Source organism: Nerophis lumbriciformis, linkage group LG11 (genome assembly GCF_033978685.3).
Source record: "Nerophis lumbriciformis linkage group LG11, RoL_Nlum_v2.1, whole genome shotgun sequence".
Lineage (NCBI taxonomy): Eukaryota > Metazoa > Chordata > Actinopteri > Syngnathiformes > Syngnathidae > Nerophis > Nerophis lumbriciformis.
The window spans coordinates 47,774,896-47,846,984 of NC_084558.2; the positions used below are offsets into that span (position 1 = coordinate 47,774,896).

Consider the following 72,089-nt stretch of genomic DNA (forward strand, 5'->3'; position numbering starts at 1 on the left):
CATGGCGTAAAGAACAGCAAGCTATAGCAACATTAGCTCGGATTCAGACTCGGATTTCAGCGGCTTAAGCGATTCAACAGATTACGCATGTATTGAAACGGATGGTTGTAGTGTGGAGGCAGGTAGCGAAAACGAAATTGAAGAAGAAACTGAAGCTATTGAGCCATATCGGTTTGAAACGTATGCAAGCGAAACCGACGAAAACGACACGACAGCCAGCGACACGGGAGGAAGCGAGGACGAATTTGGCGATCGCCTTCTAACCAACGATTGGTATGTGTTTGTTTGGCATTAAAGGAAACTAACAACTATGAACTAGGTTTACAGCATATGAAATACATTTGGCAAAAACATACACTTTGAGAGTGCAGACAGCCCAATTTTCATCAATTAATATATTCTATAGACATACCCTCATCCGCTCTCTTTTCCTGAAAGCTGATCTGTCCAGTTTTGGAGTTGATGTCAGCAGGCCAGGGAAGCTAGGGTCGATATTCTTCTCTTGATCATCTTCGGTGGCATAAGGGACAGTGTGAGCCAAGACATCTAGGGGGTTTAGCTCGCTCGTCTGCGGGAACAAACTGCCGCCATTGCTTGCCGTGCTACCGAGGTCCTTTGTCCCTGAATTGCTCACACACTCCGGCAGATTCAATGGGGGTCTGGCGGCAGATTTATTTGACTTTATCGTTGGAAATGCATCTGCTTTGAGTGTCGCAGGATATCCACACATTCTTGCCATCTCTGTCGTAGCATAGCTTTAGTCGGTAAAGTGTGCGGAACAAACGTCCAATTTCTTGCCACTTTCGCATCTTTGGGCCACTGGTGCAACTTGAATCCGTCCCTGTTCGTGTTGTTACACCCTCCGACAACACACCGACGAGGCATGATGTCTCCAAGGTACGGAAAACAGTCGAAAAAAACAAAAAATAACGGAGCTGATTTGACTCGGTGTTTGAGAAAATGGCGGATTGCTTCCCGATGTGACGTCACGTTGTGACGTCATCGCTCCGAGAGAAAATATTAGAAAGGCGTTTAATTCGCCAAAATTCACCCATTTAGAGTTCGGAAATCGGTTAAAAAAATATATGGTCTTTTTTCTGCAACATCAAGGTATATATTGACGCTTACATAGGTCTGGTGATAATGTTCCCCTTTAAAGAACATTCATGTGCGGTACCGACAAGCAGTCGACTCGGGGCGCAAAAGCGGACACAGGCGAGTGGTGCTTATATACTTCGACAAATGTGGAGTCGATTTGGGGAGGATGCCCGGCCACTGTTGCCATGGTCGAGGGTGTCGACACCAGTGTCCTCAAAAGAGCACCACACGCCTCGCAACTGTCGTCAGGCGAGCCATCGCCGTCCAGCAGCTTGGCCGAAGAGACGGCCTCACAGATTCGTAAGAAGCTAACCTCCACGTCCATAGCCCATTATTATTATTTATTTATTTTTGTCCTGTCCAGCTTCTCAGGCAAATCATGCAGTAGATGTAGATGCCCATATCGGCTGTACAAATTTACCCCTAGAGGGGGGGGGGTTACCCACATATGCGGTCCTCTCCAAGGTTTCTCATAGTCATTCACATCGACGTCCCACTGGGGTGAGTTTTTCCTTGCCCTTATGTGGGCTTTGTACCGAGGATGTCGTTGTGGCTTGTGCAGCCCTTTGAGACACTTGTGATTTAGGGCTATATAAATAAACATTGATTGATGATTGATTGACTTTACAAAAGAGAAGTGTGGGATACTTCTATTGTTGCCTTATTTGTATTTGACTTTATTAAATGTATTTATATTATCATTTGGTGCAGCCGGGCCGGAGCAGGAGGGGATAGAAAGAGAAAGAAAAGAAGACAAGAGGGGGGAATTGTGGGGACAAGAGGGGGTAAGACAGGGAGACAAAAACAACAAAAGCAAACACAACAACAACAACAACAATAGAGCAACATCAGCAGATAGGACATGTACAAATATGATGGTAAAAGTGATAGCTAAGAAGCAGTTAGTGAAATAAATAATAATACAGAAATGACAATGAGCATTATTACACTACAAATGGAGCAATACAAATACCAATAGAAATAGCGATATTGATAATGAATAACACCAATAATTGACCTCTATTATCAACAATACAGTTGCTCAAATGCAACAATACATATACGTAACGATAACTAGAGATACAAAAGAAAGCAGAAAAATGGAGGGGAAGAAAGAGAAGCCAGCTATATTAACCTTGTAGATTGTTATAGTAACAATAGGTTAAGCTTTGTCAGTGTGCCGTGTGTTACCCAGTTTACCCTAGGGTAAAAACGTTAATATACTGTATGTTTGATGGAACGTGATTATATGCATGAGTGTATGTATGTATGTATATGCACTTGTATATGTACAGTATGTATATATGTATGTTTGTACAGTGAATGTATATGTACAGTATGTGTATATGTATGTTTGAACAGTGAATGTATATGTACATGTATATGTATGTTTGTACAGTGAATGTATATGTACAGTATGTGTATATCAGTGACGTGCGGTCACAAGAGGCAGGTGAGGCGGGGCCTCACCTGCCATCATGGAAAGAAAAAAAATGTAAAAAGAAAAAAAATAATTAAATTGTTATATGTATCTAGTGATTATACTATAAAGTTATTTACCATTTAACTTCACCAGTTTTAGATTATTTTTATTCAAAATCGCTGAATTTTCACATTTGCCGTTCAAATACTGAGAAGAGACGGTGCGGTGAACAGCAGCCAGTCGAGGCACGTCACTCAGTGCCTCAACATGGACGGACTCGGCTAACTGCTGGTCTGCTGTGCAGTGAGACTGTATTGCTATATGAACTATATTATACATTTCCATAGATTAGTTAGCTGAGGTATATAATGTACAGTGTATTTTGTCAACAACTGTATGTGTCTAAAGTATTTCTTGTGCTGAGCGATCATAAAACTGCTGCGAAGACGCACTGGCTGAGGCTCGCGTAACCCCGCCTCCTGGTGCTGGTTAAGGTACCTTCGCCGCAGACTGCACCCCCCGACGAGAGCGCCACACCAACCAAAGCCCACACCCAAACCCTCCACGTGCAAGACCGAATCCACCCAAAAAAAGTCACTTAACAAGAAGCCAAAAAGTGCAAAAACAACATTGCTCGCGCCGGAGGAGCCGTGAACGACTGCAAGGACACAACATTAGGTACACCGGCAGACTGCAGCACGGATTTCATATTTCATTCATTCACAACTCCTCCAACACGAACACCACTGTTCCCGCACTTATAAGTAAAGGTAAGACCATAATAACGTTTTTTTTTATTAAAGGTGCTTTTTTGTGTGCTACAGTTTGTATGTGTAAAGTTAAAGTTAAGTTAAAGCAGGGGCGTCACTAGCTTTTAAGGACAGGGGGGGCTTTGCCCCCAGGAGATGCACAGGATGCGAGCGAATGTTTAGCACGAGCACAAAACTTCACAAACGGCTAACAAAGACTTAGAAATTATTCATTGTTATTATTATTATATTTAAAAAATGCACGGGACGAAATGAAATGCTCCCCGGGACGATGGCTTTTAACCATATATTTTCTTTTTCTTTTTATGTATTTATTCATTTTACATTTTATATTAAATGTCTTGGTTTTTCCTCCCTCTGAAAATCCTATTAAATGTTTAACAAGCCATCCTATAATAATAAAACAGCTATTAATGTAACAATACAATAAAACAAATATATTTAATGATGTTTTTTTCATTATTTTAACAATAGGCTTATGTATATTACTTTATATAGATTCTACAAGAAACACAAAACTTAAAAAATAAATGATTTACAATTGCACACACAAGGTTTTGTGCAGCTTCACTCATTGTAAAGGAAGATAATGTGCTTCGTACACCTGCAGGACCGCAAGCAAGGTCGCAGAGAAAATGTGGGCTGGAATTTGAGTGATGTGGGCATTTTCTATATGAACAAGTGGAATGGATTGGATACCGACGCACGAAAGGGGCTCTCTACCTTACGCTACGAAGTGAGGGGAAACTCAGTGAATAATAACAGGTTATATGATTATTTATTTAAACTCATATTTGGGCCACTTTATAATGAATATGTCGGCATTTATTTGTAAAAAAAAACAAAAAAACACCAAATTATTTAGGGGGGCTTAAGAATATTTTAGGGGGGCTTGAGCCCCCCTAAAATAGGCCTAACAACGCCAATGAGTTAAAGTACCAATGATTGTCACACACACTAGGTGTGGTGAAATTTGTCCTCTGCATTTCACCCATCCCCTTGATCACCCCCTGGGATGTGAGGGGAGCAGTGGGCAGCAGCGGCGCCGCGCCCGGGAATAATTGTTGGTGATTTAACCCACAATTCCAACCCTTGATGCTGAGTGCCAAGCAGGGAAGAATGCTGGTATGAGCTTTTAAACATAACCCGTTAACTGCTGCCAATCAAATGGTGAATAAGATACTCTTTAGGGTTCATATGTTTGTAAATCTGACTGTGATGAAGTCAGTGCCTCACCAGCCATAGACCTCACCGCACGTCACTGGTATATACAGGTAAAAGCCAGTAAATTAGAATATTTTGAAAAACTTGATTTATTTCAGTAATTGCATTCAAAAGGTGTAACTTGTACATTATATGTATTCATTGCACACAGACTGATGCATTCAAATGTTTATTTCATTTAATTTTGATGATTTGAAGTGGCAACAAATGAAAATCCAAAATTCCGTGTGTCACAAAATTAGAATATTACTTAAGGCTAATACAAAAAAGGGATTTTTAGAAATGTTGGCCAACTGAAAAGTATGAAAATGAAAAATATGAGCATGTACAATACTCAATACTTGGTTGGAGCTCCTTTTGCCTCAATTACTGCGTTAATGCGACGTGGCATGGAGTCGATGAGTTTCTGGCACTGCTCAGGTGTTATGAGAGCCCAGGTTGCTCTGATAGTGGCCTTCAACTCTTCTGCGTTTTTGGGTCTGGCATTCTGCATCTTCCTTTTCACAATACCCCACAGATTTTCTATGGGGCTAAGGTCAGGGGAGTTGGCGGGCCAATTTAGAACAGAAATACCATGGTCCTTAAACCAGGCACGGGTAGATTTCGCGCTGTGTGCAGGCGCCAAGTCCTGTTGGAACTTGAAATCTCCATCTCCATAGAGCAGGTCAGCAGCAGGAAGCATGAAGTGCTCTAAAACTTGCTGGTAGACGGCTGCGTTGACCCTGGATCTCAGGAAACAGAGTGGACCGACACCAGCAGATGACATGGCACCCCAAACCATCACCCAACCATGCAAATTTTGCATTTCCTTTGGAAATCGAGGTCCCAGAGTCTGGAGGAAGACAGGAGAGGCACAGGATCCACGTTGCCTGAAGTCTAGTGTAAAGTTTCCACCATCAGTGATGGTTTGGGGTGCCATGTCATCTGCTGGTGTCGGTCCACTCTGTTTCCTGAGATCCAGGGTCAACGCAGCCGTCTACCAGCAAGTTTTAGAGCACTTCATGCTTCCTGCTGCTGACCTGCTCTATGGAGATGGAGATTTCAAGTTCCAACAGGACTTGGCGCCTGCACACAGCGCAAAATCTACCCGTGCCTGGTTTACGGACCATGGTATTTCTGTTCTAAATTGGCCCGCCAACTTCCCTGACCTTAGCCCCATAGAAAATCTGTGGGGTATTGTGAAAAGGAAGATGCAGAATGCCAGACCCAAAAACGCAGAAGAATTGAAGGCCACTATCAGAGCAACCTGGGCTCTCATAACACCTGAGCAGTGCCAGAAACTCATCGACTCCATGCCACGCCGCATTGACGCAGTAATTGAGGCAAAAGGAGCTCCAACCAAGTATTGAGTATTGTACATGCTCATATTTTTCATTTTCATACTTTTCAGTTGGCCAACATTTCTAAAAATCCCTTTTTTGTATTAGCCTTAAGTAATATTCTAATTTTGTGACACACGGAATTTTGGATTTTCATTTGTTGCCACTTCAAATCATCAAAATTAAATGAAATAAACATTTGAATGCATCAGTCTGTGTGCAATGAATAAATATAATGTACAAGTTACACCTTTTGAATACAATTACTGAAATAAATCAAGTTTTTCAAAATATTCTAATTTACTGGCTTTTACCTGTATGTATGTTTGTACAGTGAATGTATATGTACAGTATGTGTATATGTATGTTTGTACAGTGAATGTATATGTACATATATGTGTATATGTATGTTTGTACAGTGAATGTATATGTACAGTATGTGTATATTAGACAACAACAATAAATAGTGGTAGGTCACATATGACTTAAAGACATCTCATTCGTTCAGATTATCCACAACTTCATCCTCAATCATACTTTATTTAGTAATTAAAGAAATAAACGTCCAAATACAACAGTTTGGACAACGGTATTGACTTGTAAACCAGTAATGGAAAATAGTTCACTGCATAGTTTGTATTAATAGTAAATAGTCAAACAGTTGACTAAAATGGCGATCTTTTTTGTATTTCTCTGACGATCCTAACACCGACAAGTGTCATTTAAACACATAATAATAATAATAATAATAATAATAATAATTACCAACAACACCAAATAGCAGTGGAAAGTTGTACTTATCTGTTCGATCCGGAGCTTGAAAGTTGCTAGCTTATTAGCACGTAGCATTCTCTCCTTCTACTGTATTTACCTTCCCACATTGCTAAACAAGCTGAAATGCCCACAACCGCCCCCTAGTGTACGAGAGGCACACTGCATATGGCCATCAGTCACATTAGAGATACGAGCATGGAAACTAGAACAAACGTGAAAATAGAAGAAAATGAATTATTTGACAAATCAGACTCTTTTACTGCCTACTGAAACATTCTGACGGTAAAAAGTGACATAATGTGAGACAAGGCGGCCCAAATTTTCAACGATTAGACTTAGACTTAGACAAAGTTAGACTTAGACAAACTTTAATCATCCACAAGGGAAATTAAAAAATGAGTAAAAAGAACACACAAACCGACTACAATTGTAGTCCAAGAACCATTAAAAATAGCTACTAAAATCCAAAGTTACTCTCCAGCCATCCATCCATCTTCTTCCACTTATCCGAGGCCGGGTCGCGGGGGCAGCAGCCTAAGCAGGGAAGCCCAGACTTTCCTCTCCCCAGCCACTTCGTCCAGCTCTTCCCGGGGGATCCCGAGGCGTTCCCAGGCCAGCCGGGAGACATAGTCTTCCCAACGTGTCCTGGGTCTTCCCCGGAGGAGCAGCAGCTTTACTTTGAGTTCCTCCCGGATGACAGAGCTTCTCACCCTATCTCTAAGGGAGAGCCCCGCCACCCGGCGGAGGAAACTCATTTCGGCTGCTTGTACCCGTGATCTTGTCCTTTCGGTCGTAACCCAAAGCTCATGACCATAGGTGAGGATAGGAACGTAGATCGACCGGTAAATTGAGAGCTTTACCTTCCGGCTCAGCTCCTTCTTCACCACAACGGATCGATACAGCGCCCGCATTACTGAAGACGCCGCACCGATCCGCCTGTCGATCTCACGATCCACTCTTCCCTCACTCGTGAACAAGACTCCGAGGTACTTGAACTCCTCCACTTGGGGCAGTTGTTGTTTATTCTTTTTTAATACTTACTCTTACTAAAGTAAACGACTACTTTAACCTACTCAGTGGCCTTGTGGTTAGAGTGTCCGCCCTGAGATGGGTAGGTCGTGAGTTCAAACCTTGGTTGAGTCATACCAAAGACTATAAAAATGGGACCCGTTACCTCCCTCCTTGGCACTCAGCATCAAGGGTTGGAATTGGGGGTTAAATCACCAAAAATCATTCCTGGGCGCGGCCTCCGCTGCTGCTCACTGCTCCCCTCACCTCCCAGGTGGGTGAACAAGGGGATGGGTCAAATGCAGAGGACACATTTCACCACACTTAGTGTGTGTGTAAACAATCATTGGTACTTTAACTTTAACTTTAAGTTATCTTTCTGGTGGTGGCCGCTGAGTTCTGGCGTCACTTCCTGTCCGAACTCAGTTTGTAAACGATCAATGAGTGCATACAAAGCTAAGAGCCGGAGATTCAAGAAATACACGGCGCACTTACCCGTGTCAAAATTTGTCCGAGGAGGGTTACCTTTAACCAGGGGTGTCAAACTCAAATACAGAGTGGGCCAAAATGTAAAACTGAACAAAGCCGCGGGCCAAGGTTGAACAAATTAACCTTTTAATAGGGACCCAAACAAGTTTTGCATTGAATATTGAACAAGCAAGGCTTATATAACTTTATAGTGACATGCAAAATCCAGTTTCAAATAATAATAAAAAATATCAATGGCATATCAAATACAATTTAAATACAAATTGAATGCCTCTTTTCTAGTTGCAGCCTTCTGAGGTAAATATCAACATTAACTTTTTCCACAGGCTAATAAATTTGAAAATAAAATAACAATGAATAAAACAACCATTCAGGACTTTAAACTGCTCAGTTTGCAACACACTGATCTAATCTGATGTGCCCAAGCCATCTTTTCTTGGATGCTAGTTCATTAATGTCGGGGCTCAGGCTTTGAGCTGAGGCAACCTTCATTATCCAACGAAGGTGTTCATCAGTCATTATATCTCGTAGTCCACCCGGACCACAGTCTTGGGGGCGTGCCTTAAAGGGGGTACGCTCTGGGCCTGCCTGTCAGACGGGGGGTCGACGCCTCAGGCTACTGCATCCGAACTGCGTGTCTGGAGCTCCTGGGTCCCGCTGTCCATCCCTTCCGGGTGCCCGTCTTGGTTGGGGCCTGTTGGGCCTAGTCCCTGCGTCTATTGTGGTAGCTTGGTGCTGCAAGGTATTCCGAGGTGCTGCGAGTCGGCCAGTTGCTGGGGTAGTGACCTTGTTTGTCAGCATGTCTGTGATCTTCTTTTACTTCTTTTTTTTAAAATTAATTAATTAATTAATTAATTTATTTATTTATTTTTTAATATATTTTATTAATATTATTTTTTAATTTTTCCCCTCCCTCAGGGGGGGGGGCTCGGCGGGGCGGTTGCTGGTTGTTCCATCTCCATCGTTGGGGTCCCTGCGGGTGGGGTGGGTGGTTCCCGTGGCCCTGTGCCTGGGTGGTCCTGCGGCGGCCGGTTTGGGTGGGGTGGCCGGGGGCTGGCCTCGCCGCGCTCTCCGGGGGTGGGGGGTGGGCTCGTGGGGGCCCGGTTGCCGGTGGGGCGGGGGCGGTCTTCCCGTCCGGTTGCGGGGAGTCTCTGGGTCCCTCGGGCGGGGCGTCTCGCCTTTCTGCCCGTGTGGGGTGTGGTCTCTCGCTGGCTTGGGGTCTGGCTGTCCCCTGCTTTTCTCGTGCCCTGTCCTCTGCCGGGTGCGTCTGTCTGCGGCCTGCTGCTGGCCCTTGTGGGCGGTACGGTGGGTCGGGCTCTGGGGTTCCTGTCGCTGGCCGGCTTGGCTGCGTGGGGGCGGTGGTCCCTGGTTCCCTGGGCACCACGCCTCCTGTTTGTGGGTTGGGCTCTCGGTGGTGATGGGGCCGTGCTCTGGCTCCCACGCACTCTGGGAGTCGAATGTATTGTACATGCAAATTCACATATGCTCACATACGTACATAGGTACCTACGCTCCCACATACATACACAAATACAGTACATATTTACCTACCTAATGTTCGTACATCCACACGCACATTCAATATACAAACATACACATACACATTCTGTACATATACATTCACTGTACAAACACATATACACATTCTGTACATATACATTCATTGTACAAACACATATACACATTCTGTACATATACAAGTACATATGCATACTTACACTCATGCACATAATCACGTTTCATCAAACATATATTAACGTTGTTGCCCTAGGGTAAACTGGGTGTAACACATGGCACACTGACAAAGCTTAACCTATTGTGACTATAACAATCTACAAGGTTAATGTAGGTTGCTTCTCTTTCTCCCCCTCCATTTTTCTGCATTCTTTCGTATCTCAAGTTATCATTACGTATATGTATTGTTGCATTTAAACAACTGTATTGTTGATAATAAAGGTAAATTATTGTTATTGTTCATTATCAATAGCGCTATTTCTATTGGTATTTGTATTGCTCCATTTGTAGTGTAATAATGCTCATTGTCATTTCTGTATTATTTTTTATTTTTCGCTAACTGCTTATTTGCTATTACTTTTATCATCATATTTGTACATGTCATATTTGCTGATGTTGCTCTATTGTTGTTGTTGTTGTTGTTTGCTGTTGTTGTTTTTGTCTCTCTGTCTAATCCCCCTCTTGTCCCCACAATTTCCCCCTCTGTCTTCTTTTTTTTTCTCTTTCTATCCCCTCCTGCTCCGGCCCGGCTGCACTAAATGATAATATAAATACATTTAATAAAGTCAAATACAAATAAGGCAACAAGAGAAGTATCCTACACTTCTCTTTTGTAAAGTAAATCTGAACAGCCGACATGGGCATCTACATCAACTATATGATTTGCCTGAGAAGCTGGACAGGACACACAAAAAAAAAAAAAAAAAGGCACTGCCTTTAACGTCCTCTACGAGCTGTCGTCACGTCCGCTTTTCATCAGTGTTGGGTTAGTTACTGAAAACCAGTAACTAGTTACAGTTACTAGTTACTTTATTTCAAAAGTAACTCAGTTACTAACTCAGTTACTTACACCAAAAAGTAATGCGTTACTGTGAAAAGTAACTATTTAGTTACTTCTTTTTTTTCTCCTTTTTTTTTTAAGGCTCTCATTGATGCCCTTTTAGCCTTCATTTCAGTACTGTTATTGCACTGGAGAATAATACAATGTGTTGATCAACTTGACATGCATTTGCATCACTGAACTCTGCTAAGCAATGTGGTCTACATACAACACACAAAGACAAAGATATGTTTCAAAGGGCCAGTTTATTTCAGGCCAAAACAAATTGACAAAACTATTTGAAATAGCTGCAACATAACATACATAAGTAACAAACAGCATAATGACAACGTAGCTGTAAAGCTGACTTCACCCAAGGAAGGCACACATGACATACACAAAGCCTAACCAGGCATTTTTTTTTCTCTCAAGGAATTGTGAAATAAAATCATGTATTCAGGAGATCAACACTGTAGTGAAGCCCAGAACACTACACATTTCCCCAGTTTTAGTTTAGAGATAAGTAAAGATTGGCCTGGCCCACTAGCATCCCTCTTTATGTTTGTGAACTTTATAGTCTATACATTTAGAGTGATGTGATAATCAAACACTCTAGAAGTCTAGAATGAAAGAGTATATAAGAGAATTGACAGTGTGTACCTTCAATGATGAGCAGAGGCAGAGTTTGGAGTGTTTTCTTTAGCTCGCTTTCCAAGTTTATGTGCTCACTGTCCAGGTACTTGGAACATGTTTTCCATGCCATTTGTTGTTTGACGCCGGTATCATGCTAATTAGCTGCCTGAAAACGTGTGACTCCACTGTAGAAATAGCCTGCATGTCTTCTAGCACATACGCTGCAATGGCTCTATCAATGTTGTCCTGGCTAGCAGTGGCCGTGCCAGCAATCTGAGGGTTACTGGTTCAATCCCCACCTTCTACCATCCTAGTCACGTCCGTTGTGTCCTTTAGCAAGACACTTCACCCTTGCTCCTGATGGGTGGTGGTTAGCGCCTTGCATGGCAGCTCCCTCCATCAGTGTGTGAATGTGTGTGTGAATGGGTGAATGTGGAAATAGTGTCAAAGCGCTTTGAGTTCCTTAAAAAGGTAGAAAAGCTATACAAGTATAACCCATTTACCATTTATGTAGCTGTTTCAGCAGATTTGAATTGCTGTTTTGGGCAGTATTCCCGGGCGCGGTCACTGCTGCTGCTCACTGCTCCCCTCACCTCCCAGGGGGTGATCAAGGGTGATGGGTCAAATGCAGAGAATAATTTCACCACACCTAGTGTGTGTGTGACAATCATTGGCACTTTAACTTTAAGTAGATGGGATCTTTGATCCAAGACACAACTTACATTTAACTAAAATGTTATTTTCTTTGTGCTCGACAAAAGAAAAGTAGTGACAATGTCTCCATGTTAACTTGTTAAGAAACTCGACTTCTGACTTCACCACGATGTCTTGTTAGTTGTTATGAGAGTAGCGTGTGTGTGTGTGCCCCTTTAAGATATCACAGCATGTGAGGTGAGTGACGTCAGTGAGTGAGTGGGCGAGAGAGGTGAGGGAGCGCAACAGTGGATGCGTGCAGGTGCTCTAGCTTGGTGGATGGCTGCGTGTAAGACACCAATAAAGTCGCAAAGTTGCAACAAACCGCCGGCCTCATCATTCACCCTCGAGTCCGGAGCTGTAAAGACCCACTGCCGGGTAAAGTGAAAGTTGTTAGCCCCGAAATACATAGGCCCTGGAGGAACGTCTCCCCTGCGCTCCGCTCCTCGGTCGAGGAAAGCACGCCTTTTCTTTTCCTTGTGAGACAGAAGGACGACACTTCTTCTGTTTCTAGCCGATACTACATTAAAAAATATCGTAAAATAACGCAGTAACGCATCATGTAGTAACGGTAATTGAGTTACTGAATATAAAAAATAACGCGTTAGATTACTAGTTACCGCCGAAACTAACGGCATTACAGTAACGCGTTACTTTGTAACGCGTTAGTCCCAACACTGCTTTTCATCCATTCTAACAACGTGCCGGCCCAGTCAGAAGATATGTGCGGCTTCTGTATGCACACACACAAGTGAATGCAACGCATACTTGATCAAAAGCGATACAGTTTACACTGAGAGTGGACGTATAAACAACTTTAACACTGTTACAAATATGCGCCACACTGTGAACCCACACCAAACAAGAATGACAAACACATTTCGGGAGAACATCCGCACCGTAACACAACATAAACACAACAGAACAAATACCCAGAATCCTTTGCAGCACTAACTCTTCCGGGACGCTACAAAATACACCCCCGCTACTACCAAACCCCGCCCCCCGCACACACACCTTGTAGCGTCTCGGAAGAGTTAGTGCTGCAAAGGGTTCTGGGTATTTGTTCTGTTGTGTTTATGTTGTGTTACGGTGCGGATGTTCTCCCGAAATGTGTTCGTCATTCTTGTTTAGTGTGGGTTCACAGTGTGGCGTATATTTCTAACAGTGTTAAAGTTGTTTTTTTACAGGGCATCCTCAGTGTCCAAGGAGACCTAAGTGTCCGATTCCTGCTCATTCAGCCAAAACACATGTGAAGCTTGTCCGTCAGCTCTTCATCCACATCTCATACAGTCTCTCCGAACGGACTCTGGTGTGGCAGAGACCCAGCAGCTGGTCTCCATGGCCAAAAGGCTCCCGGGAGGCAGATCCAGAAGTCCATGAAAAAAGCACCGCAGAAGTCACAAAAGTGCCACCCCTTGTCACACAGTCCCAAAGGGTCCCGAACTAAAAGGCACAAAATTAAAAAAAAAAACACATGAAAACAAGAGAAACATCCGGAACACAAAAGGATGACACAAGAGCACAGAGCTCCTGCCACCAGCAGCCAGCGGCGCTATCTTGGGGGGGGGGATTTTATTATTCTGGCAACTTTGCAAACCAAACCCCAAAACTCAAAATTGCGCTCTAGCACCCCCTAGGAAGAAAACACAGACAAAACTGCCTGTAACTCCCAGTAGGAATGTCGTAGAGACATGAAACAAAAACCTCTATGTAGGTCTTACTTAGACCTACATTTCATACACTGACAACCACCCCCAAAAAATGAACAGGAAGTTTGCAATTCCCCCTTCAAAACAAAAGTTGTGTAAAAACAGTCACCTTTTTTCAAACATTATCTCCTCTGAGCGCGTTTGTCGTGTCGGCTTCAAATTACCACAGGAGAGAGATTGAACCCTTCTGATTAAAAGTTGATGAAAAAGTTATAATTACTGCTCCGGTTTGGATTTTATGAGCCCTCAAAGACGGTCCCGTCCATCGCTGCTTGCAGCTTTAATTGTCATTATCCATCCATCCATCTTCTTCCGCTTATCCGAGGTCGGGTCGCGGGGGCAGCAGCCTAAGCAGGGAAGCCCAGACTTCCCTCTCCCCAGCCACTTCGTCCAGCTCCTCCCGGGGGATCCCGAGGCGTTCCCAGGCCAGCCGGGAGACATAGTCTTCCCAACGTGTCCTGGGTCTTCCTCGTGGCCTCCTACCGGTCGGACATGCCCTAAACACCTCCTTAGGGAGGCGCTCGGGTGGCATTCTGACCAGATGCCCGAACCACCTCATCTGGCTCCTCTCGATGTGGAGGAGCAGCGGCTTTACTTTAAGCTCCTCCCGGATGACAGAGCTTCTCACCCTATCTCTAAGGGAGAGCCCCGCCACCCGGCGGAGGAAACTCATTTCGGCCGCTTGTACCCGTGATCTTGTCCTTTCGGTCATAACCCAAAGCTCATGACCATAGGTGAGGATGGGAACGTAGATCGACCGGTAAATTGAGAGCTTTGCCTTCCGGCTCAGCTCCTTCTTCACCACAACGGATCGATACAGCGTCCGCATTACTGAAGACGCCGCACCGATCCGCCTGTCGATCTCACGATCCACTCTTCCCTCACTCGTGAACAAGACTCCGAGGTACTTGAACTCCTCCACTTGGGGCAAGATCCCCTCCCCAACCCGGAGATGGCACTCCACCCTTTTCCGGGCGAGAACCATGGACTCGGACTTGGAGGTGCTGATTCTCATCCCAGTCGCTTCACACTCGGCTGCGAACCGATCCAGTGAGAGCTGAAGATCCTGGCCAGATGAAGCCATCAGGACCAAATCATCTGCAAAAAGAAGAGACCTAATCCTGCAGCCACCAACCCGGATCCCCTCAACGCCTTGACTGCGCCTAGAAATTCTGTCCATAAAAGTTATGAACAGAATGGGTGACAAAGGGCAGCCTTGGCGGAGTCCAACCCTCACCGGAAACGTGTCCGACTTACTGCCGGCAATGCGAACCAAGCTCTGACACTGATCATACAGGGAGCGGACCGCCACAATCAGACAGTCCGAAACCCCATACTCTCTGAGCACTCCCCACAGGACTTCCCGAGGGACACGGTCGAATGCCTTCTCCAAGTCCACAAAGCACATGTAGACTGGTTGGGCAAACTCCCATGCACCCTCAAGGACCCTGCCGAGAGTATAGAGCTGGTCCACAGTTCCACGACCAGGACGAAAACCACACTGTTCCTCCTGAATCCGAGGTTCGACTATCCGCCGTAGCCTCCTCTCCAGTACACCTGAATAGACCTTACCGGGAAGGCTGAGGAGTGTGATCCCACGATAGTTAGAACACACCCTCCGGTTCCCCTTTTTAAAGAGTGGAACCACCACCCCGGTCTGCCAATCCAGAGGTACTGCACCCGATGTCCACGCGATGCTGCAGAGTCTTGTCAACCAAGACAGCCCTACAGCATCCAGAGCCTTAAGGAACTCCGGGCGGATCTCATCCACCCCCGGGGCCTTGCCACCGAGGAGCTTTTTAACTACCTCAGCAACCTCAGCCCCAGAAATAGGAGAGCCCACCACAGATTCCCCAGGCACTGCTTCCTCATAGGAAGACGTGTTGGTGGGATTGAGGAGGTCTTCGAAGTATTACCTCCACCGATCCACAACTTCCGCAGTCGAGGTCAGCAGAACACCATCCGCACCATACACGGTGTTGGTAGTGCACTGCTTCCCCTTCCTGAGGCGGCGGATGGTGGTCCAGAATCGCTTCGAAGCCGTCCGGAAGTCGTTTTCCATGGCTTCCCCGAACTCCTCCCATGTCCGAGTTTTTGCCTCCGCGACCGCTGAAGCCGCACACCGCTTGGCCTGTCGGTACCTGTCCGCTGCCTCAGGAGTCCCATGAGCCAAAAGAACCCGATAGGACTCCTTCTTCAGCTTGACGGCATCCCTCACCGCCGGTGTCCACCAACGGGTTCTAGGATTACCGCCACGACAGGCACCAACTACCTTGCGGCCACAGCTCCAATCAGCCGCCTCGACAATAGAGGTGCGGAACATGGTCCACTCGGACTCAATGTCCAGCACCTCCCTGGTGACATGTTCAAAGTTCTTCCGGAGGTGGGAATTGAAACTCTCTCTGACAGGAGTCTCTGCCAGACGTTCCCAGCAAACCCTCACAATGCGTTTGGGCCTGCCAGGTCTGTCCGGCATCCTCCCCCACCATCGCAGCCAACTCACCACCAGGTGGTGATCGGTAGAAAGCTCCGCCCCTCTCTTCACCTGAGTGTCCAAAACATGAGGCCGCAAATCCGATGACACAACTACAAAGTCGATCATAGAACTGCGGCCTTGGGTGTCCTGGTGCCAAGTGCACATATGGACACCCTTATGCTTGAACATGGTGTTCGTTATGGACAATCCGTGACGGGCACAAAAGTCCAATAACAAAACACCACTTGGGTTCAGATCCGGGCGGCCATTCTTCCCAATCACGCCTCTCCAGGTTTCACTGTCGTTGCCAATATGAGCGTTGAAGTCCCCCAGTAGAACGAGGGAATCACCCGGGGGAGCACTCTCAAGTACTCCCTCGAGTGAATCCAAAAAGGGTGGGTACTCTGAGCTGCTGTTTGGCGCGTAAGCGCAAACAACAGTCAGGACCCGTCCCCCCACCCGAAGGCGGAGGGAAGCTACCCTCTCGTCCACCGGGTTGAACTCCAACATGCAGGCTCTGAGCCGGGGGGCAACAAGAATTGCCACCCCAGCCCGTCGCCTCTCACTGCTGGCAACGCCAGAGTGGAAGAGAGTCCAGCCCCTCTCGAGAGAACTGGTTCCAGAGCCCTTGCTGTGCGTCGAGGTGAGCCCGACTATATACAACCGGAACTTCTCTACCTCGCGCACTAGCTCAGGCTCCTTTCCCCCCAGCGAGGTGACGTTCCACGTCCCAAGAGCTAGCTTCTGTAGCCGAGGATCGGACCGCCAAGTGCCCTGCCTTCGGCTACCGCCCAGCTCACATTGCACCCGACCTCTATGGCCCCTGCTATGGGTGGTGAGCCCATTGGAGGGGGAACCCACGTTGCCTCTTCGGGCTGTGCCCGGCCGGGCCCCATGGGGACAGGCCCGGCCACCAGGCGCTCGCCATCGTGCCCCAACTCCGGGCCTGGCTCCGGAGGGGGGCCCCGGTGACCCGCGTCCGGGCGAGGGAAATCTGAGTCTCGGTTCTTGCATTTCCATAGAAGTCTTCGAGCTGCTCTTTGTCTGATCCCTCACCTAGGACCTGTTTGTCTTGGGAGACCCTACCAGGGGGCATGGAAGCCCCCGGACAACATAGCTCCTAGGATCATTGGGACACGCAAACTCCTCTACCACGTTAAGGTGGCAGCTCAGAGAGGAGTAATTGTCATTACTCATTATGTTATTATAATATAATTGTCATTATATTATATTATATAGAACTCCAATTTAAGGTGCGGTAGTGGGAACAAATATGGGATAAAAATAAATTACACAAGAAGTAACAAAGATAAAACTAAGAATTGAAATAAACAGACTACTATCCAATAAAAATAATAAGCAATCCTGTACAATATACAAAACAGTAGTGTCTGAGACCAATGCTTTAAATAGACCCCCTTTTTAGACCAGTTGATCTGCCGTTTCTTTTCTTTTCTCCTCTGCCCCCCTCTCTCTTGTGGAAGGGGGGGCACAGGTTCGATGGCCATGGATGAAGTGCTGGCTGTCCAGAGTCGGGACCTGGGGTGGACCGCTCGCCTGTGCATCGGTGGGGGACATCTCTGCGCTGCTGACCCGTCTTTGCTCGGTATGGTCACCTGCTGGCCCCACTATGGACTGGACTCTCACTATTATGTTAGATCCACTATGGACTTGACTCTCATTATTATGTTAGATCCACTATGGACTGGACTCTCACTATTATGTTAGATCCACTATGGACTGGACTCTCACTATTATGTTAGATCCACTATGGACTGGACTCTCACTACTATGTTAGATCCACTATAGACTGGACTCTCACTATTATGTTAGATCCACTATGGACTGGACTCTCACTATTGTGTTAGATCCACTATGGACTGGACTTTCACTATTATGTTAGATCCACTATGGACTGGACTCTCACTATTATGTTAGATCCACTATGGACTGGACTCTCACTATTATGTTAGATCCACTATGGACTGGACTCTCACTATTGTGTTAGATCCACTATGGACTGGACTCTCACTATTATGTTAGATCCACTATGGACTGGACTCTCACAATATTATGTTAGATCCACTATGGACTGGACTCTCACACTATTATGTTAGATCCACTATGGACTGGACTCTCACAATATTATGTTAGATCCACTATGGACTGGACTCTCACACTATTATGTTAGATCCACTATAGACTGGACTCTCACTATTATGTTAGATCCACTATGGACTGGACTCTCACTATTATGTTAGATCCACTATGGACTGGACTCTCACTATTATGCTAGATCCACTATGGACTGGACTCTCACTATTGTGTTAGATCCACTATGGACTGGACTCTCACTATTATGCTAGATCCACTATGGACTGGACTCTCACTATTATGTTAGATCCACTATGGACTGGACTCTCACTATTGTGTTAGATCCACTATGGACTAGACTCTCACTATTATGCTAGATCCACTATGGACTGGACTCTCACTATTATGTTAGATCCACTATGGACTGGACTCTCACTATTATGTTAGATCCACTATGGACTGGACTCTCACTATTATGTTAGATCTACTATGGACTGGACTCTCACTATTATGTTAGATCCACTATGGACTGGGCTCTCACTATTATGTTAGATCCACTATGGACTGGACTCTCACTATTATGTTAGATCCACTATGGACTGGACTCTCACTATTATGCTAGATCCACTTTGGACTGGACTCTCACTATTATGTTAGATCCACTATGGACTGGACTCTCACTATTATGTTAGATCTACTATGGACTGGACTCTCACTATTATGTTAGATCCACTATGGACTGGGCTCTCACTATTATGTTAGATCCACTATGGACTGGACTCTTACTATTATGTTAGATCCACTATGGACTGGACTTTCACAATATTATGTTAGATCCACTATGGACTGGACTCTCACTATTATGCTAGATCCACTATGGACTGGACTCTCACTATTATGTTAGATCCACTATGGACTGGACTTTCACTATTATGTTAGATCCACTATGGACTGTACTCTCACTATTATGTTAGATCCACTATGGACTGGAATCTCACTATTATGCTAGATCAACTATGGACTGGACTCTCACTATTATGTTAGATCCACTATGGACTGGACTCTCACTATTATGTTAGATCCACTATGGAATGGGCTCTCACTATTATGTTAGATCCACTATGGACTGGACTTTCACAATATTATGTTAGATCCACTATGGACTGGACTCACACTATTATGTTAGATCCACTATGGACTGGACTCTCACTATTATGTTAGATCCACTATGGACTGGCCTCTCACTATTATGTTAGATCCACTATGGACTGGACTCTCACTATTATGTTAGATCCACTATGGACTGGACTTTCACTATTATGTTAGATCCACTATGGACTGGACTCTCACACTATTATTTTAGATCCACTATGGACTGGACTTTCACTATTATGTTAGATCCACTATGGACTGTACTCTCACTATTATGTTAGATCCACTATGGACTGGAATCTCACTATTATGCTAGATCAACTATGGACTGGACTCTCACTATTATGTTAGATCCACTATGGACTGGACTCTCACTATTATGTTAGATCTACTATGGACTGGACTCTCACTATTATGTTAGATCCACTATGGACTGGGCTCTCACTATTATGTTAGATCCACTATGGACTGGACTCTCACTATTATGTTAGATCCACTATGGACTGGGCTCTCACTATTATGTTAGATCCACTATGGACTGGACTTTCACAATATTATGTTAGATCCACTATGGACTGGACTTTCACAATATTATGTTAGATCCGCTATGGACTGGACTCTCACACTATTATGTTAGATCCACTATGGACTGGACTCTCACACTATTATGTTAGATCTACTATGGACTGGACTCTCACTATTATGTTAGATCCACTATGGACTGGACTCTCACTATTATGTTAGATCCACTATGGACTGGACTTTCACAATATTATGCTAGACCCACTCGACGTCCATTGCATCCGGTCTCCCCTAGAGGGCGGGAAGGGTGGGGGGAGGGGGTCACCCACATCTGCGGTCCTCTCCAAGGTTTCTCATAGTCATTCATATTGACGTCACACTGGGTTGTGAGTTTTTCCTTGCCCTTATGTGGGCTCTGAACCGAGGATAATTTCTCGTGTGTGTGTGTGTGTGTGTGTGTGTGTGTGTGTGTGTGTGTGTGTGTGTGTGTGTGTGTGTGTGTGTGTGTGACAATCCTTGGTACTTTAACTTGAACTTCTCTGGCCCCCGGGCCTTGAGTTTGACACCTGCGGTGTAGAAGGTGCCGTTTGCAACCTCCACACACACAGCTAGAGGGCGCTCACATTCCAAAGTGTTCAGGCTTTACTGGGATTAAACTAATATCTGCTCCTCGTGCCAGCAGAGGGAGAGACCTTTCCCTCCTGCATATTTACTTTGTCTAATACAGTTGCAGTTTGGACCAGCCGATAAAAAAACTACGCAAAAGCTGAAAAAAAAAAAAAAAAAAAAAAAAGTGTGGCCAGAAAACGCTGCCATTTCCCCATTTGACTATTTCAACACGAGGATGTTCCTCCACGCTTCCTGCACAGCAGGTTTCTGGTGTGCAAAGTCAGAGCAAAAGAGAAGAAGGAGATGATCAAAAAAGGGCAGAAAGAACCACACCTTCTCTGAAGTGGGCTAGGTTTGTGTTCCAGGAGGTTCTGATAGCAGCGGACGGAGGCAGGCGCCGTCATCACTCCTCATCACCCTCCTCATCATCATCATCGTCAGGTCAGTGCGTGGGCTTCTTTCCATTTGTTTTTAAGGGGGGGGGGGCCTCAAACTGGGCCAGAAGGTTGCCCGGGTCGAGACCTCTGCGGTTTCCTAACGCTCTGCAACGGCGCTGGGGTGCCGGTGCCAGCATTGATCTGTCACCACATCCTGTGGAGGATTCTTTAGAGAAGTCTCAAGTGGCAGAAAATGTACATTTGCTTTTTTTTTTTTGATGACAGCTTGTTTGGGTTTTGTCCTTTTATGACTTCACGGTGAGCGAGTTTCTAACCATTCTCACATTTGTTTAAAATCACGTCATTTTATTTACAGTATTTTGATCTTCATACTATTAAGACTTTTACTATTTTTTTTTGTGTATAATGAGATCTTCATTATGAACTTGAACAAAAGCGAAAACTTTTTCACAAGACCCTCTGACTTTTTTTTCATAGAAAAATATCCATTAATTATAACAACAACATTTTTGGGGACTTCATTCTACAAAAATCTCTACTTTTTCTTGTACTCTGTATAGGAACAAAATTGACTATACTTATAATTAGATAAATGCGTTAAAATGTAATATCAGAAATTATCGGTATCGTTTTTTTAAATTATTATCGGTATCGTTTTTTAAAATTATTATTATTTTTTATTTTTTTATTAAATGAACATAAAAAACACAAGATACCCTTACAATTAGTTCACCATTAGTGACTACTTTTATAATATTGTGATTTGTATTCTAGTTAGAGATGCCAATAAATGCTTTAAAATGTAATATCGGAAATTATCGGTATCGTTTTTTTATTATCGGTATCGTTTTTTTGTGTGTTTTTTTTTGTTTTGTTTTTTTAAATGAACATAAAAAACACAAGATACACTTACAATTAGTGCACCAACCCAAAAAACCTCCCTTCACACAAAAGGGTTGTTTCTTTTTGTTATTAATATTGTGGTTCCTACATTATATATCAATATATATCAATACAGTCTGCAAGGGATACAGTCCTTAAGCACATATGATTGTGTGGGCTGCTGGTCCACTAATAGTACTAACCTTTAACAGTTAATTTGACTCATTTTCATTAATTACTAGTTTCTATGTAACTGTTTTTATATTGTTTTACTTTCTTTTTATTCAAGAAAATGTTTTTAATTTATGTATCTTATTTTATTTTTTTATTATTTTTAAAAAGGACCTTATCTTCACCATACCTGGTTGTCCAAATTAGGCATAAAAATGTGTTAATTCCACGACTGAATATATCGGTTGATATCAGTATCGGTTGATATCGGTATCGGTAATTAAAGAGTTGAACAATATCGGAATATCAGATATTGGCAAAAAGCCATTATCGGACATCCCTAGTTTTTATATTGTTTTATTTTCTTTTTTATTCAAGAAAATGTTTTTAATGTATTTATCTTATTTTATTTTATCTTTTTCTTTTTTTTAAAGGACCTTCTCTTCACCATACCTGGTTGTCCAAATTAAGCATAATAATGTGTTAATTCCATTACTGCATATACAGTATCGGTATCGGTTGATATCGGTATCGGTTGATATCGGTATCTGTAATTAAAGAGTTGGACGATATCGGAATATCGGATATCGGATATCGGCAAAAAGCCATTATCGGACATCCCTACTTATAATGACTACTTTTATAATACTGTGAATTGTATTCTAGTTAGAGAATATATTATCGGCCGATAAATGCTTTAAAATGTAATATCGGAAATTATCGGTATCGTTTTTTTTATTATCGATATCGTTGTTTTTTTTTGTTGTTGTTTTATTATTAAATCAACATAAAAAACACAAGATACACTTACAATTAGTGCACCAACCCAAAAAACCTCCCTCACCCTAATTTGACTCATTTTAATTAATTATTAGTTTCTATGTAACTGTTTTTATATTGTTTTACTTAGAAAATGTTTTTAATTTATTTATCTTATCTTATTTTTATTTTTAATTTTTAAAAAGGACCTTATCTTCACCACACCTGGTTGTCCAAATTAAGCATAATATTGTGTTGATTCCACGACTGTATATATCGGTATCGGTTGATATTGGTATCGGTAATTAAAAAGTTGGACTATACCGGAATATCGGCAAAAAGCCATTATCGGACATCCCTACTTATAATGACTACTTTTATAATACTGTGATTTGTATTCTAGTTAGAGATGTCCGATAATATCAGCGTGCCAATATTGGAAGATAAATGCTTTAAAATGTAATATCGGAAATTATCGGTATCGGTTTTTTATTATCTGTATTTTTTTTTTTTTTTTTGATTAAATCAACATCAAAAAACACAAGATACACTTACAATTAGTGCATTAACTCAAAAAACCTCCCTCCCCCATTTTATTGTTCTCTGTATAGGAACAAAATTGACTATACTTATAATTAGATAAATGCGTTAAAATGTAACATCGGAAATTATCGGTATCGTTTTTTTATTATTATCGGTATAATTTTTTTTATTTATTTATTTTTTTTATTAAATCAATATAAAAATTAGATTAGATAAATGCGTTAAATGGTAACATCGGAAATTATCGGTATCGTTTTTTTTTATTATCGGTATCGTTTTTTTTTTTTTTTAGGTTTTTTTATTAAATCAACATAAAAAACACAAGATACACTTACAATTAGTTATTTTATTTTTTTAAAAAGGACCTTATCTTCACCATACCTGGTTGTCCAAATTAAGCATAATAATGTGTTAATTCCACGACTGTATATACAGTATCGGTATCGGTTGATATCGGCATCGGTTGATATCGGTATCTGTAATTAAAGAGTTGGACGATATCGGAATATCGGATATCGGCAAAAAGCCATTATCGGACATCCCTACTTATAATGACTACTTTTATAATACTGTGATTTGTATTCTAGTTAGAGAATATATTATCGGCCGATAAATGCTTTAAAATGTAATATCGGAAATTATCGGTATTGTTTTCTTTATTATCGATATCGTTGTTTTTTGTTGTTGTTGTTGTTTTATTATTAAATCAACATAAAAAACACAAGATACACTTACAATTAGTGCACCAACCCAAAAAACCTCCCTCCCCCTAATTTGACTCATTTTAATTAATTATTAGTTTCTATGTAACTGTTTTTATATTGTTTTACTTAGAAAATGTTTTTAATTTATTTATCTTATTTTATTATTTTTTTTTTTTTAAAGGACCTTATCTTCACCATACCTGGTTGTCCAAATTAGGCATAATAATGTGTTAATTCCACGACTGTATATACAGGTTCATATCGATTTCGGTAATTAAAGAGTTGGACAATATCGGAATATCGGATATCGGCAAAAAGCCATTATCGGACATCCCTAGTTTTTATATTGTTTTCCTTTTTTTTTTATTCAAGAAAATGTTTTTAATGTATTTATCTTATTTTATTTTATCATTTAAAAAAAAAAAGGACCTTATCATCACCATACCTGGTTGTCCAAATTAGGCATAATAATGTGTTAATTCCACGACTGTATACATCGGTATCGGTTGATATCGGTATCGGTTGATATTGGTATCGGTTGGTTTCGGTATCGGTTGATATCGGTATCGGTAATTAAAGAGTTGAACAATATCGGAATATCAGATATTGGCAAAAAGCCATTATCGGACATCCCTAGTTTTTGTATTGTTTTACTTTCTTTTTTATTCAAGAAAATGTTTTTAATGTATTTATCTTATTTTATTTTATCTTTAAAAAAAAAAAAAAAAAAAAGACCTTATCTTCACCATACCTGGTTGTCCAAATTAGGCATAATAATGTGTTAATTCCACGAATGTATGTATCGGTTAATATCGATTGATATCGGTATCGATTGATATCGGTATCGGTTTATATCGGTATCGGTAATTAAAGAGTTGGACGATATCGGAATATCGGATATCGGCAAAAAGCCATTATCGGACATCCCTTAATTCTAGTATAAAAAATTACGACATATTTATTATAATAGTTCATTTATTTATTTCATGAAAATCAAACAAATGAAGAACAATAAAAAGAAAACAACATAATAAAAAAGGAAATGATGAAAGAAAAGGAGCAGAAAGCAGTTTTTCAACCGTTTTGTTTTTTTTCCGGACAAATTCCTGTTTTTCCGAAAATTCCAGGACAAAAGAGGGACGGCGTGGCGCAGTGGAAGAATGACCGTGCGCGACCCGAGGGTCCCTGGTTCAATCCCCACCTAGTACCAACCTCGTCATGTCCGTTGTGTCCTGAGCAAGACACTTCACCCTTGCTCCTGATGGGTGCTGGTTAGCGCCTTGCATGGCAGCTCCCTCCATCAGTGTGTGAATGTGTGTGTGAATGGGTAAATGTGGAAGTAGTGTCAAAGCGCTTTGAGTACCTTGAAGGTAGAAAAGCGCTATACAAGTACAACCCATTCATCATTTATTTATCATTTAACATCGGCACCGTAACACAACAGAACAAATAGGCAGAAGCCCTTGCAGCACTAACTCTTCCGAGACGCTACAATAACATCTATGGCTCTTGGAGCTCAGTGCACAACTGCACACACAACAGTGCACAACTTCTTCTTCCACTTCTTCTTCTTCCTCTTCTTCTTCTTCCACTTCTTCGTCCACTTCTTTTTCCACTTCTTCTTCTTCTTCTTCCACTTCTTCTTCTTCCTCTTCTTCTTCTTCCACTTCTTCTTCTTCCACTTCTTCTTCTTCCTCTTCTTCTTCTTCCACTTCTTCTTCTTCCACTTCTTCTTCTTCCACTTCTTCCTCTTCCACTTCTTCTTCTTCCACTTCTTCTTCTTCTTCTTCTTCCACTTCTTCGTTTTCCACTTCTTCTCCTTCCACTTCTTCTTCTTCTTCTTCCACTTCTTCTTCCTCTTCCACTTCTTCTTCTTCCACTTTCACTTATTCTTCTTATTCCACTTCTTTTTCCACTTCTTCTTCCTCTTCCACTTCTTCTTCTTCCACTTCTTCTTCTTCCACTTCTTTTTCCACTTCTTCTTCCACTTCTTCTTCTTCCACTTCTTCTTCTTCTTCTTCCACTTCTTCTTCTTCCACGTCTTCCACTTTTTCTTCTTCCACATCTTCTTCTTCCACTTCAACTTCTTCTTCTTCCACTTCTTCTTCTTCCTCTTCCACTTCTTCTTCCACTTCTTCTTCTTCCACTTCTTTTTCCACTTCTTCTTCCACTTCTTCTTCTTCCACTTCTTTTTCCACTTCTTCTTCCACTTCTTCTTCTTCCACTTCTTCTTCTTCTTCCATTTCTTCTTCTTCTTCCACCTCTTCTTCTTCCACTTCTTCTTCTTCCACTTCTTCCTCTTCCACTTCTTCCTCTTCCACTTCTTCTTCTTCCACTTTCACTTCTTCTTCTTATTCCACTTCTTTTTCCACTTCTTCTTCTTCCTCTTCCACTTCTTCTTCTTCCACTTCTTCCACTTCTTCCACTTCTTCTTCCACGTCTTCCACTTCTTCTTCCACTTCTTCTTCTTCCACTTCCACTTCTTCCACTTCCACTTCTTATTCTTCCTCTTCCACTTATTCTTCCACTTCTTCTTCTTCCACTTCTTCTTCTTCCACTTCCACTTCTTCTTATTCCACTTCTTCTTTTTCCACTTCTTCCTCTTCCACTTCTTCTTCCACTTCTTCTTCTTCCACTTATTCTTCTTCCACTTCTTCTTCTTCCACTTCTTCCTCTTCCACTTCTTCTTCTTCCACTTCTTCTTCTTCCACTTCTTATTCTTCCACTTCTTCTTCTTCCACTTCTTCTTCTTCCACTTCTTCCTCTTTCACTTCTTATTCTTCTTCCACTTCTTCTTCTTCCACTTCTTCTTCTTCCACTGCTTTTTCCACTTCTTCTTCTTCCACTTCTTCTTCTTCCACTTCTTATTCTTCCACTTCTTCTTCTTCCACTTCTTCTTCTTCCACTTCTTCCTCTTTCACTTCTTCTTCTTCCACTTCTTCTTCTTCCACTGCTTTTTTCCACTTCTTATTCTTCCACTTCTTATTCTTCTTCCACTTCTTCTTCTTCCACTTCTTCTTCTTCCACTGCTTTTTCCACTTCTTCTTCTTCCACTTCTTCTTCTTCCACTTCTTTTTCCACATGAACTGTTACCATGCTAACACCTAGAAAGGTATATGCTATGGTCGTTGTAATGTGATTTTAGTCCACTTTAAATAGGTTTATATCAAGGTAGATGGCTAAGATGCTAACATACTAAGTTAACAGTCAGCATGTTAATCTCTACCAAGGTGACTAAATAAAAGGAATGTTGGACAAAAGTTTTTTTTTTAAACTGTCCATTTATTTTGAACAAGGGAGTCAAATTCCAGGAAATGTGAGATTTTGGTAAAAAATGTGGAGATGTAGTCAGGGTTGCAGCTGAAAAGTTTTCATATTTCACACAATAAATTGAATTTGGCAACAGGCTGACACTTTTATGATTTAAGACGGTGCAAAAATATCTCAGCCGGCACAGAAAAGGAACTTTTGTCTTTGGCGCAGTGAGATTAGATTTTTATCAAAAATGGTGCAAAACCTTTTAGATGCAGCATTTTAGTTTGGAGGTCCGGCAAAAACGTTTGCTCAGACGCAAAATGAAATGAAACAAGGAAATCCTGCTGATTTTTTGAAGTTTTGCACTTTGACCGTCAATATTCAGAAATCAGAAGTAATTTATTAATCTCCCAGGAGAAATTGGATTTTTTTATTTTATTTTATTTTATTTTATTTTATTTTATTTTTTTATTTTATTTTATTTATTCATTCTTTTTTTCCGGATTTATTTATGAGATGAATAAAATGTGATAAGTGTCAGGGCTCACTTATCACTCCGTCCTTCAGCATTCAAAACATGCAGGAGGGTTCTGATCAAAAAAGGAAGTACAAAATGCTTTCAAAATGAAGTTGATTATGCAAGGAAGTAATTTCCTGTGATTAATTGTCATTAATCAAAAGTGTCATTCATCTGGTTAAAGAATTCATCATTTGACAGCTCGAGTTGAAGCACTGCAAATACTGCTTGTTATTTATGCCCAAATGTTTTATTTTAGTTTATTTATGCTATTACTACTTAATATTTATGCAAATAATGTTGCTTTTTATTCATGATATTACTGGTTAGTATTTATGTAAATAATGTATTTATTCATGGTATTTCTGGTTGTTATTTATGTAAATCAAATTTATTATTTATGGTATCATTGGTTGTTGTTTATGTAAATAATGTTTTTTTTATACATAGTATTACTGGTTGTTATTTATGTAAATAATGTTTATTATTTATAGTATTATTAGTTGATATATTTTTTTAAAAACATTTTATTTGTGGTTTTAATGGTTGTTATTTATGTAAATAATGTTTATTACAATATTATTACTGGTTGTTTTTTGTGTAAATAATGTTTATTATTCATGGTATTATCGGTTGTTATTTATGTAAATGTTGTTTTTATTAATGGTTTTAATGGTTGGTATTTATATAAATAATGTTTATTATTAATAGTATTATTGGTTATTTATGCAGATAATGTTCATTATTGATGGTTTTAATGGTTGTTATTTATGTGAATGTTTTTATTCATGATTTTATCGGTTGTTTTTTATGTAAATTATGTTTATTACAATAGTATTATTGTTTTTTTAATTATGTAAATGTTGTTTTTATTCATGGTATTACTGGTTGTTATTTATGTAAATGTTTTTTATTTATGGTATTACTGGTTGTTATTTATATAAATAATATTTATTATTAGTAGTATTTGTGGTTGTTATTAGTGTAGATATTGTTTATTATTTATGGTATCATTGGTTGTTATTTATGTAAATGTTTTTATTCATGGTATTACTGGTTGTTGTTTATGTAAATAATGTTTTTATTCATGGTATTACTGGTTATTTTTTATGTAAATAATGTTTTTATTCATGGTAATACTGGTTGTTATTTATGTAAATAATGTTTATTATTTATAGTATTATTAGTTGATATTTTTGTAAATGTTTGTTTTTATTTGTGGTTTTAATGGTTGTTATTTATGTAAATAATGTTTATTACAATATTATTACTGGTTGTTGTTTGTGTAAATAATGTTTATTATTCATGGTATTGGTTGTTATTTATGTAAATGTTGTTTTTATTCATGGTTTTAATGGTTGTTATTTATATAAATAATGTTTATTATTAATAGTATTATTGGTTATTTATGTAGATAATGTCCATTGTTGATGGTTTTAATGGTTGCTATTTATGTAAATAAGGTTTTTATTCATGGTATTACTGGTTGATATTTATGTAAACGTTGTTTTTAATTATGGTTTTATCGGTTGTTTTTTATGTAAATTATGTTTATTACAATAGTATTATTGGTTTTTAATTATGTAAATGTTGTTTTTATTCATGGAATTACTGGTTGTTTATGTAAATAATGTTTTTATTCATGCTATTACTGGTTGTTATTTATGTAAATAATGTTTTTATTCGTGGTAATACTGGTTGTTTTTTATGTAAATAATGTTTATTATTTATGGTATTATTAGTTGATATTTTTGTAAATGTTTGTTTTTATTTGTGGTTTTAATGGTTGTTATTTATGTAAATAATGTTTATTACAATATTATTACTGGTTGTTATTTGTGTAAATAATGTTTATTATTCATGGTATTATTGGTTGTTATTTATGTAAATGTTGTTTTTATTCATGGTTTTAATGGTTGTTATTTATATAAATAATGTTTATTATTAATAGTGTTATTGGTTATTTATGTAGATAATGTTCATTATTGATGGTTTTAATGGTTGTTATTTATGTAAATAAGGTTTTTATTCATGGTATTACTGGTTGATATTTATGTAAACGTTGTTTTTATTTATGGTTTTTTTGGTTGTTTTTTTATGTAAATTATGTTTATTACAATAGTATTATTGGTTGTTATGTATGTAAATATTGTTTTTATTCATGGTTTTAAATGGTTGTTATTTATGTAAATGTTTTTAGTCAGGGTTTTATCGGTTGTTTTTTATGTAAATTATGTTTATTACAATAGTATTATTGTTTTTTAATAATGTAAAAGGTGTTTTTATTCATGGAATTACTGGTTGTTGTTTATGTAAATGTTTTTTATTCATGGTATTACTTGTTGTTATTTATATAAATAATATTTATTATTAGTAGTATTAGTGGTTGTTATTTGTGTAGATAATGTTTATTATTTATGGTATCATGGGTTGTTATTTATGTAAATGTTGTTTTTATTCATGGTATTATTGGTTATTATTTATGTAAAAAATGTTTTTATTCATGGTATTACTGGTTGTTGTTTATGTAAATAATGTTTATTATTCATGGTATTATTGAAACGACTGGGTCGCATAGTGATGCGGATGTGGTTCTCCCAAGGATGCAGACGGCTTCGGACACAGCTTGCAGGTAGGAAAATGATTTATTTTAAATATAAATCATATGGTGAATAACAAAAAGACACGCACGTAGCACAAAAGGCAAAACAAAAGGACTAGCGTGGGAGCTAGCAGGAAAAAATAGCATAGCATGAAATCTAAGTAGTCGTTATTAGTTGTATGGGAACAAACTAGGAAGCCAGACCGAGTGAGGCCAGGGCAAAGACTAAATAGCCCTCTGATTAGTGCCCGGGCAACAGGTGCGCGTCCCGAACACTAACCAGAGGCAGGTGCATGTAATCGGTTGACATGGCAACTGAAAACAAACAAAATCAAGGTGCTGAAAACACGTGACAAAAAACATAAACAAACTATGATCCGGGCAGCGGATCGTAACAATTATTAGTTGATATTTTTTGTAAATGTTTGTTTTTATTTATGGCTTTTATGGTTGTTATTTATGTAAATAATGTTTATTACAATATTATTACTGGTTGTTATTTGTGTAAATAATGTTTATTATTCATGGTATTGTTGGTTGTTATTTATGTAAATTATGTTTTTATTCATGGTTTTAATGGTTGTTATTTATGTAAATAAGGTTTTTATTCATGGTATTACTGGTTGACATTTATGAGGAATGTTTTCCCAGGAAGCAAACCGACTACTCCGGACATGGCGTGCAAGGTAAAAACATGATTTAATTACGACTAGAAAAAAGGGTGAAAAGAAAAAGACGCACAAGGCAAAGACACAAACTTAACGCAGGGAAGAAAACTAACACTTAAACGTAAACTATGAACCGGGCAAAACAAAAAGTAGATAACTGTGACATGAATAAGCAAGAACTTACTTGGCAAGGCATGGAGCGAGCAGTATGAACAAAGACTGGAACAAGTCAGCACAGAGAATGAAATGAACATGCACAGAGCATCAAAAGAGCAAATGCAGAGTACAAAAAGAACAATGTCGCCCGAATGACTAACTGGAAAAACAGGCTTAAATAATCATCTCTAATTAGAGCAGATGAGTCAAACACATGAGACAGTTGAAACTAATAAGTCGTCATGGAAACTAAAACAAACAAGGGAGCGCAAGCAAGAAATAAAGTTAAAGTTAAAGTACCAATGATTGTCACACACACACTAGGTGTGGTGAAATTTGTCCTCTGCAATTGACCGGGAATCATTTTTGGTGATTTAACCCCCAATTCCAACCCTTGATGCTGAGTGCCAAGCAGGGAGGTAATGGGTCCCATTTTTTTTTTATAGTCTTTGGTATGACTCGGCCGGGGTTTGAACTGACAACCTACCGATCTCAGGGCGGACACTCTAACCACTAGGCCACTGAGTAGGTATACTAAAGGAGTCTTACACCGAAAATAACAAACAGACCACAGATCATGACAATAATAGTATTACCGGTTGTTATTTAAGTAAATAATGTTTATTATTTATGGTATTATTGGTTGTTATTTATGTAAATGCTGTTTTTATTTATGATTTTATTGTTTGTTATTTATGTAAATGTTGTTTTTATTCATGGTTTTAATGGATGTTATTTATGTAAATGTTGTTTTTATTCATGGTCTTACTGGTTGTTGTTGATGTAAATAATGTTTATTATTTATGGTATTATTGTTTGTTATTTATGTAAAAAAAATTGTTATGTATGGTTCTAATGGTTGTTATTTATGTAAATGTTGTTTTTATTCATGGTATTACTGGTTGTTGTTTATGTAAATAATGGTTGTTATTTATGGTCTTAATGGTTGTTATTTATGTAAATAATGTTTTTATGCATGGTTTTAATGGTTGTTATGTATGTAAATGTTTATTTTAATTAAGGTTTTAAGGGTTGTTTTTTTTTATCTAAATGTTGTTTTTATTTATGATTTTAATGGTTGTTATTTATGTAAATAATGTTTTTATTCATGGTTTTAATGGTTGTTATTTATGTAAATGTTTATTTTATTTATGGTTTTAAGGGTTGTTTTTTATGTAAATGTTGTTTTTATTTATGGTTTTACTTGTTGCTGTTTATGTAAATAATGGTTTTATTTATGGTTTTACTGGTTGTTATTTACTTAAATAATAGTTATTATAATAGTATTACTGGTTGTTATTTTTGTAAATAATGTTTATTATTCATGATATTATTGTTTGGTATTTATGTAAATGTTGTTTTTATTTATGTTTTAATGGTTGTTGTTTATGTAAATGTTATTTTTATTCATGGCATTACTGGTTGTTATTTATGTAAATAATGGTTATTATTTATGGTATTATTGGTTGTTATTTATAAATATTTTAAAAATAATAATGTTTATTATTTATGGTATTATTGGTTGTTGTTTATGTAAATAATGGTTTCATTTATGGTATTACTGGTTGTTGTTTATGTAAATAATGTTTATTATAATAGTATTACTGGTTGTTATTTATGTAAATATTATTTTTATTCATGGTTTTACTGGTTGTTATTTATGTAAATAATGTTGATTATTTATGAAATTATTGGTTGTTATTTATGCAAATGTTGTTTTTATTCATGGTTTTAATGGTTTTTGTTTATGTAAATAATGGTTTTATTTATGGTTTTACAGGTTGTTGTTTATGTAAATAATGGTTTTATTTATGGTCTTAGTGGTTGTTTTTTATGTAAATAATAGTTATTATAATAGTATTACTGGTTTTTATTTATGTAAATAATGTTTATTATTCATGGTATTATTGGTTGTTATTTATAAATATTCATAAATATAAAAAAAATAAGTTTATTATTTATGGTATTATTGGTTGTTGTTTATGTAAATAATGGTTTTATTTATGATTATAATGTTTGTTATTTATGTAAATGTTGTTTTTATTTATGGTTTTAATGGATGTTATTTATGTAAATGTTGTTTTTATTCATGGTCTTACTGGTTGTTGTTGATGTAAATAATGTTTATTATTTATGGTATTATTGTTTGTTATTTATGTAAATGTTGTTTTTATGTATGGTTCTAATGGTTGTTATTTATGTAAATGTTGTTTTTATTCATGGTATTACTGGTTGTTGTTTATGTAAATAATGGTTGTTATTTATGGTCTTAATGGTTGTTATTTATGTAAATAATGTTTTTATGCATGGTTTTAATGGTTGTTATGTATGTAAATGTTTATTTTAATTAAGGTTTTAAGGGTTGTTTTTTTTATCTAAATGTTGTTTTTATTTATGATTTTAATGGTTGTTATTTATGTAAATAATGTTTTTATTCATGGTTTTAATGGTTGTTATTTATGTAAATGTTTATTTTATTTATGGTTTTAAGGGTTGTTTTTTATGTAAATGTTGTTTTTATTTATGGTTTTACTTGTTGCTGTTTATGTAAATAATGGTTTTATTTATGGTTTTACTGGTTGTTATTTACTTAAATAATAGTTATTATAATAGTATTACTGGTTGTTATTTTTGTAAATAATGTTTATTATTCATGATATTATTGTTTGGTATTTATGTAAATGTTGTTTTTATTTATGTTTTAATGGTTGTTATTTATGTAAATGTTGTTTTTATTTATGGTTTTAATGGTTGTTGTTTATATAAATGTTATTTTTATTCATGGCATTACTGGTTGTTATTTATGTAAATAATGGTTATTATTTATGGTATTATTGGTTGTTATTTATAAATATTTAAAAAATAATAATGTTTATTATTTATGGTATTATTGGTTGTTGTTTATGTAAATAATGGTTATTATTTATGGTATTATTGGTTGTTATTTATAAATATTTAAAAAATAATAATGTTTATTATTTATGGTATTATTGGTTGTTGTTTATGTAAATACTGGTTTCATTTATGGTATTACTGGTTGTTGTTTATGTAAATAATGTTTATTATAATAGTATTACTGGTTGTTATTTATGTAAATATTATTTTTATTCATGGTTTTACTGATTGTTATTTATGTAAATAATGTTGATTATTTATGAAATTATTGGTTGTTATTTATGCAAATGTTGTTTTTATTCATGGTTTTAATGGTTTTTGTTTATGTAAATAATGGTTTTATTTATGGTTTTACAGGTTGTTGTTTATGTAAATAATGGTTTTATTTATGGTCTTAATGGTTGTTTTTTATGTAAATAATAGTTATTATAATAGTATTACTGGTTTTTCTTTGTGTAAATAATGTTTATTATTCATGGAATTATTGGTTGTTATTTATAAATATTCATAAATATAAAAAATAAGTTTATTATTTATGGTATTATTGGTTGTTGTTTATGTAAATAATGGTTTTATTTATGATTTTAATGTTTGTTATTTATGTAAATGTTGTTTTTATTTATGGTTTTAATGGATGTTATTTATGTAAATGTTGTTTTTATTCATGGTCTTACTGGTTGTTGTTGATGTAAATAATGTTTATTATTTATGGTATTATTGTTTGTTATTTATGTAAATGTTGTTTTTATGTATGGTTCTAATGGTTGTTATTTATGTAAATGTTGTTTTTATTCATGGTATTACTGGTTGTTGTTTATGTAAATAATGGTTGTTATTTATGGTCTTAATGGTTGTTATTTATGTAAATAATGTTTTTATGCATGGTTTTAATGGTTGTTATGTATGTAAATGTTTATTTTAATTAAGGTTTTAAGGGTTGTTTTTTATGTAAATGTTGTTTTTATTTATGATTTTAATGGTTGTTATTTATGTAAATAATGTTTTTATTCATGGTTTTAATGGTTGTTATTTATGTAAATGTTTATTTTATTTATGGTTTTAAGGGTTGTTTTTATGTAAATGTTGTTTTTATTTATGGTTTTACTTGTTGCTGTTTATGTAAATAATGGTTTTATTTATGGTTTTACTGGTTGTTATTTATGTAAATAATAGTTATTATAATAGTATTACTGGTTGTTATTTTTGTAAATAATGTTTATTATTTATGGTATTATTGTTTGGTATTTATGTAAATGTTGTTTTTATTTATGTTTTAATGGTTGTTATTTATGTAAATGTTGTTTTTATTTATGGTTTTAATGGTTGTTGTTTATATAAATGTTATTTTTATTCATGGCATTACTGGTTGTTATTTATGTAAATAATGGTTATTATTTATGGTATTATTGGTTGTTATTTATAAATATTTAAAAAATAATAATGTTTATTATTTATGGTATTATTGGTTGTTGTTTATGTAAATAATGGTTATTATTTATGGTATTATTGGTTGTTATTTATAAATATTTAAAAAATAATAATGTTTATTATTTATGGTATTATTGGTTGTTGTTTATGTAAATACTGGTTTCATTTATGGTATTACTGGTTGTTGTTTATGTAAATAATGTTTATTATAATAGTATTACTGGTTGTTATTTATGTAAATATTATTTTTATTCATGGTTTTACTGATTGTTATTTATGTAAATAATGTTGATTATTTATGAAATTATTGGTTGTTATTTATGCAAATGTTGTTTTTATTCATGGTTTTAATGGTTTTTGTTTATGTAAATAATGGTTTTATTTATGGTTTTACAGGTTGTTGTTTATGTAAATAATGGTTTTATTTATGGTCTTAATGGTTGTTTTTTATGTAAATAATAGTTATTATAATAGTATTACTGGTTTTTCTTTGTGTAAATAATGTTTATTATTCATGGTATTATTGGTTGTTATTTATAAATATTCATAAATATTAAAAAAAAATAAGTTTATTCTTTATGGTATTATTGGTTGTTGTTTATGTAAATAATGGTTTTATTTCTGTTTCTAATAGTTGTTATTTATGTAAATGTTGTTTTTATTTATGGTTTTAATGGTTGTTATTGATGTAAATAATGGTTTTATTTATGGTCTTAATGGTTGTTTTTTATGTAAATAATAGTTATTATAATAGTATTACTGGTTGTCATTTGTGTAAATAATGTTTATTATTTATGGTATTATTGGTTGTTATTTATAAATATAAAAAAAAAAGGAAAAAAAAAGTATATTATTTATGGTATTATCAGAAAAAAAAATCACTTCGAAGGGACTTTATATTTGCGTGACAACATCAGTGAAGTATTGGTGAGCTCCCGCCCGCAGTGATGAGGACCTGAGATGTGGTCGACATGAGATATGACTAGAGACTTCCGCTTGCTTACAGGAAGTTGCTCCATGTTGCCTCATATTGTGTGTGTGTGTCTGCACTGTTAGCACTAAATATTAACTATTATTATATAATCATTTATATACATGTAAAATATTAATATGCTTTCTAGTGGGACTAAGATTACCAGAATATAACAGAATATACAAAACCCAAATGCAGTGAAGTTGTCACGTTGTGTAAATGGTAAATAAAAACAGAATACAATGATTTGCTAATCCTGTTCTATTTATATTCAATTGAATAGACTGCAAAGACAAGATACTTCATGTTCACACTGGAAAACAAATATTAGCTCATTGTAAATAGTATTTACATAGATGCCAACCAGCCACTATGGACTGGACCCTCACTATTATGTTAGATCCACTATGGACTGGACTCTCACTATTATGTTAGATCCACTATGGACTGGACCCTCACTATTATGTTAGATCCACTATGGACTGGACTCTCACTATTATGTTAGATCCACTATGGACTGGACTCTCACTATTATGTTAGATCCACTATGGACTGGACTCTCACACTATTATGTTAGATCCACTATGGACTGGACTCTCACTATTATGTTAGATCCACTATGGACTGGACTCACACTATTATGTTAGATCCACTATGGACTGGACTCTCACTATTATGTTAGATCCACTATGGACTGGACTCTCACACTATTATGTTAGATCCACTATGGACTGGACTCTCACTATTATGTTAGATCCACTATGGACTGGACTCTCACTATTATGTTAGATCCACTATGGACTGGACTCGCACTATTATGTTAGATCCACTATGGACTGGACTCTCACTATTATGTTAGATCCACTATGGACTGGACTCTCACACTATTATGTTAGATCCACTATGGACTGAACTCACACTATTATGTTAGATCCACTATGGACTGGACTCTCACTATTATGTTGGATCCACTATGGACTGGACTTACACTATTATGTTAGATCCACTATGGACTGGACTCTCACTATTATGTTAGATCCACTATGGATTGGACTCTCACACTATTATGTTAGATCCACTATGGACTAGACCCTCACTATTATGTTAGATCCACTATGGACTGGACTCTCAGACTATTATGTTAGATCCACTATGGACTGGACTCTCACTATTATGTTAGATCCACTATGGACTGGACTATCACACTACTATGTTAGATCCACTATGGACTGGACTTGCACACTATTATGTTAGATCCACTATGGACTGGACTCTCACAATATTATCTTAGATCCACTATGGACTGGACTCTCACTAGTATGTTAGATCCACTATGGACTGGACTTGCACACTATTATGTTAGATCCACTACGGACTGGACTCTCACAATATTATGTTAGATCCACTATAGACTGGACTCTCACTATTATGTTAGATCCACTATGGACTGGACTCTCACACTATTATGTTAGATCCACTATGGACTGGACTCTCACTATTATGTTAGATCCACTATGGACTGGACTCTCACAATATTATGTTAGATCCACTATGGACTGGACTCTCACTATTATGCTAGATCCACTATGGACTGGACTCCAGAGGTGGGACCAAGTCATTGCTTTGCAAGTCACAAGTAAGTCTCAAGTCTTTGCCCTCAAGTCTCGAGTCAAGTCCCGAGTCAAGACAGGCAAGTCCGAGTCAAGTCCAAAGTCAAGACTGGAAAGTCTCAAGTCAAGTCCCAAGTCCTGCATTTTGAGTTTCGAGTCCTTTCAAGTCATTTTAACCACAGACTAACATATTTACACAGATTGTGTATGCTTTTAAAACGCTGTATTTATTTATTAAAACAAGTGCATTTGAAATTGCAGGGAAAAAGATAGTGCTGACATTGCACTTCATAATAGCACTATTAACCAGTCATTTTAAACATTTAACTCATTCCTTTACAGAATAAACACATTTGAAAAAACAAGTGCAACTGTACTTATTTGCACAAAAGTGTTAACATTGTATTTCCATGGCATATTGGCATTGTAACTAGTTCCACAGCAGTTTCTATCCTGTTCTTACCTTATCTCATTGATCTCATCTCATACTGTATGTGTGTTGATGTGTGCGTACACATGAAAAACATAACAAATATATGAACATAACAATGAACAGAGTTGTACTTTTTAGATGTCAGGACCCTATGCAATATGTACACATATTCTTAATATAGTATACATTTTAACTGACCTTTATTTGACTATGTTTGTCTTTTTGTAGGTGGCTAAAATACGCGGTGCTGCTGACCGCCGTCTAACGTTACGTTACTGTGTGTGATACATTGACCAACGTAATGTTACTGTGTGTGATACATTGACTAACGTTATGTTACTGTGTGTGATACATTGACTAACGTAACGTTATGTGTAGGTACCTCATGCAACCCTGCTTAAAAAAAATCACTTGACAAAAAGTATGAATAAGGTAGCGAACTGCAGTGGACGCAACAGATTGCCGTGTTTGCAATGACGTTATAACCATAGACATCTTATAAGTAGACGCAGCATTGGTTGCTGTGACGTGAGCAATTTGGCCGCCATCTTTAAGTGGTGATGAGAAGCCAGCGAGCAGCCTAAACTGACAGTTGACAGGTAGAAAACAAAGATGCCGGGCTGGTGTTCAGCGTTTTCCTGCTCAAATGAGCGGACTGTTGAAAATGGGAATCGGGGGATTACTTTTCACAAGTAAGATTTAACATTAACGTACTATTGGTTGTATTTTATGAAAATAATATTACCACAGAGTTGAGAAGGAGCAAAGATCTTCAATATTTGTATGTGAAAATCACAAATAAATCTTCTGGGGGAGGATGACCCCCCTACAGGGGTTTGGTTTACAAACTTTCAGCCCCACCTAAAACAAAATTCACCAGCCGCCACTGATTATGATGCATTCTCATTTTAGGCAAAGTATAAGACAATACTTTCTTAACAGTATAATTGTAACCAGGAATAAGTCTTCTAGTAACAATATTCAAATACTAACATTGTTGGGTAAGACAGAATTTGGTTTTATTCTGAATCCAGTGAAACAGATTGGTGGTTTTAGCTGATATAAAGACTTTCAGGTGTTTATATATGTTTAAGTATTTGGCAGACGCTTTTATCCAAAGCCCCATCCATCCATTTTCTACCGCTTATTCCCTTTGGGGTCGCGGGGGGTGCTGGAGCCTATCTCAGCTACAATCGGGCGGAAGGCGGGGTACACCCTGGACAAGTCGCCACCTCATCGCAGGGCCAACACAGATAGACAGACAACATTCATACTCACATTCACACACTAGGGCCAATTTAGTGTTGCCAATCAACTTATCCCCAGGTGCATGTCTTTGGAAGTGGGAGGAAGCCGGAGAACCCGGAGGGAACCCACGCAGTCACGGGGAGAACATGCAAACTCCACACAGAAAGATCCCGAGCCTGGGATTGAACCCAAGACTACTCAGGACCTTCGTATTGTGAGGCAGATGCACTAACCCCTCTGCCACCGTGAAGCCCGAAGCGACTTACATAAAAAAATACATATAAAACAATCACTGCAAACATGATCATTTAAGGGAAGAATGTAATAGAAAATATCAATACAAAGTGTCAAGACAGAATAAACTCTCTGCTGCTGAAGCAACAGCGATACAGTCTATAGGTCCCTAAGATATATAGATATCTAATGTATTCATACATTGTTTATGTAGGATATACGCATGTATATATAACCTAATCATATTGCTTCTTCAACTTAAAAACAGCTGACCGTTTTTTTCCCCTTCTCTGGGATTATATTCCCAGTTTTGATTTTGGACGTCTGGTCATTTATAGCATATAAGAATATTACATTACTGTTAAGCAAACTATGAATAATAAAACACGCCAAAACATGTGTCTGTTATCATGGCTACACGTATGACAAAAAGGGAGTGAAAATCAGTGGTATTCAGTGAGGTAAAATTAATTAAATGCGCTGACAGTTCATTGCTCCTGCCAAATGAATTGCACTGAGTGGAGGGGATCACCACTCCAAGATGGCGGCCCCGCGTCTCGTCTGCGCCAGTAGGCAGTAGCGCTCCATGCTGCGTCTACTTATAAGATGTCTATGGTTATAACGTTAGCAGTGAGTTTGCAGCCTCACTGATTTAACTACACAGCAAATAAAAGTCACGTTACTTAGCCAATAAACGTTATCTTACATTCAAAACTCACCCTTCTTTGTGCAACTTCAAATGTCGAACGAAGTTGGAAGTTGTTGCGTCTCCGTCTGTAATATTCGAACTGCGTGATTTGCATACGGCAATTCGTTTTTTGTTGACCAAGTCGTAGTTTTTGTAGTGGATGTCTCTTATGGGCATCCGTAGTTGTGTACGTGTGTTCGGAGCATGCGCAGTTGGTTCAGTAAAGTCTACACCACTGAAGTGGACAGCCGTGTGTGTGTCACTGATTTCTACATGGTGTCAGAAACGTCAAAACAACCGCGCCAAGTTATTAAATGTGTCAGAGAGGACACATAAAGTCACATACCGACAGCGAAAGGTAGTGTTTTTTTAATTTTTTTTATTTGCAGAGGTGGGTAGAGTAGCCAGAAATTGTACTCAAGTAAGAGTACTGTTACTTTAGAGATTTATTACTCAAGTAAAAGTAAGGAGTAGTCACCCAAATATTTACTTGAGTAAAAGTAAAAAGTATGTTGTGAAAAAACTACTCAAGTACTGAGTAACCGATGAGTAACATACACACACACATCATATATATATATATATATATATATATATATATATATATATATACATACATATATATATATATATATATATACATTAGAGATGCGCGGTTTGCGGACACAACCGCGGAGTCCGCGGATTATCCGCGGATCGGGCGGATGAAATTAAAAAAAATAAGATTTTATCTGCTCGCGGGTCGGGTCGGGCGGATTAATTAGATATTTTTTTTATTTTTTTTTTGCGGGTGGCAGTTAAACCAATTGGGAAATATATATACATAGTTAAATGTTGTTACCCACATACGAAAAACGAGCAGGCACCTGCAGCATATGCCACAACAGAAGAAAAAAAAAAAAAGAGATGGACACTTTTACGGAGCGGAGAAGGCCCCCGACGCCTCGCCGGGGTCCGGGACCGAGGCCCCTTCCCCCGAGAGGGCCCCACCGGGAGCCGTAGCTGAGGCGATCCGCGAGAAGGGCCTGACGCACGTCCAGGGTCACTACCGCGCCCACCGCACCGACACCCCGCCTCGTCCGCTTTCGACGCGGCCGGCGTCACGCGCAGCAGGTAAGCAGCTTACCTGCCCGCCACCCCCGTGGCCGGGGGCTCGTAACATGGGTCACTCCGCGCGCTCCGCCCGCGCAGCTTACCTGCTTGCCACCCCTGTTGCCGGGGGCGCGTAAAAGGGGTCACTCCGCGCTCAGTGCGCTCACGAAAGGGGTGGGGCTCACCCTGGTTGATATAGAGAGCAGGACAGTGGCCATGGAATTTCATTTAAGGTTTGTGATAAACCATCAAACTCATTCGTTAAAAGGACTCTATAGTAATATAAAGCGAATTTTTCTGGACATTATCATGCAAGAAAAGTTTATTTTTGGGATCGCGATCACCGCGTAATGATTTTTAAAGGTTGCATTACATTATTAACTGTCCCATGTGATCAGCCAGTGCAATTGGAAGTCCATGCTCAATTATTGCCTCCGTAAATAAAACTTCGGCATTTATCACATCCAAAGAATCTGTTTGGGCGACGAAAAACGTTGAAAGTTTTCCACTTGTATCGCTAGCAACGGCATTAGACTTGTGTTTTTTTGTCCCAACGTGGTCTTTTACATCGCTAATTCCTCCGTGTCCGATCGAAAAATCTTGTCTGCACAAGGTGCAATTCGCGTAGTTTTCACCCTTTTTTTTTTTTTTAATTAATATTAGATATATAACAACGGGCGGATGGCGGGCGGATGCAGTTCTGATCAAACGTTACATCGGGTGGATGGCGGATGGTTGACGACTTTCTGACGCGGTTGCGGATGAGATAAATTGCCTATCCGCGCATCTCTAATATACATACATACATTGATATATACAGTATATAATTTATATTTATTTATTTTGCCGCTTTTGTTTACATGTTAAAGGTGTTTTAATGAATATACATGCATGTTTAACACATATAGATTCCTTTCTTTCATGAAGACAAGAATATAAGTTGGTGTATTACCTGATTGTGATGACTTGCATTGATTGTAATCAGACAGTAGTGATGATAACGTCAACATTTTCAAATGGAGGAGAAAAACAAGTTCCTCCTTTCTAATACCACATGAAAGTGGTTGGTTTTTAGCATCTTATTTGTCCAGCTTCCATATTCGTTTTTATACACTTTACAAGAAATACATTGGCGGCAAACTCCGTAGCTTGCTAGCTTGTTTGCGCTGGCTTTCGGAGACTCTTATTTTGAAAGCGCAGTCGCAATGGAGCGGCACTTTTATTGTGAAGACAGGAACTGTGCAGTCAGTCTTTAGGCTTTTGACGGGATGTACGGTTGAAATAAAAAAATGGTCTTTTTTCCTTCACACTTTTGATTGATTGATTGGAACTTTTATCAGTAGATTGCACAGTACAGTACATATTCCGAACAATTGACCACTAAATGGTAACACCCGAATAAGTTTTTCAACTTGTTTAAGTCAGGTCATGTGACCGCCTGGCTCTGTTTGATTGGTCCAACGTCACCAGTGACTGCATCTGATTGGTGGAACGGAGTGAACGTCACCAGTGACTGTATTTGTTGAAACGCAGGCACTATGACAGACCAAAACAAACAAAGCGTGCATTAACAGATCGATAAAAATTAGTAGCGAGTAGCGAGCTGAATATAGATAAAAGTAGCGGAGTAAAAGTAGCGTTTCTTCTCTATAAATATACTCAAGTAAAAGTAAGAGTATGTTGCATTAAAACTACTCTTAGAAGTACAATTTATCCCAAAAGTTACTCAAGTAGATGTAACGGAGTAAATGTAGCGCGTTACTACCCACCTCTGTTTATTTGTACAAGTGAAGTTAGTTCCCAAGTTAGCTATCACAATGAGTGAAGGCAATGCACCGGCGCTTCCCGCCCATGGAGACAACTTTCAAGTTAGCCCGCCAGAAAAGTTCGACTGCGGAGACGGGAAGAAATGGCCGAGATGGAACAAAAGATTCGAGAGGTATCGAGTGGCGTCAGGACTGGACAAGAAAGGGGACGCTTTCCAGGTCAACACGCTGATGTACTTCATGGGAGAGGATGCGGAGGACATTTTGGATGCTTCTCCATTGACATTGGATCAGAAACAGAACTATGCTGCGGTGATAAAAAAGTTTCAGTGATTATTTTGTTGGGAGACACAATGTCATATTCGAGCGCGCGCAGTTTTTTTATTTTTATTTTTATTTTTTTTTTTTTTTTATATGTCCTGTCCAGCTTCTGAGGCAAATCATATAGTTGATGTAGATGCCCATGTCGGCTGTTCAGATTTACTTTACAAAAGAGAAGTGTAGGATACTTCTCTTGTTGCCTTATTTGTATTTGACTTTATTAAATGTATTTATATTATCATTTAGTGCAGCCGGGCCGGAGCAGGAGGGGATAGAAAGAGAAAAAAAAAGAAGACAGAGGGGGAAATTGTGGGGACAAGAGGGGGATTAGACAGAGAGACAAAAACAACAACAGCAAACAACAACAACAACAACAACAATAGAGCAACATCAGCAAATATGACATGTACAAATATGATGGTAAAAGTAATAGCAAATAAGCCAAGCCGGCCAGCGACAGGAACCCCAGAGCCCGACCCACCGTACCGCCCACAAGGGCCAGCAGCAGGCCGCAGACAGACGCACCCGGCAGAGGACAGGGCACGAGAAAAGCCGGGGACAGCCAGACCCCAAGCCAGCGAGAGACCACACCCCACACGGGCAGAAAGGCGAGACGCCCCGCCCGAGGGACCCAGAGACTCCCCGCAACCGGACGGGAAGACCGCCCCCGCCCCACCGGCAACCGGGCCCCCACGAGCCCACCCCCCACCCCCGGAGAGCGCGGCGAGGCCAGCCCCCGGCCACCCCACCCAAACCGGCCGCCGCAGGACCACCCAGGCACAGGGCCACGGGAACCACCCACCCCACCCGCAGGGACCCCAACGATGGAGATGGAACAACCAGCAACCGCCCCGCCGAGCCCCACCCCTGAGGGAGGGGAAAAATTAAAAAATAATATTAATAAAATATATTAAAAAAATTAAAAAATAAATAAATTAATTAATTAATTAATTAATTTAAAACAAAAAGAATTAAAAGAAGATCACAGACATGCTGACAAACAAGGTCACTACCCCAGCAACTGGCCGACTCGCAGCACCTCGGAGCGCGCGCAGTTTAATGTACGGAAACAGGAGCCTGGTGAGTCGGCAGATAGCTTTATAACATCAATACATAAACTGGCTGAACACTGTAACTTTGGAGTGCTTCGGGAGGAGTTAATACGTGACCGCATAGTAGTAGGGATAAGGAATATCGCTCTGTCAGAGAAGTTACAAATTGATGCGGATTTAACCTTACAAAAAGCCATAAGCCAGGTTAAACAGTCAGAGGTAGTTAAACAGCAACAGGCTGTGATGAGGGGTGAGTCTCCACAGGCAGAGGAGAGGAGAGAGGTTGATGCTATCTCACGTGCATTTAGAAGACAGGAAATGCAGGGACACAAACAACACGGCCAGGTGAGATCAAGACAAACAGAGACTGTAAGTAGTTCAGAGAGATGTCAGAAATGTGGAAGGGGCCCCCATAACTGGAAGGAGTGCCCAGCTAACAATGCAGAATGCAGGAAGTGCCGCAAACGAGGACATTTTGCCGCTGTGTGTCGTTCCATGCAGCCTGTGCATGAAGTACAGGACGAACTACAACAGGATACTCTCTTTATGGGGTAGGTAAGAGGGCAAAACTCAGGCTGGCACACAGACATTGGACTTAATGGGGAGGTAATCTCCTTCAAAATTGACACAGGTGCAGCGGTCACCGCGATCCCCACCAATCTGTATAAATAATAATAATAATAATAATACCTGGGATTTATATAGCGCTTTTCTAAGTACCCAAAGTCGCTTTACATGTAGAACCCATCATTCATTCACACCTGGTGGTGGTAAGCTACTTTCATAGCCACAGCTGCCCTGGGGTAGACTGACGGAAGCGTGGCTGTAATTTGCGCCAACGGCCCCTTCGACCATCACCTATCATTCATCATTCAATTCACCGGTGTGAGTGGCACCGGGGGCAAAGGGTGAAGTGTCCCGCCCAAGGACACAACGGCAGCGATTTTTGGATGGTAAGAGGCGGGGAGCGAACCTGCAACCCTCAGGTTTCTGGCACGGTTGCTCTACCCACTACGCCATGCCGCCCCATACAGCAGAGATGGCCCCTTGATGCAAACAACCAAGAGACTATATGGCCCCAATAACATTGTACTACAAGTCGCTGGGCAGGTAAAATGTCAGCTTAAGAGTAAAAATGAAACAGTCACCCAGCCCGTGGTCGTGGTGAACTCATTGGTAAGACCCCTACTGGGCCTGCCAGCCGTAGAGGCCCTGCGGCTGGTGGAGCGAGTAGATGAAGTAGAGGATCCGGGGGAAACATTTAAAAACAGGTTTCCCACGGTGTTTGCTGGTCTAGGTAGGCTCGACGGGGACTATAGCATTCGATTGAAGGAGTATGCGAGGCCCTATGCACTCACGACACCACGCAGGGTGCCAATTCCTCTGAGAGAAAAAGTAAAGGAGGAGTTAGAGAGGATGGAAAAGATGGGGGTCATTTTGAGGGTGGAAAGGCCAACATTGTGGTGTGCAGGCATGGTGCCCGTAGTTAAACCTAATGGGAAAATCAGAATCTGCGTGGATCTGACCAGACTTAATGAGGCAGTATGTAGGGAGAGGCACATATTGCCATCAGTAGAGCAGTCACTGGCACAGTTAGACGGAGCAAAGGTATTCACCAAGCTGGATGCCCGGTCTGGTTTTTGGCAGATTCCCTTGGCAGAAGAAAGCAGAGAACTTACAACATTTGTAACCTCGTGTGGCCGTTTTTGTTTCAATGTCCTACCATTTGGAATTAGCTCAGGGCCAGAACACTTTCAACGCCGCATGTCGCAGCTCTTAGAAGGACTGACAGGGGTTGTTTGTCATGCTGATGACATATTGGTGTGTGGGGTGGACCGGCAACAGCATGATGAGAGGCTGACAGTGGTGCTCTCCAGACTTCAGGATGCTGGGCTCACCCTAAATGAAAAATGCGCATTCGCACAGCCAGAGTTAGTGTTTGTGGGACACAAAATCAGTGGCGAGGGCATAGCACCAGACCCTGAGAAAGTCAGAGCAATCGCAGACATGTCTACTCCACAAAAGGTAGCAGATGTGAGAAGGTTTCTAGGCATGGCAACATACGTGGGTAAATTTTTGCCTTTTTTCACAGACATAACCAAACCGTTACGGGACTTGTTAGCAAAGGAGAGTGAGTGGGTATGGGGAGAAGTGCAACAGGCCGCATTTGAAAAAGTGAAAAGGGAGCTGGCACAGTACAGGCCGGGTGCCAAAACGAGAGTGTCCGCAGACGCTTCTTCTTTTGGCCTCGGGGCGGTTCTCACTCAGATGCAAGAGAACAAAGAGTGGCGGCCAATAGCATACATATCACGCAGTCTCTCTGATGCTGAAGAGAGATATGCACAGGTAGAGAAGGAGGCGCTTGCAGTTACATGGGCATGCGAAAGGCTCAGCTCATACCTAATAGGCCTGCAGTTCACCCTAGAAACAGACCACAAGCCACTGTTAGCTCTGTTAGGAACAAAGGCACTGGATGACCTACCCCCGAGAATCCAGCGCTTTCGCCTCAGGCTCCTCAGGTACTCATATCAAATAGTACATGTCCCAGGGAAAGCATTGATAACGGCAGATGCGTTATCACGCGCACCCATCGTGCGCACACTCACAGAAGATGAAAGGGAGCTAGAAGGGGAGGTGAAAGTGTTTGTGGAATCAGTGCAACAGTGCCTACCAGCATCTAAGGCAAAACTACAACAGATTAGAGATGCACAAGAGCAGGACTCCATATGCAGACGGCTTAGAGAGCTATGCAAACGGGGGTGGCCCAGACAGGAAGAGCTGCCAGAGCAGCTAAAGCCCTACTGGATGTACCAGAGCGAACTATACTGTGCAGGAGGACTTTTAATGAAAGGTCAGAGGATTGTGATTCCTCAAACTATGGAAGCAGAAATGCTGGCCCGTCTGCATGAAGGTCATATGGGTATATCTAAATGCAAGGCAAGAGCAGAGCAGTCAGTGTGGTGGGTGGGCATAACGAGTCAAATCACTAAAATGGTGGCACAGTGTGTAACATGCATTAAGAGCCAATCACAGCATCCTGAGCCCATGATCCCATCAGCACTACCCCAGCGCCCCTGGCAAAAGGTGGGGGTGGATATGTTTTACCTGAAAGGCAGCTCCTACTTGTTAGCAGTGGACTATTATTCGAGATACATTGACATTGAGAAAACCCCAATTACCACATCTAAGGGGATTATCAATACACTTAAAGGCATGTTCTGCAGGCATGGAGTCCCAGAGGAGCTACGGAGTGACAATGGTCCACAGTTCTCATCAGCAGAGTTCACAGCCTTCGCCAGAGATCATGACTTTTTGCACGTGACAAGTAGCCCTTACTTCAGCCAGAGTAACGGAGAGGCGGAGAGGGCTGTCAAGACGGTGAAATTGTTGTTACTTAAGAATGAGGAGGACCCATACAGGGCAATGTTAGCATATAGAGTCACACCATTGCACCATGGGCTGTCACCAAGCGAGCTCCTGATGGGAAGACGTCTCCATTCGCCGCTGCCACAAGCGTCATCCAACCTAAAACCACAGCGGCCCAGAACAAAGGCCTTCGAGAAAAAGGACTATCAGCTGAAATGCACACAGGCTCAGAACTTTGACAGCAGACACCGGGCCACACAAAAGCCCGAGCTGAGGCCTGGACAGTCAGTATGGATATCTCCCTCAAAACAAACAGCTACAGTGATCAGAAAGGCCGACACGCCACGCTCCTACGTGGTCGACACTGGAGCAGAGGAGGTGAGGAGAAACAGGGCTCACCTTCAGGCTCTTCCTGAGCCACAGCTCCAGCCACAGTCGGCTCCACAAGAGCCACCAACCCCACAAAATGAACACAGAACAGAGAGGGAAGCAACACCAGGTACGCCAATCAGAGAGCAGGTAACCCAGACACCGAAAGCAAGAGATGCTCCAAGACGGCAGGTAAAGCCACCGGGGTGGCTTAAAGACTATGTCTTGTGAAAGGACAGGACATAACGAAACACATCTTGTGTAATGTCGAAGCCTAAAAAGGCAATTACTGTTTGATTGTTAGTTGGCAACACTGTTGTTTTGTTGTTGTTTTTTTTGTTTTGTTTTTCTTTCTCAGGGAGAAATGAGGATGGTAAGGAATTTGTTATGCAATTCTCATACATAATGCCGTTATTGGGTGTTAGGTTGATTCATTATTAATGGTGATCCTTATTTATAAATACATTGCAATGATTGTTCATTCCTTGTTGTACATTGGAGAAGGGGAGATGTAGTGGATGTCTCTTATGGGCATCCGTAGTTGTGTACGTGTGTTCGGAGCATGCGCAGTTGGTTCAGTAAAGTCTACACCACTGAAGTGGACAGCCGTGTGTGTGTCACTGATTTCTACAGTTTTTATACCCGAACGAAACCAACTTTGGCATAATTGTTTCTAACAGGCACGTTGATGGACAACTCTTGTTCATTGGTTGTACTGCAATTTGATTGGATGAATGCTGTGTGATGAAAACAACGTAGATCTAATTTGATTGGCTGTTGCACTGACAGCACACCAGCTGGCAGGAATAACACGCTGATTGATAGACAGACAGGTAGAAAATGAAAAATACGGAGCGCTCCCAAATAACTTTTTAATTGTTGGGTTTTGGGGAAAGTGGCAAGTCATGTCAAGTCAAAAGGCTCAAGTCCAAGTGAAGTCACAAGTCATTGATGTTAAAGTCCAAGTCGAGTTGCAAGTCTCTTTACATTTTGTCAAGTCGAGTCTAAAGTCATCAAATTCATGACTCGAGTCTGACTCGAGTCCAAGTCATGTGACTCGAGTCCACACCTCTGCTGGACTCTCACTATTATGTTAGATCCACTATGGACTGGACTCTCACTATTATGTTAGATCCACTATGGACTGGACTCTCACTATTATGTTAGATCCACTATGGACTGGACTCTCACTATTATGTTAGATCCACTATGGACTGGACTCTCACTATAATGTTAGATCCACTATGGACTGAACTCTCACTATTATGTTAGATCCACTATGGACTGGACTCTCACTATTATGTTAGATCCACTATGGACTGGACTCTCACACTATTATGTTAGATCCACTATGGACTGGACTCTCACTATTATGTTAGATCCACTATGGACTGAACTCACACTATTATGTTAGATCCACTATGGACTGGACTCTCACTATTATGTTAGATCCACTATGGACTGGACTCTCATACTATTATGTTAGATCCACTATGGACTGGACTCTCACTATTATGTTAGATCCACTATGGACTGGACTCTCACTATTATGTTAGATCCACTATGGACTGGACTCTCACACTATTATGTTAGATCCACTATGGACTGGACTCTCACTATTATGTTAGATCCACTATGGACTGGACTCTCACTATTATGTTAGATCCACTATGGACTGGACTCTCACACTATTATGTTAGATCCACTATGGACTGGACTCTCACTATTATGTTAGATCCACTATGGACTGGACTCTCACTATTATGTTGGATCCACTATGGACTGGACTCTCACACTATTATGTTAGATCCACTATGGACTGGACTCTCACTATTATGTTAGATCCACTATGGACTGAACTCACACTATTATGTTAGATCCACTATGGACTGGACTCTCACTATTATGTTAGATCCACTATGGACTGGACTCTCACTATTATGTTAGATCCACTATGGACTGGACTCTCACTATTATGTTAGATCCACTATGGACTGGACTCTCACACTATTATGTTAGATCCACTATGGACTGGACTCTCACTATTATGTTAGATCCACTATGGACTGGACTCTCACACTATTATGTTAGATCCACTATGGACTGGACTCTCACTATTATGTTAGATCCACTATGGACTGGACTCTCACTATTATGTTAGATCCACTATGGACTGGACTCTCACACTATTATGTTAGATCCACTATGGACTGGACTCTCACTATTATGTTAGATCCACTATGGACTGGACTCTCACACTATTATGTTAGATCCACTATGGACTGGACTCTCCCTATTATGTTAGATCCACTATGGACTGAACTCACACTATTATGTTAGATCCACTATGGACTGGACTCTCACTATTATGTTAGATCCACTATGGACTGGACTCTCACACTATTATGTTAGATCCACTATGGACTGGACTCTCACTATTATGTTAGATCCACTATGGACTGGACTCACACTATTATGTTAGATCCACTATGGACTGGACTCTCACTATTATGTTAGATCCACTATGGACTGGACTCTCACTATTATGTTAGATCCACTATAGACTGGACTCTCACTATTATGTTAGATCCACTATGGACTGAACTCACACTATTATGTTGGATCCACTATGGACTGGACTCTCACTATTATGTTAGATCCACTATGGACTGGACTTACACTATTATGTTAGATCCACTATGGACTGGACTCTCACTATTATGTTAGATCCACTATGGACTGGACTCTCACACTATTATGTTAGATCCACTATGGACTGGACCCTCACTATTATGTTAGATCCACTATGGACTGGACTCTCAGACTATTATGTTAGATTCACTATGGACTGGACTCTCACTATTATGTTAGATCCACTATGGACTGGACTCTCACACTATTATGTTAGATCCACTATGGACTGGACCCTCACTATTATGTTAGATCCACTATGGACTGGACTCTCACACTATTATGTTAGATCCACTATGGACTGGACTCTCACACTATTATGTTAGATCCACTATGGACTGGACTCTCACTATTATGTTGGATCCACTATGGACTGGACTCTCACAATATTATGTTAGATCCACTATGGACTGGACTCTCACTAGTATGTTGGATCCACTATGGACTGGACCCTCACTATTATGTTAGATCCACTATGGACTGGACTCTCACTATTATGTTAGATCCACTATGGACTGGACTCTCACACTATTATGTTAGATCCACTATGGACTGGACTCTCACTATTATGTTAGATCCACTATGGACTGGACTCTCACTATTATGTTAGATCCACTATGGACTGGACTCTCACACTATTATGTTAGATCCACTATGGACTGGACTCTCACTATTATGTTAGATCCACTATGGACTGGACTCTCACACTATTATGTTAGATCCACTATGGACTGGACTCTCCCTATTATGTTAGATCCACTATGGACTGAACTCACACTATTATGTTAGATCCACTATGGACTGGACTCTCACTATTATGTTAGATCCACTATGGACTGGACTCTCACACTATTATGTTAGATCCACTATGGACTGGACTCTCACTATTATGTTAGATCCACTATGGACTGGACTCACACTATTATGTTAGATCCACTATGGACTGGACTCTCACTATTATGTTAGATCCACTATGGACTGGACTCTCACACTATTATGTTAGATCCACTATAGACTGGACTCTCACTATTATGTTAGATCCACTATGGACTGAACTCACACTATTATGTTGGATCCACTATGGACTGGACTCTCACTATTATGTTAGATCCACTATGGACTGGACTTACACTATTATGTTAGATCCACTATGGACTGGACTCTCACTATTATGTTAGATCCACTATGGACTGGACTCTCACACTATTATGTTAGATCCACTATGGACTGGACCCTCACTATTATGTTAGATCCACTATGGACTGGACTCTCAGACTATTATGTTAGATTCACTATGGACTGGACTCTCACTATTATGTTAGATCCACTATGGACTGGACTCTCACACTATTATGTTAGATCCACTATGGACTGGACCCTCACTATTATGTTAGATCCACTATGGACTGGACTCTCACACTATTATGTTAGATCCACTATGGACTGGACTCTCACACTATTATGTTAGATCCACTATGGACTGGACTCTCACTATTATGTTGGATCCACTATGGACTGGACTCTCACAATATTATGTTAGATCCACTATGGACTGGACTCTCACTAGTATGTTGGATCCACTATGGACTGGACCCTCACTATTATGTTAGATCCACTATGGACTGGACTCTCAGACTATTATGTTAGATTCACTATGGACTGGACTCTCACTATTATGTTAGATCCACTATGGACTGGACTCTCACACTATTATGTTAGATCCACTATGGACTGGACCCTCACTATTATGTTAGATCCACTATGGACTGGACTCTCACACTATTATGTTAGATCCACTATGGACTGGACTCTCACACTATTATGTTAGATCCACTATGGACTGGACTCTCACTATTATGTTAGATCCACTATGGACTGGACTCTCACAATATTATGTTAGATCCACTATGGACTGGACTCTCACTATTATGTTAGATCCACTATGGACTGGATTCTCACACTATTATGTTAGATCCACTATGGACTGGACTCTCACACTATTATGTTAGCTCCACTATGGACTGGACTCTCCACTATTATGTTTGATCCACTATGGACTAGACTCTCACACTATTATGTTAGATCCACTATGGACTGGACTCTCACAATATTATATTAGATCCACTATGGACTGGACTCTCACTATTATGTTAGATCCACTATGGACTGGACTCTCACACTATTATGTTAGATCCACTATGGACTGGGGGGGGTCCCCACATCTGCGGTCCCCTCCAAGGTTTCCCATTGTCCCATTGGGTTGAGTTTTTCCTTGCCCTGATGTGGGATCTGAGCCGAGGATGTCGTTGTGGCTTGTGCAGCCCTTTGAGACACTTGTGATTTAGGGCTATATAAGTAAACATTGATTGATTCATTGATTACCCGGGAGGCACAATAGAATCGCTTGGGGACGGCAGAGGGTACGGTTTCTGCGGCCTCTGCCGCTCCAGCAGTCGGTGCGTTTTTGTGGCTTTTTCTGCATATTTCTACTCCGTTTGAGGATATTTTGTGCGGCGAGCTACAGCTACCGCCGTGGTGACCTTTTTGTCGTTGGAGTTTTTCTCAAGGCGAGTGTAATAGCTGAGTCGATCCACTTCAACAAGATCCCGGTGGACATAGCGAGGACTCCCGGCTTTCACCATTTCAGAGATGACAAAGGCAACGTAAGGGCAGAGAGGCTGCCGAGTTGGCGTGCCGTTTAACCGAGCCTGTTCCTAACGACCGCCAGACCCTTGCTAATAGCTCAGGTACCAGACGTTTACATGGTATAGCATTAGCAAACAGCAAAGCATGTATCCTAGCACTGTGCACCTCCTAGGTGGGGACTTGACCAAGCAAAAACTGAACAAAGTGTAAACCTAGAATGTGAATTGAACCATGACCGTTAAAACTTGGCCAGATTGACTGTTTCCAGTGGACAAACTGGAACATATTTGAACCTAAGGAGCCAAATGTGTCCACAGACCCAAGTGCTGTATTGTGTCAAAAACTGCATTGACACAATCACAGTGGACAGACATCTACTCAAACCGTAAACACCTGGAGGACCTGGGAGGTCGAGTGGCTGCTCATTAGGGCATGGTCCAGCCAACCTAAAGAAAGGCACCAGAAAGGCCAAGCTGGACATCAACAATGGCAGATAGGTGTGGCAGCAGAACCAACCCTGGACCTGCTGAAGGGGAACCCCACTTTGGCAGAGGAAACTAACCTCTTTTTACCTGCTTTGATGTGGTGTCCCTGGAGACGACCAGACCAGACCTCACAATTGAAGACCTTGAGGTTAGGCGTACACGGAGGACCGTCAACCATACGGTGTCCCGGAATGGGTTTTAATGGACTGTGTGGACCAAATGTCTGGTATCGTCAACGGAATCTTCAACCAGTCCCTACCTGTCTGAAATCTTCCACTGTAGTCCCTCTGCCAAAAAAACAGCACATTTTCAGCCTCACACCCACACCTGTGGTGATGTGGCCGCTCCCTACCCATGCTTGGAACATTGCTCCAGAGTATAGGGGGAGAGGGAAACTGTATCTCAATTCTTCCTTATGTCTACCATGTATGGAAAACAAGACAAGAATCTTTTAAGTTCTTTTAGAAACTGGTTAACATCCATCAATCCATCCATTTTCTTCCGCACAGACTACCCTCTCCCCAGCTACTTCGTCCAGCTCCTCTCGGGGGATCCCGAGGGGTTCCCAGGCCAGCCGGGAGACATAGTCTTCCCAACGTGTCCTGGGTCTTCCCCGTGGCCTCCTATGTGCCCTAAACAGCTCCCCAGGGTGGCGTCCGGGTAGCATCCTGACCAGATGCACGAACCAGATGCTCTTCGTGGCAAATTTTAGCAGAAAATTGATTTGAAAACTGAGTGGGGAGTTGGAAAACAAAGGTACTGCCGTAGGTTAAAGTGCATTTTAGGTTCATCCAAATATTCCGTCCAAAGCCGAACATCGCTAACTTTCTGTAAGTAGCGTTTATTAGAGCAGTATTCTCTCCAGACTTTGTTCGCTAATTCGGTTTTATTTCAAACATGATTACCAAAGTTACTTTGAGGAACCTCACTCATTCTCTAGCACGATTCGACATATGTTTGAGCAATGACAGATCGTTTGTTCACTTCCTTTCCTTCTCGGTGTCATTGTTACTATCATGACAGAAGTGTCTAACTGTAATGAATCTCTGCACAATAACTTTTTCTTTAAAGCAAATAATCATCCATTTCTCTTGCAGGACTGCAACCGTTCCACACCGGCTTCAATGAAGAAGTACTTCTTCCTCTGCATCCCCTGCGTTCTAACGCTGGGTCTTCTTTACAACTGGGTGAAAGGACCCTTGTCGCCAGCTGCTTTCTTCTTTGACAACTCAGGGCAATTCAACGTGACCATCCTGCTGTGGCACTGGCCATTTGGCAAAACTTTTGACCTCCACGGGGATGTGTGCTGGGACCTCCACAAAATCCCAAACTGCAGAGTCGTGGCGCAGAGGTCCTTGTTTTTGGAAGCGAACGTGGTGGTGTTCCATAACCGAGAGCTGGTAACAGGAAAGGAGAAACTTCCCTTGGAGCTTCGGAGGCCGCCGGGCCAGAGGTGGGCTTGGATGTCTCTGGAGTCCCCAGTGCATAACAGGGACCGAAGCAGATTAGCTGGTGTGTTCAACCTCACCTTGAACTACAGGAGGGACGCAGATGTTAGTATACCATACGGTGTGTTTTTACCACGAGACTCTGAAGATCCAGTAGAGGACATTCCACAGATTAAAACTGATCTGGTCTGTTGGGTGGTTAGCAACTACCAGAATTCCCACAGAAGAAGCAAAGTGTACAAAGAACTCAGCGCTGTCATTCCTGTAAAGGTCTATGGACGGTGGTCAAAAAATTATCTTGCTTCCGAAGACCTTCTTCCTACAATATCTCGCTGCTACTTCTATTTGGCCTTCGAGAACAGCATCTCCAAAGACTACATCACGGAGAAACTGTGGTGGAATTCTTACAAATCTGGGGCAGTTCCGATCGTCCTGGGACCACCGGTGGCGGATTACGAGGCTGTGACACCGCCGCACTCTTTCATCCACGTCGACGAGTTTGCATCTGTGAAAGAACTCGCCGAGTATCTGCAGCAGCTGTCGGGCGACGCCGAGCGCTATGGCGAGTATCTGCGATGGAGGAAGGACTGGAAGGTGCAAATATACGATTGGCCCCGGAGACTGTGTCAGATCTGCTTGCAGTACCCCAGCTTCCCTGAGCACAAAGTCTACACTGACCTGGCAGCCTGGGATAACGCTGCATAGAAGCAACATAGGTCCAGGCAGGAAACATGTATCCCACATGACAAAGTTGTGTTTCCCCAAATTTCCCGAGCTTAACTTCCCGTGGTAAATTTCCGGAAAGTTTCCGGCAATTTACTGGAAACTTTCCACCCCTTTGCATCCCTACACACAGATGTAAATAGTCAGCTAAACAATTGGAGTAGTCTTTAAAAATATTTAACTGATGGACAAATGAAGAGAAATAGGCCTGACTGGATGAAGTCATTGGGCTCAAATACTAGTGTGGCCTCAATAGCCCTGCTGTCGTGTGCTGGGAATGATCTGTGCATGTGATGGAGGAATGCACAGTGCAGGGCTGAAAGTCAACTGAATTTGCATTAAATCAGGTTGTTTTAGCTAATAATCATGCTGCAAGATCTAGCATGTTGCATTCAATGTTTATTCCCATTAATTCCCGTTAATTCCCATGGAAAGTTTCCAATCCTGGAATTTTGCAACCCTATCATTGTGTGGCATTGCATTAGTGTTTTACACACTTCTCATCTTATTCTACAGAATAAGACGGACGGTGTCCAACTTTGAATGATCAAAAAAATGGTCAAAATTTCAAATTTTCCCGAGCTTAACGTCCCGTGGTAAGTTTCTGTAAACTTTCCGGAAACTTTCCACCCCTTTGCAACTCTAATCCAGACTCTCACCAACTTGTAACAAAGTGGCACTGCAAACTATCGAAGTGAATGAATTAACATATGGAGAAAGCAAACCACCAAGTTTAATTAAATAGTGGTATTTCAGTTTGGAGCACATGATAAGATAAAGCCCCTTAGTTTGATATTCGCAGGTGGATTGGAAAAGAGGCTCTAATTGGGACTTCGGAATGCAAAAGTGATAACCCTATCCTTGAGAAAAGACTACCTGTCTAGCTCAACGCCAACATTTGAGTTATGACTTAACCTCTAAAGGCTTAGTGGCCACATGCGTGGACAGCACCTTTTAGCTCTTATTTCCAAAATTGTGTACACTACTGAATTGGGGTCTTATGGCCACTTATGTGGACACTTATCTGGTGGTGTCAGAAGAGTATAACATACAATGGAATTTGAAAAAAAAAAAAGTGTAAAAATAAGAATTAGCATGTCACTAAACATGAAGTACACGTTTGTGTACTTATGGACTAAGTACATCATATCAAAAGATGATTCTTAGTTTTTATTCTGATTAGGGTCCAATAAGCACAAATAGCGAAGAGAAATTAAAATGTCATGGAATAGATATGGTAACGATAAAAAAGGTTATAGAAGACATTTCAGAACCTCTGACATATATCACCAACGCATCATTTTTAACCGGCAAATTCCCTGGCATAATGAAAATTGCAAAAGTCATACCAATTTATAAGAATGGAGACGTACACCAGTTTACTAACTACAGACCAGTTTCATTACTTCCACAATTCTCCAAAATCATGGAAAAATTATTCAATAGTCGATTAGATTTATTTATTAACAAAAGTGGGACGCTCGTGGAGAACCAATATGGATTCCGAGCAAATATCTCAACATCAATAGCATTAACCAAAACAACAGAGGAAATTACCAATGCCATAGATGGTAAAGAATGTGCGGCCGCAGTATTCATGGACTTAACAAAAGCATTCGACACAATTAATCATGATATTTTAATACAAAAATTAGAACGATATGGCATCAGAGGTTTGGTCTTGAAGTGGGTAAGAAGCTATTTAACCAACAGGAAGCAATATGTGAAGGTGGGTGAAAATATGTCAACACGGCTAGATATATCCTGTGGTGTACCCCAGGGATCAATGCTGGGACCAAGATTGTTCAATCTTTATATAAACCACATTTGTAAAGTTACAAAGGACTTAAAGGGGAACATTATCACAATTTCAGAAGGGTTAAAACCATTAAAAATCAGTTCCCAGTGGCTTATTATATTTTTCGAAGTTTTTTTCAAAATTTTACCCATCACGCAATATTCCTAAAAAAAAGCTTCAAAGTGCCTGATTTTAACCACCCGTCCATTTTCCTGTGACGTCACATAGTGAAGCCAACACAAACAAACATGGCGCATAGAACAGCAAGCTCGGATTCAGACTCGGATTTCAGCGGCTTAAGCGATTCAACAGATTACACATGTATTGAAACGGATGGTTGTAGTGTGGAGGCAGGTAGCGAAAACGAAATTGAGGAAGAAACTGAAGCTATTGAGCCAAATCGGTTTGAACCGTATGCAAGCGAAACCGACGAAAACGACACGACAGCCAGCGACACGGGAGAAAGCGAGGACGAATTCGGCGATCGCCTTCTAACCAACGATTGGTATGTGTTTGTTTGGCATTAAAGGAAACTAACAACTATGAACTAGGTTTACAGCATATGAAATACATTTGGCAACAACATGCACTTTGAGAGTGCAGGCAGCCCAATTTTCATCAATTAACATATTCTGTAGACATACCCTCATGTCAGCAGGCCAGGGAAGCTAGGGTCGATATTCTTCTCTTGATCATCTTCGGTGGCATAAGGGACGGTGTGAGCCAAGACATCCAGGGGGTTTAGCTCGCTCGTCTGCGGGAACAAACTGCCGCCATTGCTTGCCGTGCTACCGAGGTCCTTTGCCCCTGAATTGCTCACACACTCCGGCAGATTCAATGGGGGTCTGGCGGCAGATTTCTTTGACTTTATCGTTGGAAATGCATCTGCTTTGAGTGTCGCAGGATATCCACACATTCTTGCCATCTCTGTCGTAGCATAGCTTCCGTCGGTAAAGTGTGCGGAACAAACAACTGACCATTTCGTCGGCTTTCCCCACACCCTCGTATTTTGAACAAATTTCGTCCAATTTCTTGCCACTTTCGCATCTTTGGGCCACTGGTGCAACTTGAATCCGTCCCTGTTCGTGTTGTTACACCCTCCGACAACACACCCACGAGGCATGATGTCTCCAAGGTACGGAAAACAGTCGAAAAAGCGAAAAATAACAGCTGATTTGACTCGGTGTTTGAGAAAATGGCGGATTGCTTCCCGATGTGACTCTCCGAGAGCGAATATTAGAAAGGCGTTTAATTCGCCAAAGTTCACCCATTTAGAGTTCGGAAATCGGTTAAAAAAATATATGGTCTTTTTTCTGCAACATCAAGGTATATATTGACGCTTACATTGGTCTGTTGATAATGTTCCCCTTTAAAAAAACTGATGGTTTGGCTTCTCCAAGTTAGGAGTCCTTCATTGTCCGGGTACTGCAGACCTGCTTAATGAGGCTCGCTTGTAATAAAGCTTTGGATCCAGCCGCACTGACCAGGAGGGGCTGACAAGACCACTTCGCTATGTTTTGCATGTTTTTTCTACAGCCAAACGTCACGCGTCGGTGGCGATTTTGCGCGCAAAAAATAGTTAACACTTGAATACTCTAGGGATTGACTTCTGTTGCTGTTTTTGTTTGTTTTTTTTACATTAAAAAAAAAAAGCAAATTCTGCAAGTGCCAAAAAACAAGATTGCATCTTTCTTCTCTTGTCGAAGAGAACTTTGCACGTCCTGTTCGCTGTTCTTTTGGATCGACCCAACAATGTTTTCTGCAGTGCCGTTATAAAATGAATATAGTGTACTTTCTGAATGATTCAAAATACGCCTACCAGGCGTGTGGAGGGATTTGAAACATTTCCTGCCACTTTCTTGCACTTCCTGTGTGTTTGCCAGCCCGGAACTGCTGCTTGTCATCCAGAGAGTCGAATGGAGGGAAAAGTGATCAATCTTTGAATAATGACTTGAATGTATCATTGAAGATTTGAATAAAACCCAAAAATGAGGCATCATTTGTTTTTATTCAATTAGTTATTTCAATATGTACTAATGTTGTCCCCACGCCAATATTTTGGTACCAAAATGTGTTTTGGTACTTTTCGATACTTTTCTAAATCGTCATTATTTTACCAAAAAATCTTTGAAAAATGTAATCCTGTCTCTATTTGTGTCAGAGCGAGGGCTATGGAGTTTTTGTTTTCCCAAGATGCAAGTGAATTTGGATCGGACATCGCTTGAAGGTGGGTACATGATTTATTTAAACACTATAACTACAAAGAAAAAGTACAAACGAAAAGCGGTAAAAGAGGTAAAAAAAAAAACTTGGCGAATGAAAACAAAACTTGCACAAAGGCAGAAACTGAACACGAAATAAAAAAAAACATGGGACCGTGAACAGGGCTTGAAACGAGAGGATAGCAGGTTTAGAAAAGATATGACACCAGGACGAACCACAGAAAATGAAAAGCTTAAATAACACAGACATGATTAACAACAGGTGCGTGACTCAAAACAGGTGCGTGACATGACAGGTGAAAACTGTTGGGTTGCTATGGTGACAAACAAGAGTGCATAATGAGTCCAAACGTGGAACAGGTGAAACTAATGGGTAACCATGGAAACAAGACAAGGGAGTGAAAAGCCAGAAACTAAAGAGTCAATAACTAAACAAAACATGACTAAAACAAAACATGATTACACAGACATGACAATTTGATTCCTTTGCTTCTTGTCTTGTCTAATAGATGTCACCAGTGTTTGAAACTGACAGTACCGATACTTTTCGGTACTTTTCGATACTTTTCGATACTTTTCTAAATAGTCATTATTTTACCAAAAAATCTTTAAAAAATTGAATCCTGTCTCTGTTTGATTTCTTTGCTTCTTGTCTTGTCTAATAGATGTCAGCGGTGTTTGAACCTGACAGTACCGATACTTTTAGGTACTTTTAGGTACTTTTCGATACTTTTCGATACTTTTCTAAATAATCATTATTTTACCAAAAAATCTTTGAAAAATTGAATCCTGTCTCTGTTTGATTTCTTTGCTTCTTGTCTTGTCTAATAGATGTCACCGGTGTTTGAACCTGACAGTACTGATACTTTTAGGTACTTTTCGGTACTTTTCGATACTTTTCGATACTTTTCGATACTTTTCTAAATAAAGGCATTATTTTACCAAAAGAATCTTTGAAAAATGTAATCCTGTTTCTGTTTGATTCCTTTGCTTCTTGTCTTGTCTAATAGATGTCACCGGTGTTTGAACCTGACGGTACCGATACTTTTCGGTACTTTTCGGTACTTTTTGGTACTTTTTGTTACTTTTCTAAATAAAGTCAATATTTTACCAAAAAAATATTTGAAAAATTGAACGCTTTCTCTGTTTGATTTCTTTGCTTCTTGTCTTGTCTAATAGATGTCAGCGGTGTTTGAACCTGACAGTACCGATACTTTTAGGTACTTTTAGGTACTTTTCGGTACTTTTCTAAATAAAGGCATTATTTTACCAAAAAAATCTTTGAAAAATGTAATCCTGTCTTTGTTTGATTCCTTTGCTTCATGTCTTGTCTAATAGATGTCACCGGTGTTTGAACCCGACAGTACCGATACTTTTCGGTACTTTTCGATACTTTTCGATACTTTTTGATACTTTTCTAAATAGTCATTATTTTACCAAAAAATCTTTGAAAAATGGAATCCTGTCTCTGTTTGATTCCTTTGCTTCTTGTCTTGTCTAATAGATGTCACCAGTGTTTGAAACTGACAGTACCGATACTTTTCGGTACTTTTCGGTACTTTTCGATACTTTTCGATACTTTTCTAAATAAAGGCATTATTTTACCAAAAAATCTTTGAAAAACTGAATCCTGTCTCTGTTTGATTCCTTTGCTTCTTGTCTTGTCTAATAGATGTCACCGGTGTTTGAACCTGACAGTACCGATACTTTTCGGTACTTTTCGGTACTTTTTGTTACTTTTCTAAATAAAGTCAATATTTTACCAAAAAAATCTTTGAAAAATGTAATGCTTTCTCTGTTTGATTCCTTTGCTTCTTGTCTTGTCTAATAGATGTCACCGGTGTTTGAACCTGACAGTACTGATACTTTTAGGTACTTTTCGGTACTTTTCGATACTTTTCGATACTTTTCTAAATAAAGGCATTATTTTACCAAAAAAATCTTTGAAAAATGTAATCCTGTTTCTGTTTGATTCCTTTGCTTCTTGTCTTGTCTAATAGATGTCACCGGTGTTTGAACCTGACGGTACCGATACTTTTCGGTACTTTTCGGTACTTTTTGGTACTTTTTGTTACTTTTCTAAATAAAGTCAATATTTTACCAAAAAAATATTTGAAAAATTGAACGTTTTCTCTGTTTGATTCCTTTGCTTCTTGTCTTGTCTAATAGATGTCACCGGTGTTTGAACCTGACAGTAGCGATACTTTTCGGTACTTTTCGATACTTTTCTAAATAAAGGCATTATTTTACCAAAAAATCTTTGAAAAACTGAATCCTGTCTCTGTTTGATTCCTTTGCTTCTTGTCTTGTCTAATAGATGTCACCGGTGTTTGAACCTGACACTACCAATACTTTTTGGTACTTTTCGGTACTTTTCGATACTTTTCTAAATAAAGGCATTATTTTACCAAAAAATCTTTGAAAAACTGAATCCTGTCTCTGTTTGATTCCTTTGCTTCTTGTCTTGTCTAATAGATGTCACCGGTGTTTGAACCTGACAGTACCGATACTTTTAGGTACTTTTCGATACTTTTCTAAATAAAGGCATTATTTTACCAAAATAATCTTTGAAAATTTGAATCCTGTCTCTGTTTGATTCCTTTGCTTCTTGTCTTGTCTAATAGATGTCACCGGTGTTGGAACCTGACAGTACCGACACTTTTCGATACTTTTCGATACTTTTCGATACTTTTCTAAATAAAGGCATTATTTTACCAAAAAATCTTTGAAAATTTGAATCCTGTCTCTGTTTGATTCCTTTGCTTCTTGTCTTGTCTAATAGATGTCACCAGTGTTTGAAACTGACAGTACCGATACTTTTCGGTACTTTTCGATACTTTTCGATACTTTTCGATACTTTTCTAAATAAAGGCATTATTCTACCAAAAGAATCTTTGAAAAATTGAATCCTGTCTCTGTTTGATTCCTTTGCTTCTTGTCTTGTCTAATAGATGTCACCAGTGTTTGAAACTGACAGTACCGATACTTTTCGGTAATTTTCGGTACTTTTCGGTACTTTTCGATACTTTTCTAAATAAAGGCATTATTTTACCAAAAAATCTTTGAAAAACTGAATCCTGTCTCTGTTTGATTCCTTTGCTTCTTGTCTTGTCTAATAGATGTCACCGGTGTTTGAACCTGACAGTACCGATACTTTTCGGTACTTTTCGGTACTTTTTGTTACTTTTCTAAATAAAGTCAATATTTTACCAAAAAAATCTTTGAAAAATGTAATGCTTTCTCTGTTTGATTCCTTTGCTTCTTGTCTTGTCTAATAGATGTCACCGGTGTTTGAACCTGACAGTACTGATACTTTTAGGTACTTTTCGGTACTTTTCGATACTTTTCGATACTTTTCGATACTTTTCTAAATAAAGGCATTATTTTACCAAAAAAATCTTTGAAAAATGTAATCCTGTCTCTGTTTGATTCCTTTGCTTCTTGTCTTGTCTAATAGATGTCACCGGTGTTTGAACCTGACGGTACCGATACTTTTCGGTACTTTTCTGTACTTTTTGGTACTTTTTGTTACTTTTCTAAATAAAGTCAATATTTTACCAAAAAAATATTTGAAAAATTGAACGCTTTCTCTGTTTGATTTCTTTGCTTCTTGTCTTGTCTAATAGATGTCAGCGGTGTTTGAACCTGACAGTACCGATACTTTTAGGTACTTTTAGGTACTTTTCGGTACTTTTCTAAATAAAGGCATTATTTTACCAAAAAAATCTTTGAAAAATGTAATCCTGTCTTTGTTTGATTCCTTTGCTTCATGTCTTGTCTAATAGATGTCACCGGTGTTTGAACCCGACAGTACCGATACTTTTCGGTACTTTTCGATACTTTTCGATACTTTTTGATACTTTTCTAAATAGTCATTATTTTACCAAAAAATCTTTGAAAAATGGAATCCTGTCTCTGTTTGATTCCTTTGCTTCTTGTCTTGTCTAATAGATGTCACCAGTGTTTGAAACTGACAGTACCGATACTTTTCGGTACTTTTCGGTACTTTTCGATACTTTTCGATACTTTTCTAAATAAAGGCATTATTTTACCAAAAAATCTTTGAAAAACTGAATCCTGTCTCTGTTTGATTCCTTTGCTTCTTGTCTTGTCTAATAGATGTCACCGGTGTTTGAACCTGACAGTACTGATACTTTTCGGTACTTTTCGGTACTTTTTGTTACTTTTCTAAATAAAGTCAATATTTTACCAAAAAAATCTTTGAAAAATGTAATGCTTTCTCTGTTTGATTCCTTTGCTTCTTGTCTTGTCTAATAGATGTCACCGGTGTTTGAACCTGACAGTACTGATACTTTTAGGTACTTTTCGGTACTTTTCGATACTTTTCGATACTTTTCTAAATAAAGGCATTATTTTACCAAAAAAATCTTTGAAAAATGTAATCCTGTTTCTGTTTGATTCCTTTGCTTCTTGTCTTGTCTAATAGATGTCACCGGTGTTTGAACCTGACGGTACCGATACTTTTCGGTACTTTTCGGTACTTTTTGGTACTTTTTGTTACTTTTCTAAATAAAGTCAATATTTTACCAAAAAAATATTTGAAAAATTGAACGTTTTCTCTGTTTGATTCCTTTGCTTCTTGTCTTGTCTAATAGATGTCACCGGTGTTTGAACCTGACAGTAGCGATACTTTTCGGTACTTTTCGATACTTTTCTAAATAAAGGCATTATTTTACCAAAAAATCTTTGAAAAACTGAATCCTGTCTCTGTTTGATTCCTTTGCTTCTTGTCTTGTCTAATAGATGTCACCGGTGTTTGAACCTGACACTACCAATACTTTTTGGTACTTTTCGGTACTTTTCGATACTTTTCTAAATAAAGGCATTATTTTACCAAAAAATCTTTGAAAAACTGAATCCTGTCTCTGTTTGATTCCTTTGCTTCTTGTCTTGTCTAATAGATGTCACCGGTGTTTGAACCTGACAGTACCGATACTTTTAGGTACTTTTCGATACTTTTCTAAATAAAGGCATTATTTTACCAAAATAATCTTTGAAAATTTGAATCCTGTCTCTGTTTGATTCCTTTGCTTCTTGTCTTGTCTAATAGATGTCACCGGTGTTGGAACCTGACAGTACCGACACTTTTCGATACTTTTCGATACTTTTCGATACTTTTCTAAATAAAGGCATTATTTTACCAAAAAATCTTTGAAAATTTGAATCCTGTCTCTGTTTGATTCCTTTGCTTCTTGTCTTGTCTAATAGATGTCACCGGTGTTTGAACCTGACAGTACCGATACTTTTCGGTACTTTTCGATACTTTTCGATACTTTTCTAAATAAAGGCATTATTTTACCAAAAAAATCTTTGAAAAATGTAATCCTGTCTCTGTTTGATTCCTTTACTTCTTGTCTTGTCTAATAGATGTCACCGGTGTTTGAACCTGACAGTACCGATACTTTTCGGTACTTTTCGATGCTTTTCTAAATAAAGGCATTATTTTACCAAAAAAATCTTTGAAAAATTGAATCCTGTCTCAGTTTGATTTCTTTGCTTCTTGTCCTGTCTAATAGATGTCAACGGTGTTTGAACCTGACAGTACCGATACTTTTCGGTACTTTTCGATACTTTTCTAAATAAAGGCATTATTTTACCAAAAAAATCTTTGAAAAATTTAATCCTGTCTCTGTTTGATTCCTTTTCTTCTTGTCTTGTCTAATAGATGTCACCGGTGTTTGAACCTGACAGTACCGATACTTTTCGGTACATTTCGGTACTTTTCGATACTTTTCGATACTTTTCTAAATAAAGGCATTATTTTACCAAAAAAGTCTTTGAAAAATTGAATCCTGTCTCTGTTTGATTCCTTTGCTCTTGTCTTGTCTAATAAATGTCACCAGTGTTTGAACCTGACAGTACCGATACTTTTCGGTACTTTTTGATACTTTTCTAAATAAAGGGCACCCCAAAAATGTAACTATTGGCTTTATTTTAACAAAATAATCCTAGGGTACATTTAACATATGTTTATTATTGCAAGTTTGTCCTTAAATAAAATAGTGAACATACTACACAACTTGTCTTTTAATAGAAAGTAAACAAACAAAGGCTCTTAATTAATATGCAGTAACATATTGTGTCATTATCTATTATTTTGTCAACATTATGAGGGACAAACTGTAAAAACGAATTATTAATCCACTTGTTCATTAACTGTTAATATCTGCTTACTTTCTGTTTCAACATATTCTATCTACACTTCTGTTAAAATGTAATAATCATTTATTCGTCTGTTGTTTAATACTTTACATTAGTTTTGGACTAGCATGCTAACATAAACGTTTTCTTCTCTAATTACACAGCCATACACCTTATAGTCATATAACTTGGTATGTGACACACGCTAACAGTTAGCATGTTTACGTTAGCATGCTAGCATGCTAACATTAAAGTGCTAGCTTTTTGAGCTAATTTTGGCAACCGTTTAACCTAGGGTTTTATAACTTGTATGTGACACACGCTAACAGTTAGCATGTTTATGTTAGCATGCTACCATGAACATTTTCTTCTCTAAATACACAGCCATACACCTTATAGTCATATAACTTGGTATGTGACACACGCTAACAGTTACAATGGTTATGTTAGCATGCTAGCATAAACGTTTTCTTCTCTAATTACACAGCCATACACCTTATTGTCATATAACTTGGTATGTGACACATGCTAACATTGAGCATGTTTATGTTAGCATGCTAGCACGCTAACATTAAAGTGTTAGCTTTTTGAGCTAATTTTGGCAACCGTTTAACCTAGGGTCATATAACTTGGTATGTGACACACGCTAACAGTTAGCATGTTTATGTTAGCATGCTAGCATGCTAACATTAAAGTGCTAGCTTTTTGAGCAAATTTTAGCTAGCATGCTTACAAACGTTTTCTTCTCTAAATACACAGCCATACACCTTATAGTCATATAACTTGGTATGTGACACATGCTAACAGTTAGCATATTTATGTTAGCATGCTAGGATGTTAACATTAAAGTGCTAGCTTGTCCACAGTTTAACATCGAGTCATATAACTTGGTATGTGACACATGCTAACAGTTAGCATATTTATGTTAGCATGCTAAAATTGAAGTGCTAGCTTTTTGAGATAATTTTGCAACCGTTTAACCTCGAGTCATATAACTTGGTATGTGACACACGCTAACAGCTAGCATGTTTATGTTAGCATGCTAACATTAGAGTGCTATCTTTTAGAGCAAATTTTGCAACCGTTTAACCTAGAGTCGTATAACTTGGTATGTGACACATGCTAACAGTTAGCAGGTTTATGATAGCATGCTAGCACGCTAACATTAAAGTGCTAGCTTTTTGAGCAAATTTTGCAACCGTTTAACCTAGAGTCATATAACTTGGTATGTGACACATGCTAACAGCTAGCATGTTCATGTTAGCATGCTAGCATGCTAACATAAACGTTTTCTTCTCTAATTACACAGCCATACACCTTAGAGTCATATAACTTGGTATGTGACACATGCTAACAGTTAGCATATTTATGCTAGCATGCTAACATAAAAGTGCTAGTTTTTTAGCTAATCTTGCAACCGTTTAACCTCGAGTCATATTACTTGGTATGTGGCAGATGTTAACTGTTAGTGTGCTAAGGTTAGCATGCTAGCAAGCTAAGTTTTTCCTATAGTTTTACACTTGTTTCTCTATTTCCGCAGCCATACACTTTACTGCCGTGTAGCTTGAAAAGTGAGATATGCTAACTGTTAGCATGCCGTTGTTAGCACACATGCTATATGTTAGCATTTTTATGTAAACATGCTAGCTCTGTGGCTCAATTTGTACTTTTACACCTAAAACTCTCGGATTCAGACACTCGGCACCGTCTTCTAAGTACAGCGGCTTCCGGTGACAGAGGTCCAGGGCACAGGTAGCAGGCCCATCAGAATGTTCTGGTTGTTTTTATTATCCAGACGAACAATCAAATAACAGCATTGAATCCGACAACATGTCAATCATTCATTTTAACAGCGGAAGCTTATACGCAAACTACACCAACATTTTTTGGACCGATTCAAGGATCCATTCAAAGTGATCGCTATCTCAGAGACTTGGATTGAAGATAAGAAAGGAATACACTTTGGTCTATAGAACATTCATTACACAAACATCTATAAAAGCTGAAACAGGCTTAACAAGTATAAACTTGACAAAGGACAATATGAAGGAAGTAGTGGAAGACTCTAACAAGTACTTTGCACATATGAAAACCAACCCAGGATTCCAGTTCGCGGGTCAGTTGAAAACTGGAAGGACTCCAAAGATAGACGTCTCAACTCTATTATCTTCGTACACGGGACAAAAGATTATAATCATCAATGTTGCAATCGTCACAGAATTGATATGACGGCGATTAATCATTTTTGGTGATTTAACCCCCAACTCCCAACCCTTGATGCTGAGTGCCGAGCAGGGAGTCCTATTTTTATAGTCCTCGGTACAACTCGGCCGGGGTTTGAACTCGAACCGCGATGCCACTGAGCAGGTTTAGATTAGAAAGACTAACCTCGATAAGACCGCTTGATAAGACTGGGGACAAAAAACTATTCACAAACTATAGCACCTGTTTCTTTACTGCCACAGTTTCCTCAAAAACATTGAACAAATATTCAACAACGGATACAAGTGGATCACTCCCAGTTAACCGGATAATATTTCAACATGGACACTGGAAATAAGACGATATGGATGGTAAACATTGTGCAGTTCTAGTGTTTGTGGGTCTAATTCAATCATTGGACACAATAAATCACAATTAGAAGGGTATGGCATCGGAGGGCTGGTCTTTGAAGTGGATCAGAAGCTACTTACAACCGGAAGCAATACGCCAAGCTATGGTGAAAATATATCAACAGAGCTAAAGATACACTATATTGCCAAAAGTATTTGGCCACCCATCCAAATGATGAGAATCAGGTGTCCTAATCACTTGGCCCAGTGTATCAAATCAAGCACTTAGGCATGGAAACTGTTTCTACAAACACTCGTGAAAGAATGGGCCGCTCTCAGTGATAGGATGCCACCTGTGCAACAAATCCAGTCGTGAAATTTCCTCGCTCCTAAATATTCCAAAGTCGACTGTTGGCTTTGTTATAAGAAAATGGAAGAGTTTGGGAACAACAGCAACTCAGTACTTACCTACTTCATCCTCTTGGCCCCCTTGGTAGCACATGGCGTCTACCATGGATCTCCACCTCACTCGCCTCTGCGCGATGGTCTTCGCTTCTTGCCAGGAGGTCCCCATCTTGGTCAATTCATCAAGAGTGGACCGCCTCTAGTTGGATGTTGGTGTCCCTGGTTTCCTCTTGCCTTGAGGGTTAAAGTCTAGGGCTCGTCTTGCTACGTTTCTTGGATCCTTCCTACGTGTACGGCCGATCCATCCCCACTTTCTGCTTTTGATTTCATTTTGAATTTGCTCTTGGTTCAGGCGTCTCCGCAGGTCTACATTTGAGATCTCGTTGGGCCACCAAATCCTCAGTATGTACCTGAGACCATTGTTGATAAACACTTGTAGTTTATTGATGGTTGATTCGGTGGTTTTCCAGGTTTCACGGCCATAAAGAAGGACAGATATTACCTTTGGAGGGAAGGTTCTGATTTTGGTGTTTCTGGAGAGCTGGGAAGAGTTGGTCAGTTCATCAAGAGTGGACCGCCTCCACTCCAGTTGGATGTTGGTGTCCCTGGCTTCCTTTTGCCTTGAGGATTATAGTCCAGGGCTCGTCTTGCTACGTTTCTCAGATCCTTCCTACGTGTACGGCCGATTCATCCCCACTTTCTGCTTTTGATTTCATTTTGAATTTGCTCTTGGTTCAGGCGTCTCCGCAGGTCTACATTTGAGATCTCGTTGGGCCACCAAATCCTCAGTATGTACCTGAGACCGTTGTTGATAAACACTTGTAGTTTATTGATGGTTGATTCGGTGGTTTTCCAGGTTTCACGGCCATAAAGAAGGACAGATATTACCTTTGGAGGGAAGGTTCTGATTTTGGTGTTTCTGGAGAGCTGGGAAGAGTTGGTCAGTTCATCAAGAGTGGACCGCCTCCACTCCAGTTGGATGTTGGTGTCCCTGGCTTCCTTTTGCCTTGAGGATTATAGTCCAGGGCTCGTCTTGCTACGTTTCTCAGATCCTTCCTACGTGTACGGCCGATTCATCCCCACTTTCTGCTTTTGATTTCATTTTGAATTTGCTCTTGGTTCAGGCGTCTCCGCAGGTCTACATTTGAGATCTCGTTGGGCCACCAAATCCTCAGTATGTACCTGAGACCGTTGTTGATAAACACTTGTAGTTTATTGATGGTTGATTCGGTGGTTTTCCAGGTTTCACGGCCATAAAGAAGGACAGATATTACCTTTGGAGGGAAGGTTCTGATTTTGGTGTTTCTGGAGAGCTGGGAAGAGTTGGTCAGTTCATCAAGAGTGGACCGCCTCCACTCCAGTTGGATGTTGGTGTCCCTGGCTTCCTTTTGCCTTGAGGATTATAGTCCAGGGCTCGTCTTGCTACGTTTCTCAGATCCTTCCTACGTGTACGGCCGATTCATCCCCACTTTCTGCTTTTGATTTCATTTTGAATTTGCTCTTGGTTCAGGCGTCTCCGCAGGTCTACATTTGAGATCTTGTTGGGCCACCAAATTATCAGTATGTACCTGAGACAGTTGTTGATAAACACTTGTAGTTTATTGATGGTTGATTCGGTGGTTTTCCAGGTTTCACGGCCATAAAGTAGGACAGATATTACCTTTGGAGGGAAGATTCTGATTTTGGTGTTTCTGGAGAGCTGGGAAGAGTTGGTCAGTTCATCAAGAGTGGACCGTCTCCAGTTGGATGTTGGTGTCCCTGGCTTCCTCTTGCCTTGAGGATTATAGTCCAGGGCTCGTCTTGCTATGTTTCTCGGATCCTTCCTACGTGTACGGCCGATCCATCCCCACTTTCTGCTTTTGATTTCATTTAGAATTTGCTCTTGGTTCAGGCGTCTCCGCAGGTCTACATTTGATATCTTGTTGGGCCACCAAATCCTCAGTATGTACCTTAGACCGTTGTTGATAAACACTTGTAGTTTATTGATGGTTGATTCGGTGGTTTTCCAGGTTTCACGGCCATAAAGAAGGACAGATATTACCTTTGGAGGGAAGATTCTGATTTTGGTGTTTCTGGAGAGTTGGGAAGAGTTGGTCAGTTCATCAAGAGTGGACCGCCTCTAGTTGGATGTTGGTCTCCCTGGCTTCCTCTTGCCTTGAGGATTATAGTCCAGGGCTCATCTTGCTATGTTTCTCGGATCCTTCCTACGTGTACGGCCGATCCATCCCCACTTTCTGCTTTTGATTTCATTTTGAATTTGCTCTTGGTTCAGGCGTC

The 72,089-nt window shown here is 39.6% G+C and overlaps 1 protein-coding gene across 3 annotated transcripts; it reads left to right on the plus strand.

The window, feature by feature from the left end:
• Positions 1-20,812: 20,812 nt before the first annotated feature.
• On the plus strand, positions 20,813-58,730 carry LOC133610297 (alpha-(1,3)-fucosyltransferase 7-like). 3 transcript variants are annotated; one of them, XM_061966458.2, is made up of 2 exons: positions 20,813-20,991; positions 55,600-58,730. In XM_061966458.2, exon 2 carries the CDS (start codon positions 55,627-55,629, stop codon positions 56,653-56,655), a length of 1,029 nt encoding a protein of 342 aa, XP_061822442.2. In that variant the 5' UTR covers positions 20,813-20,991; positions 55,600-55,626; the 3' UTR covers positions 56,656-58,730. The 3 variants fall into 3 exon arrangements, with proteins under 3 accessions (XP_061822442.2, XP_061822439.2, XP_061822443.2); XM_061966455.2 differs by lacking the exon at positions 20,813-20,991 and adding an exon at positions 44,748-45,290; XM_061966459.2 differs by lacking the exon at positions 20,813-20,991 and adding an exon at positions 54,766-55,258.
• Positions 58,731-72,089: the final 13,359 nt, after the last annotated feature.

Excerpts from the sequence above, each read along its gene's own strand:
- LOC133610297 (XM_061966455.2), top strand. The coding sequence starts at position 45,189 with ATGAGGGGTGAGTCTCCACAGGCAGAGGAGAGGAGAGAGGTTGATGCT. Across the intron at positions 45,291-55,599 it reads GACACAAACAACACGGCCAG|GACTGCAACCGTTCCACACC; the intron begins GTGAGATCAAGA and ends TTTCTCTTGCAG.